Below are 66,213 nucleotides of genomic sequence, written 5' to 3' on the forward strand. Positions count from 1 at the left end.
GGTCTTATACTGGAGGCAGAAAGGACAGCATAGCATGTGTATCCAGAAGGAGATGGAAGATAGAGGAGCAAGAACAGACCAACAACCAGGAATGAACAGCCACCTAAATGACCTAAGAAATAACCAAGGGCCATATTCAGAAAAGTGTTCATGGGCAGGTCAAAGAAATGAGACAGAGATCTGAAGCAGAACTGTATTTGGCTGAGACTTCTATCATGGTAAAAGAAGTGATGGCATTTAGATTCTTTCCAGATTGGTCATTACTGTTAGTTAGAACTCAAGCCATGACTCTGCAAACACTAACACCAGATCTGTATGGAATCAAATCACTTTACCATAGAAACCTGATCCATATCAGCCATGGAGGTAAACTGCACTTGCGTTGAATTATACAGACCAATGATAACCTTTATGATGGTCTTCTACTGCGACATGAAGACAGACACATCTTAACTAGCAAATGCACTTTATGCATGATGGTTTGCAGCTGGAACACACTTTTCTGATTAGGAATTCAAAATCCTAATTTACTACATCATCAAATCATCATCCCAAAGGGAAGGTGTTGTGTTACATACCCTCACAACTCCACTACACATTTCCTTTCCTTTAAGACATTTCAGGCTTCCTACCCTCTCACTGTAATAACAATTTCTTTGAAAAAAATATATTTTTATAGTTTGCTGAATTCTATGTGTCCATTTCTTGAATTCACTTCTAATTTTTGAAAATTCAAAAGAAACAGAATTAATATCCACATGTTTTCAATTATCTCCAAAACACTGCCAAAGTATCACTTTCTACTACTATGCGATAAAATTGCATTAAACTGCAAGAGGTGACTTCATGCATCACTTGTATTATCTGTGCAAAACCACAGAATAGTGACTTTGAAAGTAAAAGTAAGTTACTGAAAAATAAGGAATAGTAGAGAAGGGTTATGATTGGATTATGAATCAGCCAGTGCTTTTAAACAAATCTATTTAGACTTATTAGTCTGAATGGGATCTAGTGCTTTGGGGTAGGATAGAAGCATGCAGCTGAACTGGAATCAGGCAATGATATAATACTCAGTATCTGTGGAAAAAAAGATGATGCTCAACATCGACTGGAGTAGGAGGAAAAACAGGGTGGTAGAAAAGATACAGACTAGAACAGGCGCCTATAGACTGAACTGGAAGTTACATAAGTGTTCTTAGTTTGTCATTTCATATCTTGTGAATTCTTAGTTTTGTTCTGCTGACATCTTTATGTAGTTCTGTGTGGGGATGTCAGCTGTGAAACAGTGGTCTACACCGATTAGAGTGGAATTGGCAGTAAAGATCTCTGATTTATATTCCCAGCCTTGCCACTGATGGTACCATTCACCATGAAAGTCACTTTACTTCTCTGTTCTTCAGCTTCCCCTTTTACAAAACATGAATATTGTTATTTGCTTACTTCACAGAAAGTCTTAGCGATTCCATTAAATACTTAACTGAAAAATAATATACATGAACCTTCCTTAAGGAAAAGGAAAAAAAAAACCCTGCAGTTAGCACAGTTCCTGACAAAAGGAATCAAATAAGAAAACAATTTGTAAAGTGGTCGTTTTTAAGAACTTTACTAAACTGTAAAGGCCATCACCTGTGACAGCATGCTAGAATAGAGTTTGTATGGAAGTACAACCCTACAGATAATCACAGTTGAACACTGAATAGGCAGCCACCATAGAAATTAGGTTTATGCTGAATCATTCACTGTGAAAACACTGTGCTTTTTTTCAGTTTTATGCACATCATGTCAAAGCGTGATGAGATTCTACCAGTTCCTATCCATGGATACAGATTTCTCATAAACAGAACAAACTCCCAGGTTAAATACACATATTTTAAGTCAGAGGTTGGCAGAGTTTTACATTAGCCTGAAGATGAACCTACTGTGTAGGGTCTTACTCTCTCTTCTCACAAAAGATTTACTGTACTTTTTCCTAATGAGATCAATTGAGCCTGGATTCCAGTGTCATTCAGTATGGGCTATTATTTTCCACCTGGGTTTTCCATTAAAGTATGGATGCTTCCTCACTTTGCTTTACATTGACATTTTAATTTTGAAGAGAGAAGTAGCATAAAAGAATATACAAAATTCAACTACTGAGGTACTCCAACATCTTGTTTGGATTAAGATTGGTTTGGTAGTACGTACTTGGATTCAACTTGGATGGTGTATTTCTGGCATTTGAAGAAAGAGAAAAAAACAACTAAACTAGAAGGATTTATAAACTCTCAGATAAAATTATATATTATTCATTTGAAGGCATCTCTTTACAGCTCAGAAGCTGTCCTTCACTGTGACAGATTGAAAAACTGCAGTACAATTTGTCTTTTCAAGCTGTCCCTGAAAGAAGATTCTGGGGGAAGTTTTTCAAGTGCAGAAACATGTGCTGTCTGCTTAGATTTTAGTTTATATCCAAGCTACTGAACTGAGAACATTTTATATCCTGTCAATTTTAACTTTTGTTTTGTTTTAATGTTTGTTTTAATGTTCTACTTTTATAATTGTCACTTGTGAGAGTTTGTTAGAATAAAGATTGGGGTTCCTGGGGTTTGTAAATATGTGAGGTTCTTCACATATGTAAATATTCTTCACAAAGAACTTTGCTTTCATCAACATTTGAAAACAGAGGACCTGCAAACTCTCTGGTACTGCTAGACAGCTTTGTAAACTGAGGCTTTGTCTGGTCTCTCATGTGGAAAGCAGAATCAGTTCTTTATTCCAGAGAAGTGAATTCTGCCCACTACTCACTATCAAGGCACATTTTCTCATTCTTTTAGTACATGTTCCTTCATTCCCTTGACCATATACTTATTTGTTTGCCAAAATACTGAACAGAACCAAAGCTAGTTGGATTTCAAGTCAATTTTTTTCTGAAAACAATGGCAGGTAATGAGAGAAGTCAACATGTTTTGGAGTAATAGAAACATTCTGTGTCTATGTTATACAATTCTTTAGTTCGGGCTTTTCATTATGAAATGTTTTAGAAGTCCCTTTAAAATAAAACTAAAAATTAGAACAAAGATGAAATAACAACTTGATTTTAGAAAAAAGCAAAACATTTCTATGGTGGGTCAAGCTGATGGCTCATCTGAGATTTACTCATCTGCTTTGGGAGGCAGTTTTCTTGGAAAGAAGTGATTTCTGTGCTAGTTGCTAAAAAGTTCAGGCACCAATATATCATGTTGTAAGGTTTTAATTTTTGACAGCCAGTCCACTGCTCCAGTAATGCTGAAGTTCTCTTCTCATGGCCACATATAAGTTGCTTATCATTGTTGCTGGAATAAGATTGCAGCTCCACCAGTCAGCCAGAACCCAAGTTGTTACTGGTCTTATCGCAGAATGGTAGAAGTAGCAGTCAGCTTTATCTGGATAATAAGTCTGTATATGGAGAACCTTGGAGACAACCTTGTCACACAACTTGTGTTCTTTCCTGATAGTTGCTATATCTGCTTGTGTGTGCTTTAACTTTCATTTTCTTTAGGGAACAAACACTGGGATACTTTCTTTGCCCACACAAGTTTCAGTAATACTTTAGGCCTAAGCATTTTACTTCTGGGGTTTTGCCTGCCTTCTCTACACTGTATGGCACTGTCTGCTTTCTCAGATAGAGACTGCCTATTCTGTGTTCCAGTTCCTTGCCCTTAAATTTTGAATTTGTTCTGCACTAATGGCTATTAATGTTTTGATCCTTTTCACTCTACAGTCTCATTCTGCCTCAGATCACAGTTCCCAGCGGACACTATCAATTCCAGCATTTCAGGAGTTATTCCTAGTATAAGTGTCAATCATTTTATGGCCTTGTTTCTCAGTGGGAAAGTATAGAAAGAATAAAAGAAAAATGGAAAAAAAGAAAAGAAGAAGAAAAAAAATTAAGAAAAATAGAAAAAATATATAGCAAAACGAAGAAGAAATAAAGAAAAACAAAAAAGGCAAAAGGAAAAAATAAGAAAGAAAAAATAAATACCTTGCCCCTCAATTTTATCTTCAGTTTTTCATCATTGTTTTCATTGTCAGGTCAGTTTATAGCAAGATTTAATTTTTCTTTCTGATACACTGCAGGTTCTTTCTGGTCTGGATATGCAGGTGACCAGGTGGCCTGTCTGTAGGTGTTGCATTTTTGTCTTGTTAATTAAATTTCTTGCCATGTTGTAGGTGTCATGAATCTTGTTAATGACATCAGATTTCATCTAGGGAGTGCTGAATAGTAACAGCTCAAGCTTTACAAACAAATTGCTCTTTATCTATTAGAGAAATCCTAGAACTGTGATAAATGACCGAGTTGTGCATATAGATTTGTGCTGTCTTCATCTACACTCTCTTCTCTAGCAACTTGTATTTCACATCCAATTTATTACGTGCATGAAAGACTCCTTATAGCATATGAATTGGAAAAGATTCAAACGCTGCAGCTTTTCAGCCTTTATTGCTGCTTAACTTAAGCTTATCTTCATGGCTAGAACTAACACCATTATTAGTTTGTGTTCTTGCAGGTACAATTCAACAGTCAGCAATAATGTACAAACAGGCATTCTTACAAGGTTGCCTGGGTCTAAAAAGAACTAACGAAGGCTTCATTAATCAGCATGCCACACTATATAACTGCAACTTCACTATGAACTAAAATGTTGCACTCTCAGGAGCACAGATTTTTCTCTTTTAGCATTATCCTTAATTACTCCCAGGAACCGTGCTGGCAGCACTATACTCTGAAGTCCTATGGTCAAGTCCTTGGAGGCATCCCTTATCTGTACAAATGTGTTTGCACAAACCTCCACTCTTCTTGTGTACTTTTTCTGAAAGTCCTGTTGCATATTTGTACTCTATTATTCATTGCACTGAGAAAAGAGTGAATAATATTGACCATTCAATAACTGAAATACTCTGATAAGAGGCTAACTGAATGTAAAAGAGTTTTCTATTTATTTCAAAGAAAGATATTGATAGACTTCTCTTTTTAAATAAGCCATCAGAAACACAGTGTCACCATCCACATTTTTCATAAGTAAATACAGTTGCCTCTGATAAGGAGCTCTCATGAACTAGCTGTTTTTTAAGTTCCTCTTGTGATTGCTCATTTAGGTAGAAAAAAGCCAAATCCCTAAGCTCAGGTAAAAGCACTTGAGGAAAGGTGCACATGGTTATGAGATAAGACCTATCCCCCACTATGCACATGAGTAGTCAAGGAACTAGAAGCAAGTGAAAGGTAATATTAACAGAGATAACCAGTTGGCAAGTACAAGGGAATTATTTCCCTTCACTGGAAAGGGGATTATTTTGTTAGTAGCTGGGATTCACTACAGAAAACAAGTCTGCAAAATTATTTATCTTTATCATATCTTGGATGATTATTTACAGTTTGCCTAGAATGAGCTTCCTATCAGACATTTTGAAAGTCAATTTACCTGAAACAGATAGCACTGATGAAGTAAAGGCACAGTTAGTTCTCTGTTAACTTTGGGGTTCAGTGTTAACAGTCCTTCCTTGAACTGAAGGAAGGCAGTTCTGAGCTCACAAAGGCAGAAGCTAGTGATGCCATACAGTGAGTTTAGGTAGGACCACATGTCTAGTTAAATAGTAGTTGGAAGTATTCAGAGGGTGTGGATCCTTCTGTTCCACATCAAAGGATGTGGAACATTATTTTCATTATATATATTGGATATACTTCCATTAAAAGCAGGAGTAGGCTCTTTACAATAGAACTGCTTCCTACAGAGCTGGCTTTTTATAGATGGATACATACATGTTTCTTAAAACAGTGTGGGCAAACCTTTATTTACAGCATATTAAGAAGCAGTAGAACATTCATTCTGGCACCAGCTCAAATTTCTCTTTATATTGAGCTTCCTCCTATATCAATGGTTTGCCTTCACGCCTGAAAATGTTCTTTATCTTCATCTGTGTGCATATATAGTCCACCGGGTAAAAAAAATTTGTCATTAGCTTTAAGTTTTCTTCAGGCTTTCTGCTTTCTCAGACAGTTTTGAAGCTATTTCTATAGACAAAGATCTATTTTCCTTCACTTTCTATACAGTTGTTCTGACAAAGATATCATACCAACACAAAATTTCCCCCACTGTTCTAGGCTTTGACTTAGCCTGTAACTCCAAGGTCTTAACATATGTGAAAGGTCATTTCCTTGCATAAAATCTTGGAAATAAAAACTGGTGTGCTTATTAGCACTACATGACTTTGGCAAAGTGTAACTAAGCTTGACATGAGAATTATCTAATGGAATTCTATAGCCTGCATTCTGCAGGTTAATCCTATTTATTTCTTCTTTTCCTAATTTAGATAGACAAATTCTTTTCCCAGGACCAGAAATAACACTTTGGAAAGCATCTACTTCTATAGGTTTCTTTATATTAATCAAAACATGCCACCATAACCTGTTTTCAGCATAGGTGACATAGGAGTCCTCTTTTTAATTGTAGATGGGAGGTTTTCCTCCAGTGGGTTTTGAGCTTTCTGGTTTGCTTTTTTCCACTGTTGATGCAAACTAACCACTTGCATACAGGTGCTGGAAAGAGGTTTCAGAGAAGCCACACTGGTGATAGTACATAGAAAAAATTAATCTCAGTAATGGTTGATGAAGCTTTGTCAACAAAGGCTGATCAAAGTACTCAAACTAAATCATCCTCTATCCAGATATTACAGAATTCATTAACTCCTTCACAGACTATGGGATGGAAAAATTAGAACAGATTTCTAGAACAACAGAATAGCAAAGCCACAAATCAAAAGCATGTCAAAGGCACTTTGATTAACTGAACTAGATGTATGTATCATGCCAATTGATCTCTCTTCTTCTTCTTGCCAGGTATTGTTTCTTGTCTCTCCAAATAAACTGACCATATTCAGCAGTGACCTTAAAATTACCATTAGGGAGCTATGACTCAGAATCTCATCATTCGATGTTTATGAGATCACAGCTTTCTTTGAATCTCTTCATTTTGAGGAGATGCTGCTGTCACCTTCTGTTATCCTAAAACTTGCAGGACTAAATAAGTTTTAGATGACAAATCTGATTTTTGACTGTGTTCTTAGAAGACATTCTTCAGCCATGATAGCCAATGACTTTGAGATAACACACTTCGAGTTCTGTTGGCAATTTAAGGTTGTTATCTGGGATGAACATATTTAACTTTTTTCTTTTTAATTAACTACCTAATGTGCTTGTAAAAACACCCTGAAACACTAAAATTGAAAGGATATATTACATTCCAGCTCCTAAAAACTGAAGTGCAAGCTATCAGTCCAGTCTGGTAATATTAGCTATCTGATCTTTAACACTAGGACTTACAAAGTAGTGAGTTCTGATGTATTATTTACATTTTCTGAATTTACATATAATATGTTGCAATTGTTCCATAGTAAATTCCTGCTTTTTGGATATGACCATTACTGAACCAGCTTCTATACCACTCTGGATAATTCTGTTGAAATCAATAGAGATACTCAGGCAGAGAACAGCCACAAGAAAATATCAGATACTAAACTTCAAGTATTTAATGTAAAGTGGTCAAAGTATGAAACAAGAAAAAGTCAAAAGAAATTAAAGAGCTCAACTCTGAGTTGCAAGAAAAGTGGACTTTTAATATATGTATGGGAAAACTATTGAAAATTCTATTTTAATTAACAGATACAGAATGAAATCTGCAAGCAAATAGACCATATCATGATGTATAATTACTGAGAATTTCACATCTTTCCAAATCAATGGTGTCAACAGACTGCTAAAGAAAAAGAAAAAAGCCACCTTTTGATAAAAGTGGGATTTTTGACTTTGTCTAACCGTAATGTGTGAGAGTTTACTGTATAATTTTCTTCACGAATTAACATTTGTGTTATGTAAATTTGGTAAAGGAGTTGAAAGCTAAAATCTCAGACGAAGTTTGCATCCAATTACAGTATTGCAAAATAATTCTAATGTTTTAGCACTATATATTTCTATGCCAGAGAAAATCTGACTCAGAAGACCATTATCTGACTTAAACTACCTTTTCCTGACCACCAATTTTAAGCTATCTACACAGACGAAAGATCTCCACCACTGACGGGTATGCTGTAGTCATACTACATTATTCATGAGTAGTTTTTCTCTAGGAATAGAATACTTCCATGCTGGCCTGTTGAATCCCAGAGCAAAAGGAAGCTCTTCCGCTTACGAATCATAATTTGTCTTCAGACAAAAAATTGCTTGCTAGAAAGAAGAATTAACTATATGAAAACATCAACAGTGCAAAATCTGTGCTAATGAGGACTACACTATTTAAAGCACACAGTGATATGTAAAAAGGTGTTCAACCCAAATAGATGCCAAAATAAACAGAAATAGGCAAGAAACCCCTATAATTGTATTAAAGTGAAAAAGTTAGCTACATCAAAATTTCCTATATTAAGTATAACTCCATTAGAAATCATCATGGAGCTGTTCTGTGTTTTCAGCACAGCATCTATCCTTCTATTCAAGCTTGGTATCTATCTTTACTTCTATTCATAACAAACAGTGAATTACTTACTATACAACTGTTCAATATTTCTTAGAGATGAAATTCAGTGAGCCCACATCTTTTCAGCAAAACACAGGAACCATTCTGCTTAGAAGAGTTTCCAATCGAAACTCATACTTATTGCACAGGTTATGTTATTCTTATTACTATTACATATTATTATATATATAAGAATTGCTGATTATATAGAGTATATGGTCTAGCACCCTTTTAAATTAACTTTATTTGAAGGATAGCTGCACCTTTAAATTTTAACTACTTAAACTTTATAAAGACCAGATCAAGTATAGGCAACAGTGATGAATAAAATTGTGTAAATTATAATTCTGGGGGGATGGTGAAACTAAAAAATTATAAAAAGCAGCCAGTAGAATGCTTGCATTTCTCAGAAAAAAGCAGGGGAAGAGGGAAGTAGTTTGTGGTTAAACAAAAATGCTGTTTCAAACACAAAAAAAGCATTTTTCATTAGGTTAATTAACCTTATGAATGGAGGTCAACTTATGTATAAAACATGAAAGCACTGAGCTTTCAGTTTAAGGTTTCTCCTAAATCCATTGTTTTTCATATGTACAAAAATTTGCACAATAGTGGGGAAAACAGAATAATACCTTTTTTTTTTTTTTCCCCTGAAATATGCAGAATGGATCAAAATAGGCAATTGCATGTGTACCTCATAAGTCCATGAGCAAATTATAAAATTGCATAAAAATCCGTAAATATCCAGTCACTTGTCCTGTATACTTGGCAGGTGTAAAAATAGTCATTACTGAAAGGACTGAGTGCTGGTTTACTTTAATCATTAATAAAAGTTAGATACTTAGCACTCCATGCTAAATATGTTAGGTTTGCAAAGCATGACAGAAGAGCTAAGTCCTACAAAACACTAAATTAGAAGAATTACTGGGATTTTACTCTGCATAGAGACAACTGAGCCAGGTCCTGTCATGAAAATCAAGAGAATTTGGAGAATATTGATGTTGAAAAGTACTTTTGAATAGTATAATTAAGGATTTTGTTTATCAGCTGGGAAGCAGGAAGTGATTTCCAAAGGCAAAACCACAGAATCTCAAAAACAAAAAGGGTAATGAAGTTCAATTTGTTTTCCTTACATTTTGAACTGAGGTATGCCTTAGCAACTTGAACTTCATTCAGCGAGGAATCTACTGATTCTTCTGTGAATCTATTTGTATTCTCTCTGAGCCAACTGAATCATGTTCAGATGCTGGTTTTATTTGAATTTGTAAGTGATGATGTTTGGGGCCCACGTAATATTCAGAACTCATGCTTGTTCTTCCCTTTATGAAAGTGACTTCTAAAAGCATTTTTGCAGTTACTTGGTATTGAAATGAGGAAAAGTGTATGCATTTGGCTTTATTATCAAATTTATGAGTACAAGCCACAAACCAAAATTTGCTATTTATTATTGCATTCTGGCGCAAAAAGAAGTTTCCAGACTCTCTCTAACAAAAAAATCTGTAGAAGGGTATGTGACTTCGTGTTTGATTGCTTTTTGAAGAGTAGAAGGTAGTAGAGGAAGAAAGGTTTGGCATTACACTTGAAAATACGGTTTGATTTTTATTGTTCTGTGGGAAATGAGAGGAATGTTGATTTGCAAAGAACTTAAACGAGGCTTTCTCGTGCTTTAGCAAGATCCAAAAAGAATCTATTAAATTTACCCCCAAAAGAATCACCTTTCCCACTTATAAAAATTTTACCATATCCAGGAATGTGTTTAGCTTCCAAGTTATGGTCTGAGAAACTGTATTTCTAAATAGATCTGAATAAAGCCCAATGGCTGTTTAAGTTCTTGTTTTTAATTGTATACACAGCCAGCAGTACTGATTCCTCTATTTAGACTGCCTATCAGTTTTCATTATGAAAAAAAGTCTCACTGTATACGTGTGTCAGGGGGAAAGGGTTCTTTAATTTGAAAGAACTGTAAACATGTCATGATTGCATCAGGGAACATGAACTTGGAAGCCATAGTAGCTGTCAGTTATGTGTCTTATCGAGCATATATATATAATATATTAAAAGATATTTAAATATAAATATATATAAAACATATAAAAACATATCTCAAATAATATCACTGGTTTGCTACCTTATTTGTGATCTTCAGTGACACTGCAATGGCAGTGGAGTAGAAAGAACCTGGGGCACACGGCACAGGCACACAGTCATAGTTGTGGAGTTCTAGCAAATATGAATTCAACAACTTGAAAGCGCATGAAGGAAAAATAAGGAAAAAAAGGAAGATTTGTAGGGGTGGATGACAGAAAGGAATCTGGAAATATTTTTGGACAAGAAAATGGTGCTAATGTGTTAAAGAACACTGAGGAGGAACTAAACAAAGATCGTAAGCAATTTGCAGCCTGCCATTCTGCAAAAAAAATAATGCCATATAATGCTGCAACCAATCTCCAGTGAGTTTTCTGCCACTATGCATTAAAGAAATATTCATAGGAAGACATGATGCCTGCTTTGAAGCTATTACTATCTATTTTAAAACATAACAGTAAATACAGCAAACACAAAAAGAGAAACTGAGGGAAAGGAATATGACAATAGAAAGCAAATTCTATTCTATTAGTTTAAAATGCTATTAATATATGTGTCCCTTGAACTAAAAAGTCTTCAAAAGCTAAAATTGTGTGGGAAATGTTTGCTGCCTTGTGAAAGTTTCTCATGAAAATGTTTTAAGTATTTATTTTGAATGAAAGAAGAAAGAGAAGCTCACACAGAACAGCTGCTGAGCTAAGGCAAAGATTGGAAGTCCCAAGTTCAAGTCTCTGCTAAAATTTTATGCAAAGTATAAAAACAGAAGAACAGGAAAGATTCTAATTGTGTATCAGCCAGTAGCTCAGTGGTTAAGGTTTTATCTGTGATGTGAAAGTTGGGAGATCGAGACCTGAATCTGACTCACCCAACACTGGCAGGCTCTTTGCTATGGCCACTGGAACACTGCTTACTCATACATCACCCTCCTCCCTCAGAAGAAATTGCATCTTTGTTAAAACCTTTCTGCCAAAACTAGAATATATTTTACAGTGAAGGGTGCTGGTTTCAAAACATGGACCTTTTCAAGTGAATATACATTCTGTTGAAACATTATTGAACAAATTCAGAGTCATAGCACTAACTTGTAAGAAATTAGTTGTTTGTTGCAGTTTAGCAGGTTTTATTATTTTCCTATTCAGGAAGAAAATCTAGAAGGAAAATATAAAAAGAAGTTAAGATTGAAAAATCAATCTAAATTGGGTAATGCCTTAACACTCTAGAATTTTAAATTCCTCAAAGAAAGTCAAATTCCAAAGCCACTATATTATGAAAAGACTAAATACTTCCCTGCTGAAATTTTATATTCTTTTAAAACTCTCCATAAAATTGTGATTTTTATCAGCTAGATCATGGTTTGCATTTATTTAATGCAAAATCACCCATACATCTTGGCAATACATTTGCAATGCTGTCTACTTGCTCTTTTAAAAGTAAATAGGGTAGAATAAAATAAGATATTACGGATTTATCATGATTCCTCCAGAAAGTGCTCTCGTTTAGACAACAGACAGGAAAGGAAAACAGAAAGCATGTGACACTAGCACAGTCTTGGGAGGTTTACCATTGATTTTGCTAGCACAAGTAAATAAAAATAATTAACTTGATTAAAAAAATAGATGAGATTAATATTCTTGTCTTGAGTTTCTTTCAAAAAGTTATTTTAATGATATAAATGTTTGTGAACATTGGATATAAGAAGGAAATTCTTTCCTGTTAGGGTGGTGAGGCACTGGAATAGGTTGCCCAGGGAGGTTGTGAATGCTCCATCCCTGGCAGTGTTCAAGACCAGGTTGGACGAGGCCTTGGGTGATATGATTTAGCGTAAGGTGTCCCTGCCAATGGCAGGGGGGGTTGGAACTAGATAATCTTAAGGTCCTTTCCAACCCTAACAATTCTATGATTCTAAAACATTGCAGCCATGTGCTTACACACATATGCATGTGTGTATAATGCTTTCTTTCACCAAAAAGATCTCAATGAGGTTTATAAGGAATCTGTAATTAGGATATATAATTTCACCATTGAAATGTGGCTACCTATTGGGCAGAAAATGACTTCCACTTGTAACTTTATCCTGAAAATCATTTAAACGCATGTTTATATATGCAACTACTTTCCCTAAATCTGTGGGACTGCTCATATACCAAATACTTAAAAGAAGTCTATTTTACATGCTCTGAGGGTTAACACCATCATACATAGCAACTGAATTCAGGCAGTTCACCTTATATCACAAAACAAGGGTGAGGAAACCTGGTCAATAACCCAGAATAAATTCTCTCTTTCAAACAGAAGCACAGCAAATCTGGTATCTAATACACAGCAGACAGAAATTGCATTTCAAAAAGTTTATCTAAGGTAAAATTCCCAACAGCCTGAAACTTGATCATGCTGATAGGACAAAGATTGTGTTGCTTACCTAGACTAGAGCACTTAAAATCTCCAAATACTAATCCTTTTATAACTGTATGTTAACATAGTTCCTTATTCTTTCTAGCAGCACATGTAAGAAAAATTATTCTATAAAGAAACCCAGAAGAATTATGGAAAGTCAGCCCTTGAGAAGATATCCAGATTGACATAGCAGCCTTCCAGTATCTGAAGCAGGCCTATAGGGATGCTGGGGATGGACTCTTCATTAGGGACTGTAGTGACAGGACAAGGGGTAACGGGTTAAAACTTAAACAGGGGAAGTTTAGATTGGATTTAAGGAGGAAATTCTTTCCTGTTAGGGTGGTGAGGCACTGGAATGGGTTGCCCAGGGAAGTTGTGAATGCTCCATCCCTGGCAGTGTTCAAGGCCAGGTTGGACAGACCCTTGGGTGGCATGGTTTAGTGTGAGATTAGCATGGTTTAGTGTGAGGTGTCCCTGCCCATGGCAGGGGGGGTTGGAACTACATGATCTTAAGGTCCTTTCCAACCCTAACTATTCTATGATTATATGACTGTAGCCAAGGGATATCATCAGTTGGACTGGATGATCACTGAGGTTCTTTCCAACTGAAATATTTATTCTACCCTATTCTCTTTTATTCTGTTCTAAATATGAGGGTTTCCCAATGCAGGATGGCACCACCACAGTACAGTGCAAACATTGCTCTGTCCCAGTGGAATCTGGGAGGAAAGAATTTCTACAACAGTGTTTTTTCTTCTTTTATCTTTAATCTCTTTTTAGACAATAAAGTAACATAGCACTTTCTCCCTAAAAACTCTGAAAAGTATAAATACTCCCAAGTTTCTGCCAGAAAGTACTGTATATTATAAGAGCATATTCTTGTGCAACCTCCTATCTAGTCTGAGAAAATACAGTCTAGAGCTTTCACTCTGAACCCAGGAAAGTTTGATCCTCCTCTGGTGTCTGACAAATCTTTGTTCTGTAGGTGTGCTTAATCTTTTCACCTTATCTTGTTTTTCTCTAATACTTTCTGTCCTGCCTAATTAGATTACAGACTTTGTGTTTGTCTCGTATGTTTCGTAAAATGCCTGGCATAAAGGGCCACTTACCTCAGTTGACACACCAAATGCTGCCATAATACAATTAATACCAATGCATCCTGATGTGACAATATATAATCCTAATGTGACACAAGAGGCTGTACTATACAGTGCACTTTAATTTAGCACTGAGGTGAGAAACAAGCTCAGGGTCTGAAAATGAGCACCCAAGGGGAGATAGCAGGAAATAGGACTGAGTAGTGGATGAAAAGTACAGGAAAATAAACTTCTGTTAAAACTGACTGGAAACTCCAGATCTGGAAAGTGGTAGCTGCTTTGCTTGGCAACCATCTACATACCCTTCTGTGGCATTTGCCCACACACACAAGAATAATATATATATATGAGAGTGAGCAAACGAACTTTTCAGCCCAAGGGATGCATGAGCTGTAATCTCACCTTCTGTCTGCTGACAAATATGCTTGTGTTTTTCACAGTTCCTGTTAATGATCCATCTTTGCAGACTTTTTCTAGAGGGGGATTTAAGGGACATGGCGGTTAGTTACCATATACGAAGGTTCACTTGGCTCACTGCATTTCTGGTGTGGTAAATTGCTCTAAATCATAAGATTCCCATTACAGACTCTTCAGTTACAACTAGGAGTACATCCCTGATTTCCAGTAGCAGAGACTGAATTCTATCTCATAAAAGAGTGGATATTCTTCACATTTGCAACAGTTGTCTCCAAGCACCGAACTATTCAGCTTACAATACCAAGAATCCTGTTAGTCTGTGCTCTACATGTGTCTCATACAACCAACAAAGATATACTGTGATTTCTTCCAAGTAAAGGGCCATACAAAAGGTAACAGCCTGGTCCCGCCCCGAGTATCCTGTTCAGCTGTAGGAAGTAAGCCCTGGTTGTGTCTGTAATGATATTTCCTACAAGAACTGGCTTAAAAAAAGACTCCAAACAAAAAAATGCTGAGCCACTTGAAAATACAGCTCCGTGTTGGGCAGGTTCCTGAAATAGTTCTCACTGAACTAGTAATATCAAAAGCAGTATGGCCCTGTCAGTGCATTTTTCCTTTGCAGGATGAATTATCCAGGGCTCTGTGCCTCACTAATGCAGCTGTATTGATTTTGAGACCTTGGTAGCTTGGGTATCTTTACGCAGCACAATGCTGTGTATATGTATTCTTAGCGCTCATTCCCAAGGGATGCAATTAGGGTGTCACTGAGTCTTAATTGTCTTTATAGATGGTATTTTCCCTAGCGCCCTGGCCATTAGAAAAACAAAACATACTGCTTATTTCCAACGCTCCACAAAGAAGTCTGCAGTACTGTATATGGAACTTACAATTATAACATCATTTATTTTCAGAAGCAACTAGGAAGATACGTCAATGATTTAGGGAAATTCATCCCACCTGGGCTGAAAGAAACAGATCTGACCGACAGCTCTCGAAACTGGTGGGTAGTGAACACATGTAGGAAGAACACAAGCGCCCCAGTCAGGGAGCTGTAGAGTGAAGGGCTCGAAGCCCACGCCTATGCCAGCAAGGAGCGCAAAGCAGATCTGTGCACCAGGTAAGATGCTGAGAACTCAACATCGGCACTGTAAGCGGGGGCGCAGTTACAGTGTTGGTTCTCGTCAGGTCCTGATACTTGGTAGAAGGATGGCCCTCACGAATGGCACTTTCAGGTCAACTTCAACTGAAACGGACAAATAAGAAAGACGTCCTCAGAAGCCCCATCTCCGCCCCGCAGCGTGAGTCAGCTGGTCAGTGGGGGTGATCCCCGGGCACTCGCTCCAGGACAGCCACCGAAAGCTCACACTACAAACCCCTTAGCTACCCCACCCCCAGCGCCACCCTTCCTCACCCGGAGCCCGGACACCACACGCCCTCCCCATCTCGGTACCCAAACAGCAACAAAGGCGCCGGAGAGCACCTCAACTATAACCTCAACAACCGCACCCCCATCAGCCACCCGCCAGCCCCCCCCACCCTCCCTCCTCGGGCGCCGCGAGGGAGAGGGCGGGACCGCGCGGAAAGTCCCGGATGGAAGCGGCACGGCGTGCGGCAGCGTGACCCCTCCCTGCCCGGAAGTGCGGCGGCGGCGGTAGCAGGAGGAGCGGTGGCGGCAGCGGGGCCGTACAGGAGCCGCGAGGTACCGAGCGAGGGGGAGGGGCGGCAGCGGGTCTTGTCGCGGGCAGCGATGCGGCTCCGCCACCGCCCGGCCTCGCCGCATCCGCGTCCCGCAGGGCACCGGTGACAGTCACACCTTTCCCCCCGTCCCGGCAGTATGAGACCCGCCGCGCCTCCCAGCCAGCGCCGCGCTCCGGTACGTACCAGCCCGGGCCGAGGGGGTGGGGAGAAACGGGAGGGGAGCACTGCTGGGTGGCGGGGCGCGTGTGGGGGCAGGCCTTTGTTGAGCTCTCCCTTGTCCATCGCCGTGCCGGCGGGGCGGGCCCGGGTCTCCCTGCCCGGGGCAGCGACCTTACAGGGCCCTTCCCGTGACGGGGACCAGGGGTATTCCTGAGGGGCTGGGGGTACCGCTCCCGCTCCCCCTCAGCGCCTCGCCTTCGCGGTGGCGAAGCCGCCTCGGCCCGGGCCGCACGGACGGAGGAGGCTGGGGACTGGTGTTGCTTCCACGTATGTAATCCATACCTTGGGCAGGACGCGCTTCATAATGGGCTGTTGCAGGCCCTGGCATGAGTGCTTTCGGCAGCACGGTGCAGGAGGCCGTCATGCGAAACTGGCTGTTAACATCTTATTTTCTGCTTATGCTCTTGGTGTTATCCTAAGCTGCAGTTTGTGGTGGGAAAGTTCACATCCGGGGGGAAACATAAAATAGGGGGTTTGGCTCCCTTCTTCGGGCCGCGGCAAACTTTTGGGAACGCTGTAGCAGCAAGTGAATAATGTTTTAAGAGCTCGTGTTTGATTCATCTGTGCTGTCTGCACCATTTTATGCGTGGTTAGGAAACGGCATTGACTAATAGTGGTTTTCACCTGATGATGTCATCTACCCAAATTCACAGCAGTATGGTGAAATTTGCATCATAAGGCTTTTTGAGAGCACAAGTAGTTGATAAGGAGCATAGAGAATGGAAAAAGGCATAACAAAGAAACAACGTGATCTTTTGATGAGTTCACGATCGTTTTTTAATTGCAGTATACTAAAATCAGCTAATTTTAAAATGTAGCTTTGCTTTGTGAAGGTATTCTTAGCTTGTTTTGTAAAATGGTGTTGAGAGTTATAAAAATAGTGTTTGAACAAAAAGGATTGTTTCTAACCTCCTGCCGGGGAGAACAATCTGTGAGAGTCAAGCTGGGTCATTCCTTATTCTTATCAGTTCTGCAGAATGCATTATTTTGATAGATTTCCCATATGGTTAGAGGAATTTGTACCACAGTGGTGCTGAAGCTGAGCCATTTGTATGATGGCCAAGGCATTTGTTTAACTGCTAAAAAGAAAGAAAAAAGAAAAAAAGGTTTTGTTCCCTTTTTCAGGGTTGTGGGGCTTTTTTGTTGGTGGTTTTCTTTTATTTTTTTTTCAGTTTTTTTTTAAGCATAAACTTTATTATTTATGGAAGTAAAAAGCCCATTTTAGAGAGACGCTTAGCAGTCACTGTCACTTCTGAAAGTGTTTTACCTGGCTTCCTTATCTGGGCCTTCTGGGATGTGTGACTAGCACAAACATAAATTTGTGAGGGATTTCCAGTGTGTGTCTACTGCACAGTATTTCTCCCCACTCTGTAAGTGGATGCTTGCTCAGGAAAGGGAAAATAATTTCTAAACAATACGCCTTTTATGTTTAAAGCTGCAAACATGGCAGACTTTGGTACATCACCAGAAACTACTTTTAACTCTCTTCAGGAAACCTGAGATTTTAAATATCCAGAAATATCCTTGGTGTTATATTGCCTTGAAACAGCTTTCTGCCAAACTTTTAACTTCAGTGCTTTACAGTCTGCTCTTAAACTGTCAGCAAAAATAAAGCATTACATTCTGAACTTGCATAGGTGTTGTAAGCTACTTGTTGCTATTAAAAACTTCAATACGCCATAGACAAATATAAAATAAATTTGAAAACACATAATTTTTTTCTTGGCCTGTTCACCAGTTTTAGTTGTCAGTACATACAGTTTACTGTTTTTGGATTTTCAGTTGAAATAACATATTAGAAAACTTCCTTCCCCCCTCCCCTTTTTTTTTTCTCTATGCTATTTTTATCTGCTAATTTTGGGGCCTTTAAAAGTACCAAACACAAATATACAGGAAAGATAAGGAAACCAGTTGATATGAACAGTAGAAGTTAAAATGGAAAATAAATAGCTGAGGACAGCAATAGGTAGTGTAGTTACAACTTGCATGTGGATCTCATTGACTTACCTTTTTATTTACCTTTCCTTGTTTTTTTTTTTTTTTGTCTGCATTTGTTGTTTTCACACTCTTTCATAGAGTCTTTTCACAATTCTACCTATGTTCTCTTTATATCTTATGCTCTTGTAGAAATGATTGTAAATAGAAATATTGAATGTCACCTGCTTCTGGGGTATGCTCAGAAGTAGGCTTCTGTGTGTGTTTGTCATGATATAATGAAACCAGGATACTCTTGCCAAAACTACACTAACCCAGTTTGGTTGGTTAGTTTGGTTTTTTAATTGTTTTTCTTTCTGTTGAGAGCAAGTGGATATTTGTGGTATTTTCTCTCACAGTTTTTGTGGCAGGCTCACAGACTCCTTGTAGGTATTTCTGTCTCTTTGTAAAAAGAAGTCTACAACATGCTGCCCTTTCTGCTTCCTGTGTATTTAGCAAAACATGGTTAAGAGTAAGGACATGTCAATGAGATTATTACACCCATAAAAAGCAGTAACCTAATCTTGTAATGATAAAATAATGTGGTCTTCAAAATACTGCACCCTGGATTGGACCATGAAGATGTTGAAAAGTGTCAGCGGTGCTCCCTTCACACCTTATTTAGGCCTTCCTTCACTGTGAATGTCAGAGCACTTTGTTGACAGTTAGCTCTTCCTTAACCATCTCTGTTGTATTGACTGTCACACGGCCAACTGTTGTTTTACTGATGTTATATTAACTTATGTGAATTGCATAGCTTCAGAAGTCTACTAGTATCGTGAAGCTGAAGGGGCCCTCTCCTAACTGCAGAGGTCACTGGACTGAGGAGGAAGAGCATTTTGTTAGCCGCATGGGCTCTGTGTTTTGTTGTATATGTCCTAAACCTTGCATTTTTAGGATAAAATGGAAGGACTTTGCCTCAGTGGTTGTCTAGTAGCTGCACCATCATGCCAGAGATTTGCCTTCCAAGAGACTTTCATACCTTAGCTCATGATTCCTTTTCCTCTCTGTAAAATGCGTGCATATTCACAAGAGGCTTCTTCCTTGCTTTGATTTCTTGAGAAACTTTCCAGTTTGTCCTTATGACACCTTTTTTTTTCAATTACTTCTTGTTCCACCCAAATCAAAAGGGCTCCCACTGGTACTGTCCCTTCAAATGGACAGTAGGAAGTCTCTCCTTCAGTTTGTGCTTTGTTACTTACAAGAGGTTGTTGCAACTGTGTGAGGGGTGGAGGTACTTACATAGTGCAATGCAGACGCCATAGTTGTTACCGAGAGAAGATGGTCAGCCTAGTTCAGTGGCTTTCTTAAAGCAGTGTGTATACTATGTTATAGAGTGTGTGTTGTTTTGTGTGTTTGAAATGTTTTAGCTATTCAACTTTGGTGGGGCTAAACTTTAGCAGAAGTTCAGTGTTGGAGTTGAGATTAAACAAGAAAAACTCTCAAGTCTCCTGGTTCCAGTTTACCTGAGTTTAATAGCTTCCTGATGTGGGTGTGTTAACCTGGTTTAAAATGATTCTGTATCAGCTGTAAAGGGTTGTGTTTTTTTGGTGGTGGTTTTTTTTTTTTTTTGTGTTTTGGTTTTTTTTTTGTTCTTTACAGGGAATTGCTTTGCAAGCAGGCATGTTAGCTGTCAATGTTGTTTGCATATAGCATTTAGGAAATGTAGTGGAAAGTGAGATATTCTTGCAGCTGAGTCAGAAACTTGTTGGCATGGAATAATCTAGAGACCTCTCATGTACAAATTCCTGGAATTAGATTACTTATCCTTGATGCTGCCTTGTATCTCCCATATGACATTTATCATTTGATTTTTTTGTGAAAAGTATCACACTTGCCACTTTTCATTGGTTACTTGTCTTTTTCTTTCTGTGGAAATCATCCAAAATAGGTGACATAAAACAAATGTAATATGTTATTTCAGGCATTTGACAGTTTTTTTCATGAAAAAAAGCTGCTTTCTTTCCCATGCTGATTATTCAAGGATTAAAGATGGACTAAATGATTTCAAAGTGGACTTTTTCTTTTTTTTTTTTTTATGTAGTGTGGAATGCTAGGTAAAAGGAGAAAAGGGTTAGTGTTCTCACCTCTATAAAAGAGGCTGCTGCAGGTACTTGTAACCATTTTATTTTTATTTTTTTTTAGTATTAGAAGTGTCTAAGTGTGCTCTCCCTTGATTTCATTGCTGAATATATGGAATGAAGCTGGTGAATTTGGGAGCATTTTTAAGATGGTAATTTGCTGCTTGTGTGTCTGTGAGGGTTTTGGTGGTGTGGTGTTCTTTTTTTTGTTTTTGAGACTTTCTTTTTTTTAAGTTCAGATCTCAGCTCAGTTGATATGCATTATTTGAAGCTGTAGTTTGATTGTACTCTTGCTGTAGGATTGTTTTAGAATAGACAGCTGTTGAGCCTTTAATTAGTGGTACTTTGTCAATCGAGTAGTGAACAGTCTGTCAGTTCTGCCTGCCTTCATCTATGTGACATTTGCTCTTTGCACTATATTGTGACTTGACTTCTTAAGCAGTTCAAGGGTGAATTATCATTTGATGTGCAATTTAACTGGCTGCTTTATAGAAAGAAGAAGTAATTGAGTGCCAGGGAGAAGCTCTTGGCGTAGGCAGTGTTGCTGCTTATGGAATAAATGTCTCCAGCAGTTGGGAAACTTCCAAAGTTCATGGGGTGGGAGCCTCTTATTGTTATACCTGCCTCTGTTGTGCAGTGGAGATCACTGGGTGAAACTTGGGAGGCAATGTTAATGTTTATCCCCTCCCAAGAGCTCACTTACCAGTTGGTCAAGTCACTTGCAAAAACAATTCATAAGTAAGGTTATGGATGCAGAAGAAAGGAATCGGGGGCAGTGATGACTTGCACTTGATTTGTTTCAAATGACTTGTTTACTTGTGTATTAAATGCTTTGAAAATTAATTAGGCTTGTGTGTCTTTAGAAGGGTTTGGGGTTAGTTGCATCAGTTGTTGCTTCCTGAAAAACTGAAATTGCGTGTAGGTGCCGAACTCATTCTGGCCTGAGGAATAGCTGGTATAACTTTCTCCTCTGGTGTCATACTTTCTAGTTCTCTGTTCCCTGCTGATGACTTCTTTGGAAAACTACTTGTCCAAAAAGTTTTTATTTTCCTGGCTTTCTTTATTCATATTCAGTTTCTAATTGATGGGTCTGTTTTCTCCATCAGCATGGCCTGTAGCCTGTGAAGGACAACCGTTTTCAATATACAGGGATTAAGTGGAAAAAAACCCACTGGTTTAAGTAGAAAAAAAATCTAAATATAAGTAATTTGTTGCTTTGATTGCTTAATGTATGAATCTAATGATCCAGATTAGCTAGCTAATAATTTCTTAATGCTCTTTAGAAGATGCACTTGTTTACTGTAGGAGGCATCTAACACAATGGGGCTCTGAATTACTCCATCTGTAGACATTACCTCAGCAACAAAACAGCACTCTTTGATGGCATTTTTCCATAAATTTTAAAACATATGGAAACTTGTTAACAGTTTAATTTCAGAGTCGCTTGTTTGTAATCAAAAATCTTGAAGATAAAATCAGAACTGTTTTGTAATGAATTTAGATAACAAGTGCTTAATATAGTTTGCTTCAGCTTCTGGGAGCAATATACAACGAAAATATTAAGCTTTAACTCCTTTCTATAGGCAGCATATGCACCAGTGGTCACACTGATATTTACTTGTGAAATCGATTAACTGTTCTTGTAACAGAGGACAGAATACAGTCATGTCAACTAATGTGTTTGTGGTGTGCGTGAAATTAATTGCAGCAGTTTGCATACATACCTATTTTAAATGTGGTTTTTAATGCATTTGGAAAGTTCTGCTTTGTATGAACTCGTTTAAAGATGTGAGTCATACTACTACAGTTCTGGAAATGTTAAACGAGAAATCAAATTGTTTAAAATCCCTTGCTGCTTTGGGTAATTGTAGGTTAATATAATACGTTGCTGTATTGAGTGTTGAAGTTGGTGTGATCTTACTTGTAGGTCTGGTACTGCATTTGGTGTGTGGTAGTTTCAGAGGAATAGAATGTATAAAATCCAGCTTCAATGTTTTTTTGATCTCTGCAGAATATATCAAGGTACATTTTGTTTGTTACTTCTGTGCATATAGCAAACAAACTTTTAAAATTTAAAATTGCAGCTGAAGAATATTTGTGTTGCAATGGGTGATTTATAAGAAACTGAAACTTACACTGAAGAAGTTTGCATAAAGACATTTTTTGCAAGATTTACAAAATAAACCAGGCAGGTGGTTGATCTGAGGGGAAAACAAATAAATGAAGTAAATACATCTGGAAGGGTTGAATTAATACTATTACATCCTGTGAGAGGCTTCTGATTAGGGGAGTTCCTGTGTTGCTTATCAGTGATGTTTTCCTGAAGTATGGCTGTTCCCTTAAAAAAATTTAAAAAGGGGGGGAGGGGGTTTGAGGGGATTGGGAGGGGGTTAGGAGTGGGAGGAAATCATAATACAAGTAGAAGTGGAAGAAAACCTTGCGTAGGCAGTAGCCTGCTTAAAATTTGTATGTGGTAAGCTTTGTACCCATAGTTAGTTGCTATGATTAGTTGTATTGATAAGATTATCAAGCAAAATTAACGTTTATTCTGTGATCAGTAGTTTGGAATATTGAATATTGTTTCACAGACCAGGCATCATTTTTTAATAATTTAAATACCAGTTTTATTTGGAAATGTGCCACCTCCTCCAGCAGTTGTGTGACTCTGCTCACTGAGTGGTGGTGAGGAAAAAATACATGGCAGTAGAACCATCTAATGTTATTCTGGGTAACTAATAAATTATAGTGTCTAAGCTTTCACAGAGGTTTCCAGAGTCACTTGTGAAGATGGGCTCATCGCTTGGTGTTAGCTGACTTTTTGATTTCCTGATATTAAGTTGCATTTTTAACTTGTTTTTTTTTTTTTTTTGTGAAAGCAGTATTCTGTGGCTGAACTGGATCATCAGGATGATTCACAGTGCGGTTGTGTCTCCTGAAGCGAGGCAAGAAACGGCAGACTTGCATCTGCTTTAGGTCTGCCTTATTTGACAGCACTGAAGACGAAACAATATTATTTGCTTGCCATAGCAAGTGGAGGACTTTGCAAGCCCAACTGTGCTAGGGTATCAATAAAGAGAGGAGGAATGTTAGGTTATTTGAGCATAGATGTCAGTGGGTGATGGCCTCGGTGGTCTGCAGCCCGTGCAGCACAATTTTTGGGAATAGCTTCTGGTAATAAGATGGCTACGTGCAGTAGTAGTTCACAGTGTGGTGGTTTGTGGAGTATGTTGCCAGCAAGAGCTTCTCAAAGGCAGCTGAAGCAGGTTATGAGAAGAGATTTTGGTGTGATAGAATTTACCACCTTTTTATCAACCCTGTTGGTTTTGTCAAGCTAAAATCTGCTTAACTCTTCCCAGACTAGCCAGGCCACTCTGACAGCCCTGTGCCATCCCGTTTGCCTTACTGTTGTTTTTAAACTTAATTAAACATTACCTGCAGAGGGACAAACTGATGGCACAATGAGACTGTGCTGGGAGGTGAGGGGAATGTGGGCAAACAGCCTGTTTGACAAGGTGCGAGTTAAGATTTTACACGTTCATGCTTTGGTAACTAGGGCTTTTTTGCAAGACAGCATTTTTCCTATTCCTTTGAGTTTTAATCCTCGGAGAGTTTGCACAAGCTTTGTTAGGTGAGTAGGTGATGTGTGTTATCCTTTTCAAGAAAGATCTGTAGGGGGGAGCCCGATACAGAGTAACCTGCACCATCCCCTGTTCCCTTTCCCTCTCATCCTGTGTTGCAGTCCAGGGTTGCAAATAGAGCAGTGAGTTCTGCCACCTCAGCGAATGTAGAAGCAGTGGGGTTTGCTGTTGCGAAGCAAGAAGTGGTTATTGCTGAGTAGTCTTGTGAAGCATTACATGTTTCTGTGAAAGTTGAAAGCTACTGAAATCTTTTAATACTCAAACTAATTTCAAAGAAGTAACATTTGCGTGAAAGAAATGTAAATACTGCTTTTGGTCTTGGGACTTACTCTTTCTAATCTATAAAAGTTTACAGCTCCTGAGTTTGATCAATTGGTCTTTCTTAAGAGTTTTGAATTGCTTTTGTTGTGGAAAACGGTATTTTAAACAGATTGTTTTGGAATTGTTTTTAAATCCAAAACAAAACAATCTCAGTGGTTTTGAAACAATAGGAGAAATTGTGTGTCTTTAAACTTCAGAAACCAGCCTCTATTGGACTGAAGTTGGGAGCTGGATTCAGTGATTCTTTATGGGTCCCTTCCAGATGGAGGTATTCTATGAACTTTTAGGATTTTCTTTTTTTACCTTTCTGGGTGTGAACTTGTTTTGCTGCAGGCTGAGACTGCAAGTCAAGTTTTGATCGCCTTGATGGCTTTTGTCAGGTTCTCCTATAGCTATGCTTTCAGAGATTCCTAGTTAATATTCACTAAAGCAAGGGAGTGTGCAGCTGTACCTCTTGACCTACCTGTCTTTCCTAGGGTGTTGTCTGATCAGCTGGTGAGGATGAAATTTAATACCCAGTCCACTGAAATGAGTTCAGTTTCAAGACTGTTTTGGGTGAACTAGCATTGAATGCAGTTTAGTCCTCTGGAAGAATTGAGTTTTGGGGTTTGGAGCTTATGTGTAGGTTTCTGTTTTTTTTTTTTTGTTTTGTTTTGGTTTTTTTTTCTCAGTTTTCCAGCTCATAAGTATCAGTTGTTTTTTTTTTGCGCAGTCTAATACACTTTGTGACTGGCCTGGTACAAGGCATAAGATGATGAGCTGTATGAACTGTACCTCTCACAAACTCACCACAAAGGTGCAGCCCTGTGCGCAAATGTGTCCACTGTTTGCCATGATAGGTAACACTGCAAGAAATGAATTATCAAAAGCCCTCCTGGTAACATTTGTGAGCTTTTGGCTGCTGAAAGCAGTTTTACCATTTCAGTGTGGACTTTGCAAGTGATCACCATCTGCAGAGGTTAATGAGGAGAGTATTAAGCTGCTGTTGCACTTTACAACTTCTCTGCAGCAAATGAAAGCATCTGTCTCCAGAGAGTGTAGTCCATTGCTTTTCACAAATCTTAGGAATTTAAAAAGAAAGGAAAACCAAGACAAACCACCCCAAACTAACTGAATCTGCTGGAGAAAGATAGTTTTTGTTACAATTTGAAGTCAGCTTTCCATTGGTTTTTACAGATACTTGTTTCATGTGCAAAATTGAAAGCCAAGATTAGCATTTTCAGTTTGGTGAATTCTGAATTGTGTGTAACTGAAGTATTTAGGGGGAAAAAAAAGTCTTCACTAAATATACTTTAACATGCCAATGATTTCTTTGAGTAAGAGTAATAGAGTAAAACGAAGGACGGGAAAAGATCACTTTGGCTGTATACCAGGAAAAGCCCCAAACATCAGTAGGTTATTTGAACAGAATAGTTTTCCAAGTGGAGCTGTGGTAGAAGTATCCATCTTTTTGGGTCCCATAAAACTAGACTGGTCAATGAAATTGAAATATGCTGTAAGAAATAGTACTGCATTTCTTCAGGGAAATGCATAGATGACTCCCATAGGGGATGGTCTAGGCTATCTAATAAGGGGCGCAGTGGGTTTCCTATAGTACAGAACAATAACACAAGGCTAATGCTCTGGGGTATTATTAATAAGCTTGGCAGATGTAAACTAGACAGTTACAGTTCAGTCTCTGCTGGGCACTATGTTTTATCTCAGCTGAGGTAAAACTCAACTATATTTTTCAATGGGTTGGGATAAGGAATAAAATTCAGAGCAAAGCCTGAAAAATGCATGTACTCAGCTTGGCAGTTTTTACAACTAGGTATGATCATGCTAATTTTGAACTGCTGACTTCAGTGTTATTAGTTATAGCTACACCACCGTACTCCTGAAAAGTTGGACATTTCACATGTGCTGGGTTTTGCCTGGCTCTTCTTTGCTGGGGCTCTTCTGCTGGAACCCCTTTGTGGATGTGCTTTTAAATTCTTGAGTCTTAGTTGCAGCTATTTTAAGATGTCTCTGACCCCAGCTGCCTGCTCTATCTCTGCTGGAGCTTACTGTCCCTGGAGTAGGGGTGACGGGGATGAATATGTAGTTCCTCAACTGTCACAGTCCCATCCAGGGTTAGTGTTATTTCTCACTGGAGAGCTGTGGAGAGGGTTATGAATTGGCTGGTGATGTGGTTGCTGAAGTGTTTGTGTGTTTCTCCTGGCAGGGCAATAGCTTCCAGCAGCGCTGCGGGCCTGGCAAGGGTGAGATCTTCAGTGTGAAGCACACAGGAGAGCCAGAGCTTATGATTTAAGCCCCCAAACCTGATTTAGGTTGGTACAAACTTGGTTGCTATTGTGTGGTTCAAGAGCAAACTTAGATAAGCGTTTTTTAATACTATGTCCTAAAAAAAAAGTCCTCAAATTCTTCCTTTTAACTGTTAATAGATCTCTCACTTCTTCAGTTAGGGTTTTCCTGTGTATAACCCAACTGCTGTTCCCTTCTGCTTGCCCTAAAAAGGAGACAGTTCATATGTTAGAAGTACTACAAATACGGAATGTAGTATATCCTTAACCTGTATGTTTTCTAATTTAGGGGGTGGATATATATAACTGCAATTGTGTAAGTGTTAGTAATGCAGTTAAATGTTGCAGTGATAAGGATTAAATTAAGTAAATACTGAACACTGTATTTAAATTGTGTAAGTATATTTTGAGTATGTTTCCAGAGAAGCAAATGATGATACTGAAAAATTGTCAGCAGGGTTGGAACTAAATGATCCATAAGGTCCCTTCCAGCCCAAACCATTCTATGGTTATATGAAATTAGAAAACTGCCTAAACTTAATAGACCTTTCAAATGTTTGTCGTTTTTGTTGTGTATCATATAGCAGAAAATTTAGTTTAATCATTAGCTATAGGAAATATGCAGCAACTCTTTCAAAAAGATCAATTGTGAAGACATGCAAATCATGTTAATTAACAAACAGTCCTATCTTTTACAAAGTTTAGATTTTTTTGCGTACTTACTAGTAGACATCTTACAAATTTTTGTAAGTATAATCAGCTTACTACACAAAATCTTAAACAGGGAGGAAAACAAAAATCACTTTGATTGGATATTCTAAGTCTCTGAAATTTGGTGAGAAAGTGAATCTTTCTCCTGTGGATTTGATCAGCATTCAGGCCCCAAGAGTTTCATGCCACTGGATAGGCATGACCCAGGTGATGAGTGGCTGTTACACAAATCTTTCCATGGCCAAGGAGAAAGGGACATGGCTTTCTTGGGTCTTAAACAGTTTGGCCTTCATAAGTTGGTGCTACCTAGAACTGTTTGAGTCAGCTGGAACGTTGCTTCGGTTAGAGGTGCAAAAGTAACTTTGTGTTGGGCCTTATAATGTCTTTCACTTTATATTTAACTATTTTGATATGGTTTGTTCTCCGTCTTTAGCTTCATAAATGTATACTCTCTCACCCAAGAAGTGATAAAATTCAGTATTTTTCCCAATTGTTTGACTCTGTAATTTAAAAACCAAAACTGATTCCTTGAGTAACAAGTAACGATAGGTAGTACTATATATGATACTTACCATTCAAATGGAATATGTAATACATACGTGAGGTTTCTTGGTATGGTAATTTTTTAGGCTTTCCTTATAGATGACTAAATGATATTAATACCACTCACTCTTAGACAGCAATTTACTCTTAGTTTTTGCATTAGCTGTTAAATGCTTGGTGTGGTTTGCTGGATAGAGATATTTGATGTTTCAGTCACAACAAGCTCCACAGCCTCTTTCTTTGTGGAGACTGCTGTCATGGTTTGGAACTGAACAATGACATTAATATTAAATGTTGCTTTGTTGCCCAGTTTCTGGACAGGACATGAGAAGAAGTCTGCACTGTGCCAGACTCACTCATGTGAGTGTATCCCTTCCTGGAGGGAGGGATGTCAAAGAAAAGAGGGTCAGCAGGAGCTGATCATCAAGTTCATAATGTGCTTTCCTTCTCACTCTTGAGGGAGCAGGACAGGGTCACTGGCTTGCTTGGTGAACTGATGTGTGGGTTAGGTTCTGGCAGGCTGGATTTGACTTTTGGGGTGTGTTGGATACCCTGCAGAAGACTGTTTAGCTGTTCCTGCCAGTAATTTGCTGACTGTAACACCTTATTGAAATACAAAGATAAGTTATTCCTATGGTCAGTGGTTAACATGTGCACCTGGTTGTGTGCACTTGCTACACTTTCATTATTCTGAAAGAACTGTTAGGATATAGTTACCCTGAGCTTCTGCTTTCAGATGTGGGGGCTGGCAAAAGATCATGTTAACACTTCAGACAAATATTCAAATAGGTTTATGAAGTGTTTTGTAGGTTTATTTTGGGGGATTAGGAAACTCCTCTTTGTGTTCATATGCATGTGGTACTTTCTTAATGAGCTAGTAATTTTTTCAGTGAAGGTGTTGAGATGATTCCAACACAAGATGTAACAACCTGGGAATGTGTTCTTGTCTAGCTCTAAGAGGTTGAAACTATTTAGAATAACATGGACAAGTACTCAATTTTTGGGAAAGGAAGCAAGGTAATGTTTTCTGGAATTCATGTTCTGTGGATGTATGAAGTAGCTTTGAATCTTAAGATCTCTTAAAAGTTATGAAAATGGAGAGCTGATGCAGCTTTTGATGAAATTTAGTGTAAATGCTTTATGGAGGGTAGCCCATGCTTTCTTTATGCTTCATGTGCAGGTAATTAATGATAATCAACTTACGTGGCTTGAAGCTTAACACAAGTATTTTTTTTGACTAGGAGAGTACTTTAGTTGATTCCTGAATAAAATGTGCTTTGAGAAATCCCTTCTTTTGTCATCTGTGTGCCTTCAAACCCACCACTGCTCTGCAAGTGGTACCCAGCTCTGTGAAGATCCTAATTTAACTGGGACCAGTCTACTTGGCAGAGTGATTAGCAGGTAAAACCAATACCTTCCTAAAGAGACCAGTACAGGTGATAAGCCCATCATGTTTGGATTAGAAATTACAAAGAAGCTCTTCCTTGTGAGGGTGCTGAGGCACTTGCACAGGTTGTCCAGAGAAGCTGTGGCTGCACCATCTGTGGAAGTCTTCAAAGACAGGTTGGATGAGGCTTTGGGTAAGGTGGTCTAGTGGAAAGTGTTTCGTTGTTTGGGGTTGGGGTTTTTTGAAGTTAGACAATGAAAGTAGCATCTCAGTGAGTAAAATCATCACTGACTGCTGCACTGCATTCAATATGGGTATATAATTTCATTGATAAACCAACCAAACAACAAAGGTACTTGACATCCTTTAAAAATACATCTCTTTCCCTTTGAAAACCAGAAACTTCTTTTACCCTTATCCATTAAAACTTGTTTTACTGTTCCCAGTGCATGTTTATTCTGGTCAAACATATCTGCCTGGCAAAATGGCCACACTGGTTTGTTAAGCCAAGTCCAGACAAGTATGGCCTGAAAACTCTTGGAGGCATTACCTGATAATGTCCTGTCACCTCTGGTGCTTTGTTCATTATAGCCTGCAGAGAAATAAGTGCAGGTTCTAGCATGAGTTGCTTTGTCCTGCAGATAACAGGTCTGTCTTTCTGCACTTCATTCATTTAATTCTGCCCAGTCATTCTCAGACTGGTTTTGTGAACTTCAGCTTCATCTTGTTCCCAACCATTTGATCTAATAGGCTGTGATGAGGGCTTGGTACTTGAAAAACCTTTTTGTCAGAGCTGAGGGCAGTGGCTAATCAATGATTCATAAACATTTTCTTCAAAGTGGTATTTAGACATCTCCCCAAGCAGAGTACAGTATGTAGAACAAAGGGGTAAATGTGTAAGTACATTTTTTTTTTCCTCACCTTCAGTCTGCCCTTGTGAGGTCCACTTTGCCCTGGTAGCCATCACGGGCCACATGAAGTGGGTAAGGCTCTTGGCCTTCAAGGCCTGCTTGGTCTGAGTGGCAGTCTGGGGTCTGAAAAAAATCCTTCCTTCCCCAAACACCTCTACACTTCAGAATAGCACCTTTGAAGATTGTGTTCTCTTTCACCCTGTAGTTTTGGTAAATATCCCTACATCCCCACCCAAATGCTGATTAATAGGTTAAGCGAGGGGCAGATGAGCAGTACTGCTAAACTGTTTCCCTGCTGTTCCTGGCAGTCTTTTGGTATGTCTTGACAGAGAGCCTCTGATGCTCTGTGTATTTGTTCTCCATTGTTCAGTTTTGCTGTTAGTTGGTTTCTTACTACTTTTTTTTTTAATTGCACATCCAGGCATATTAAAAAGTATAAAAGACAGCTCTTCAACACAGGCTCACAGTATATGAAGTATTTAAAGTTATTGTTTTCTTACAGTTTTCTGAATCTAAAAATTTGATTGACTTGGTAAATCCATGCCAAAAAAAGTGATGTCTAAATCTGTTCCTCAAAGTCTTATCATGAGCTCATGAAAATCAGTTTTCTAGTTCTAATGCTGTAAATGGAAACTTAACAAAATTCTGAAGCTATTCAGAAGGATCTGTAAAGGGTACTTACATAAAATCATGCTGTCAGAACCTGAAATAAAAAAAAAAAAGCCATGCAGCAGGTGGAAGCAGCCTGTGAAGTACAGATGCCCTGGGTAGAGCAGGTACAGAGACAGGGTGGCAGATACCTGAAAATAATTGAGAATACCCACCCTTGCTTAGAGTTAAATTATCAGCGAATCGGGCAATTTAGCTGTGTGATAGGAGGGGGCAGGTAAGCACTGGTACCTGGCATAAGGTGACTGGATGCTCTCTAAAGAGCTTGCTATACAGCAGGTTTTTCAGTCTTTTTCAATTTGGATACCCTTTCAGAGCAAACTAGGCTCAGATCTGCTGCTTGATCATGGTTACTGGGAGCTGAGCAATCTAATGGACTGAAAGAATTGAGGAGCAGATTAGAGATGAGGGAGTCCTGTGCATCTCATGCAAATGACAGGATAAGGAGCAGGGGTATATTTCTTCTTGGTTTTAGCATTGGAGAATTGAAGAAGAGCAAAACAGGTTCAGTAAAGCTGAGGTGAGCTGTTGTAATTCTTTCAGGATGTGGTTTTATCTAAAATCCATCATGTATTTGGGTAGCAGCTTCAGTTGTTACCATTGAATAGGATCTGCTTCCAGAAATAATGGTAACATAAGTACGAATATTTGCTTTATGAAAGAGGGATGTTCACATGTATGTTTCCCAGGAATTTTACTCTGCATGGTTTTGTACAGACAGTCAAAACAAGTTGTAAACCTGCAAACAAAATCTCTGTAAACACAGTTTCCACAATACACGCAATTCTTGCTTAAAAAAAAAAAAATACAGGGCAAGCAAGTTCCATTACCTTAAATTTAGGGTGGCTGTTTGTTTCTAGTTTTCATCTATGGAAAGTACTTTTAAGTACTGAAGATTGCCATAAATAAAATCAAGTTTTACTTACAAAAAGATAACTTATAAGAGCTGAATTGTATTTATGATTACACTTCAGTGTCTCTGATCCATGTCTTGCAGAAGACCTATTCACTAATTTTTATTTAATTTTTTTTATATATCTAGTCATAGTAGGTCTGTTAGTAGAGATCCAGTATGGGATCTGATTATATAGCATCTGCTTCCTCATAAACTGAGAATCAATTTTGTTTTCAAGGTTTCATACATTTCAGAGTGATTCCCATGCCAGCAGGATTTAGTGAGGAATGGCTAATTCTTATCAAAAGTAAGTGAGAAGCAGCCCTAGAAAGGTAAGAGGGAAGACATCTACCGAGGTTCATAGTGATTTGCAGAGAATTCTTTCCCTATAGGAATAATAAATTTGTTCACATTGTGACTGAATGACGTGGTCTTGTAGTATCTTCTTACAAAGGCTTGCATAAACCCTTGTTTCTAAGTTGCCTGTCCCTAAAAAAAGAGTTCCAATATGGTTAGTGATGTGCAATCGCATCTTTTGAGTAAGACAACTACTGCTGTTCTGTCACAAGTACAAAAGACCTCTATGCAGAAACACTCAAATGTTGCAGGAAGATTGTAGTTTTCTGATGGTGCTTCAGCGATAGCAGGATATGTTTAAAGAAACTTTCTGTACTAAGAGAAAATATTTGGTGGCAGACAATTGTCACTTTCATCTGGTTTGATCAGGGTTAATTTCTTTTTTGCAACTTAATGGAGCTGCTTAAGTGAGAAGCTGTGCTTCTGGCAGAAACCTGTCTAAAGTTGACAGCAAACCCTACTCTAAAGGAGAGTCAGCCCAGTAACCCAGAGCCTACCCTCTTGAAAAGCCCGCCTTCATTCATTACTTATATACCAAGACTAGCACAAGTAGGCTGCTAACTTGGTGTCTGTGGCTAGATGTAATGAATCTGGGCATGTGACTCAGTTTCTGATGGGCAGAAAAAAATTGTAGTGCTCTGTTAGGTGATAATCCATAACAATACGGCTTTATTTGCTATTAGAAAGTTCTTCGGGTTTGGCAAGTTGTCTTAAGCTGGTTTTCAGTTTTGTGTTCCGATAAGGAACAAACACATGATTATGGTGCTTATAGTTCTGCAGTTGAATCTGTTGGTGTTAAACATACAAGGCAGTCATGAAAGATCTATGAAGAAAATACTTTAAATGCAAGTTTAATTTCTTTCCTTCCCTCGAGAAATCCCAGGATTGTTTGAACCTGGTAGCTAGGTGTGATTCCAGCACTGAATTATGCTTGTGTGGGCAACTAATACATTGGTAGTAATAACTGAGTGCTCACAAGGCCCTAGTTACTCTCCAAATCAAAGGAGAAGATCCTGAAGAAAGTTGTAACACAACTGGTGTGATCAAGGTGGTAATTTGCAAAGGTGACGTTGAAGTAAGGTTGTTAGTGGTATTGTATGATGCGCAAGTGCTTGCTTTTATGAAGTATTTCAATGAAGATTCAGCCTGTGGATTTTGAGTACAAGTGGTCATTAATGTCAGACATCTAGCTCATCTAAATAGCAAAGCCATTGTCCTCTTTCAGTTGCATCATTTAGTAAACATAGTAATATGGATATCAATGGATATTTCTTTCCACACTTATAAAGGGTGAACAAAATGTATTAAATTATTTTTTTTAGGAGAATTACTGAAGTCTGGATTGCTATCTTGATACTATAAACCTGCAATAAGTGGCAATGTCAAGGGTTCCCACCCCACCTCCTCCTGGGGAGATGTCCAGTGGACCTGTGGCTGAAAGCTGGTGCTACACACAGGTAATCTACATAAATTCCAGCGCCTTTATTTTCTAGTCATAATTATAACTAAAAATAAAAAATAAAATTACTGAGCCATGTTGACAATCTAACTAGCTGGTGCAAGTTAAATTTTATTGACAGTCTCTACATCTCTGCATCTTTTATTCAGGTTAAAGTAGTAAAATTTTCCTACATGTGGACCATTAATAACTTCAGTTTTTGCCGAGAAGAAATGGGTGAAGTGTTAAAGAGTTCTACCTTTTCATCAGGGCCAAATGACAAAATGAAGTGGTAAGGTCTTTATTCTAGCAACTTCTTTGTGGGTTTTGTTTGGGGTTTTTTATTTGTTTTTGGTTTTCCCACTCACAAAAGTTGCAAAATTCAATTGCAAATAAATATTAAACCTCATATTTCTTGAAGTTTTACTGTAGGTACAGATTGGTTCTAATTTCAAAGTTTCAACAGTCATAAGGGAAACATTCATTTTTGTAGTATGTATCATTGTATTTTGTAGAAGTATTTCTGAATTTATTCTGGATACTATTGAGAAATGTACCATTTCTGTGTTCCTTTCAGGTGCCTGAGAGTAAATCCAAAGGGATTAGATGATGAAAGCAAAGACTACCTGTCATTATATCTGCTTTTAGTCAGTTGTCCTAAAAGTGAAGTCAGAGCAAAATTCAAATTTTCCCTGTTGAATGCTAAAAGAGAAGAAACAAAAGCAATGGGTAAGGGAATCTTAATGTATTACGTGTGGATTTGTAAAAGCATTCCCAAAAAAATCAGCCTTGTAAGTTTTTCAGTTGAGAACAGAATTTAGTATTGAGGTAAACTTTAAAATACATTTTTAATATACTTTTAGAAACTTAATTAAAAATCTTGTTCATGTTTCACACTTTCCTGATTGCTGAGCTATGTTAATTCTATCCTGAGCAGTATAAATTACTGTCGTCACTCCAAATTCTTGTCACTTTGCTCTTCTAGCAGATTATTCTTGCTTCCTATTATTAGGGGTGTATTTGCTTGTTTCTAGCTGCAGTGGAAGTGTTTGATTTCCATAGTTAATTGGGATAAACATGCATGGTTGGTGTTTGGGGTTTTTTTAGACACTCCTTTACAGTGTTTTGGTCTAGTTCATCTCATTTACACTCTAACTTTAGAAACATGAGCCATATTTATCTGAGGAATTAGGAAGGAAACTTTGAAATAAACAGTGATTTAATTGCTGCTTTAATATGAAAAATATGGCTCTTAGTTTTAAAGTTACAAGCTTAACCTGCATTGGAAACACTTTTTGGAAAAGCTGGAATTCTCATGAAAATGTGTACTTTAATGCTGGTCTGCACTGAGCTTATGCTGTTGCTAGTTCTATATATGAAGAATCTGTCTACCTTTCTTCCTTCTACTCCAGGACTTGAGATCTTGCAGGGTCTGTTCTGTTGCAAGTTCTGAATTTCTTGGAAAAATCTGTAGCTCTCTAGTACTCATACCCAAAGTTCATGCTGCTTTCTCCTTATGTAACTAGGCACGCTTGTAATCTTGAAAATAAATCCACAAAACTGAGTTCAAATCTAAAACTTAAATGGTTGGACTTCTTGGAAGGAAAGGAAATACATACATTCACTCTATTTATCCTCTTCCACTGATATAGTCGGTTGCTTCAATCTCTTCAGGCCTCCTGGTTCTGTTACATGAACAAAGCTCGTAGTTTTTGGCTTGAGACAGAATTGTAGAATCATAGAATAGTTAGGGTTGGAAAGGACCTTAAGATCAGCAAGTTCCAACCCCCTTGCCATGGGCAGGGACACCACGTACTAAACCATGTCACCCAAGGCTCTGTCCAGCCTGGCCTTGAACACCACCAGGGATGGATCATTCACAGCTTCCCTGAGCAACTCATTCCAGTGCCTCACCACCCTCACAGTAAAGAACTTCTTCCTTACATATAACCTAAACTTCCCCTGTTTAGGTTTGAACCCATTACCCCTTGTCCTGTCACTACAGTCCCTATTGAAGAGTCCCTCCCCAGCATCCTTATAGGCCTCCTTCAGATACTGAAAGGCTGCTGTGAGGTCTCCATGCAGCCTTCTCCAGGCTGAACAGCCCCAACTTTCTCAGCCTGTCTTCACAGGGGAGGTGCTTCAGTCCCCTGATCATCCTCATGGCTCTCCTCTGGACTTGTTCCAACAGCTCCATGTCCTTTTTATGTTGAGGGCACCGGAACTGCACACAGTACTCCAAGTAAGGTCTCACGAGAGCAGAGTAGAGGAGCAGGATCGCCTCCTTCGACCTGCTGGTCACACTTCTTTTGATGCAGCCCAGGGTACGGTTGGCTTTCTGGGCTGTGAGCGCACACTGAATCTGGCTCATGTTCAATTTGTCATCAACCAACACCCCGAAGTCTTCTCCACAGGGCTACTCTGAATCTCTTCTCTGCCCAACCTGTAGCTGTGCCTGGGATTGCTCTGACCCAGGTGTAGAGCCTTGCACTTGGCTTGTTCAAGTGCGATAAGGTTGGCATCGGCCCACCTTACAAGTGTGTCAGGGTCCCTCTGGATGGCATTCCTTCCTTCCAGCGTATCAACCAAACCACACAGGTGTCATTGGCAAACCTGCACTCAATCCCGCTTTCCATGTCACTGACAAAGTCCGGTAGTGGACTGATGTATGTAGTTAAATAAAACTGCAATGTGAACATCAAAAAATATTTCAAAATAATCAGAGAATCACAGAATTATTGAGGTTGCAAGGGACCTCTGGGTGTTGCCTTGTCTAATCCCCTTGCCAAAAGCAGGATCAACCAGAGCAGTTTGCTTGGAATCTCATGCTTTGAATATCTCCCAAGGATGGATACTCTGCAACTTACCTGGGCAACCTTTCTAGAGTTTAATTAGATACTGCTGGTCCTTTTTTGCTTTAGGGGTTCACTGATGACTCGTTCATTTGTTGCCCACCAGCACCTAATCACCAGTCGCCTGTTTCTTCCTGCTGAGTAGGTCTGCAAGCAGACACTGAGCACATTGTTTGCACTGGCATCCCCTCTAATCCCGTAAGTTCTCTGCTGGTTCATCATCTGCAGGGCAGAGCTCCATGCATTCCTATAGGTCTCATGTAAAGGGTAGCCTAGCCTTCCCAAGGAGACTGAACCTGTCCACTGCAGCCCTATGGTCCCATGAGCTATCCTACTGTGTCTGTGTGGGGGCAAGATGATAGCTGTGCAACCGAACACAGACTTCTAATTTCTCCTATTTCTTCCTCATCCTGTGTACATGAGTTTGTGAGCACTTCAGAGAGGTGCTTCAGAAGTGTTACTTTAAATGCTAAAAATCACAAGGTGCTAAACCCCCAAAATCCTAGTGTTTTCAGTTTCTGCAGTAGTAGCTGTCCTGTGTTTGGCACTACAGGAATTGGAAACATATTTTTATTTTGGGACATTACCAACAGAAGTCTTATTTCTTGGACTTTCCAGCCATTTGCCATTTGCTTCTGTTCTGTACTTTTATTTATACAGTATCGTGATGCCCGACTTCAGATGTCCTTTGTAAATTCATAATTCACGTGCAGACTGCTTCCAGATGATGAAGCTGTGTATAAAATCATAGAATCGTAGAATAGTTAGGATTGGAAAGGACCTTAAGAGCATCTAGTTCCAACCCCCCTGCCATGGGCAGGGATACCTCACACTAAACCATGCCACCCAAGGCCTCGTCCAACCTGGTCTTGAACACTGCCAGGGATGGAGCATTCACAACCTCCCTTGGCAACCTATTCCAGTGCCTCAGCACCCTAACAGGAGAGAATTTCCTCCTTATATCCAGTCTAAACTTCCCCTGTTTAAATTTTACCCGTTACATGTGAGGTCTCCATGCAGCCTTCTCCAGGCTGAACAGCCCCAACTTTCTCAGCCTGTCTTCATAGGGGAGGTGCTCCAGTCCCCTGATCATCCTCATGGCTCTCCTCTGGACTTGTTCCAACAGTTCCATGTCCTTTTTATGTTGAGGAAACCAGAACTGCACACAGTACTTCATGTGAGGTCTCATGAGAGCAGAGTAAAGGGGCAGGATCACCTCCTTTGATCTGCTGGTCACGCTCCTTTTGATGCAAAAGGAGCATAACATAATACATAACAAAGTAACATTTGGGCTTTATTAGGAGGAAAAGAACCACATTTATGCTTTTATGTTGCTTTATTTTTGTGGGTTTTGTGTACTTAAATTGCTACTGGTCACAATTTCAGAGGGTTTATCACTGGTTGTTGCTGATAACAGTAAAAACTGTTTTCAGAATAAAGAATTGGGCTGAATCCAGAGGAAAACAATTTTAACCTCTTCATTTTTTTTCTGGTTTTATGTTTTCATTCTGTTCTGAGGTTTGTTGTGGATTTTTGGCAAGTTGATAAAAATGTGAAAATGCTGATCCAGATGACAGAAAACCTAAATGGTATTTTTTAAAATGATAATTTTTCTTTGGCATACAAAGTTAAATGTAACAGTATTTGACATTTGTTCTGTTGCCCTCAAAGCCCACACTGCACTTGGTAAGTGTATTTTCCTCTGCTTCTGTTTTCTGCAGTGTAAGGATGTGTGCTGGAGACACCTCCTGTATTGTCAGTTCCTGAGTGGTTCTTCATTGTATTAAAAAAACAGAATCAAAACCTGTACAATATATTCTGCTTGGTCTAATTCTAGTGGAAAAACTGTTAGGAATGTCATTTTTCCAGCTATTGGCAGTGAGGACAACGTATTAGACATATGTTTCCTAGCATGTGTGGTGTGTTAAATGGTCAAGTCTATTTCAGTGATGCTACCAAGCTGAATAGTGAAGTCTGACTTTCCTGATATCTTTATTTTAGATGTTGTAGAACGAATTATATTTTAACAGATTCTGTAATGGAAAATACATTGCTTTTATAACAAACTTCTGACTTCTAAATTCTTCTCTAAAAGGCTAAAGTATCTATCCATACAGCTTTGTGTGGAATTGTATGGAAATATGATGACATGTTTCTTGTCCAGCTTTTTGGAATGAAAAAAAAATCTATCTTGGAGAACTCTTTTTGGGATTCTTTCCCCTTCCCCTCGGACTCCACGTTATTTCAGAAGTAGTCTTGCTCTCTTCATTTTGAACAGTCTTTCTAAATCTGATTCAGAATGTGGTTTATTCTACAGATATTCTCAAAGGTATTCCCAGATAACCTCTTTCCCATGAATGCTCCATCCCTGGCAGTGTTCAAGACCAAGTTGGACGAGGCCTTGGGTGATACGATTTAGCATAATGTGTCCCTGCCCACGGCAGGGGGGTTGGAACTAGATGATCTTAAGGTCCTTTCCAACCCTAATTATTCTATGATTCTATGTTTTAGTTCCACATAGAAGTATATAATGCTCTTCCCTGTGGAACAAGTGAACACCTTATAGTGAACCTGCCATGTAAAATAACTAATCTTTCAGAATTACATGTATTTGCACTGATATGACTTTGGGAACCCTTTTGTGGGCTATGAACACTAGAACTGGGAAAAAAAGGGTTGTATGGTCACAGGAAATCCAATGGATTAAAAAAAAAAAAATAATTATCCTAACTATGGCTAGAAGGTAAATATAAATAATACCTTTTTATGACCAAAAAAAAAAGTTTGTTACTTGAAAGCTTTTATTTCTGTTTTGCCTTTTTTAGTGCTGTTACCGTATTTCAAAATAATTTCAGCCTGTGAAACATGATTTTCCATTCCAGGAGGAAGTCAAAACAGATTGTTGTGACAACTGCAGAAGTGCTGTCAGAATGTACTTGTGGTGACAAATTCATTGTAATGGTACTTCCCAGTGAACAATTTCTGTTTTGACACATTGGCATTCTTAAACATTAACTGAAAAACTCCTTTTTTGCTGGATGGCGCCTAAGATAGCGTCTAAGGGGGTGATCCGGCTTGAATTGCAAATTTTGCTCTATTAAATTCTATCAGGTGTTTCATAAAATAATGCAATTACAACATTATATTTTTAAGAGTTGTGGGTTTTCTCAGTGTGACATATGATCCAAACATGCTAAATGGTTTTATTTTTTGATTAATGCTTGGCTTTAATATAGCATTTAGGTGTTGTTATTTGCTAATATTTTTATTTAAGTTGCTTTATTTGTACATTGACTGTATTTTATCAGAAAGCCAAAGAGCATATCGATTTGTGCAAGGCAAGGACTGGGGTTTTAAGAAATTTATCCGAAGAGACTTTTTACTGGATGAAGCCAATGGTCTTCTACCAGATGACAAGCTTACATTATTTTGTGAGGTGGGTATAGGTTTATAAGTGGTAAACTTTTAAGTAAAATGTTTTCTGCTTTAATAAAGGTTAACATTGATTTAAGCAGTGATATCTTAACGTTTTCTTCTGTAAACTATAATATGGTAAAATACACATTTACTTGTTTTGTCTGCATTGCATTTGTTGGGGTTTTTTCTACATGTATACTGAAGTTTAGAATAGGTCTGAATTGATCACTTGTAAACTATTGGACTTCACCATGAATCTCCTAGGATTATTTTAGGATTACTTCTGTAAAAGGAGGCTTACACATGCTCTCTGTAGAAGTACTCTTTTACTGAGGTCACTTTTATTTAAAGATGTTGTATTTGGAATTACAGGATTGGTTTTGACTGGATAAGCAAAAAGAATGTCTGCATTTTGGTTTGCATTATAAAAACCCCGATTGTCAGAATCTATATTTCTGTAATATCATAATTGATGATTTTAACCAATGATCAGGTATTTCCAGTAAATGAAATACTTTTTTTTTTAAATAATGATTTTATATTTTGCTTTCTGAACAAATGCAAGAATCCTGTAGAAGGACTGCTTAATGTTGAGAATTAATATTGAGAGCTGTGGTGTATATTTAACTTCATGGTGCATCAGGGGTCACTTCTATATCAGTTATATTGTAACCTAAATTGTCATTAAAATTCAGTAAAATGCTTACTCAATGTTAAAAATGGGAACTAGAGAAAGTATAAGTACAGTGTAAAATACTCATTGGCTGGTTATCTCTGCTACCATAAAGTGATTAGTGACTTAGGAGGATGATAGATGTTCTAACTACTAATAAGTTTGCTTTGATTTGTGTATTTGCAGGAAATATGTAAAATTGTCTTGGCAAGATTACAATTTAATTATATGTCATTATGCTGTGTAGGAAGAATAATTGAAATGTGCCCCCTGAGACTAGATATTGCAAATATAGTGCATCTTATTTTCACTTAGACAAGTTAAATGAGCAGCATGATAAATTTGTTATGAATACAATTATTTGGGTGATAAAAGCTGATGTAACAAGTGTCTTATGGTTCTGTGAAGATACTTTTGGGTATTTTCTCATTTTAAGTTTTCCTTGTAATGAATACTTTGTAAATGAATATTTTTTTGGTTTTGTAAATAGGTCACTATTTAATGTTAAAGTTTTTTGCTTTGTTTTTTAAAATCGAACAAATACTGAATTTTCCAGAAGGAAACATTGCTCTGTAAATCTTGATGCTAATCTTTAAATATAGCTGTGTTTCGCTACAAAACTTCTTGATGTCTTAATGCGAATGGCTTTTTTTTAAGTGTTTGACCTACCCTGATTACAAATGCTGGAAGAAAGTACATTTAGTCGTGCACAGTGAGCATGTTAAATAACTTCTGGCTTATTTTAGGCTAAAGGAAAAAACAACCTCAGTAATCCAAATAATTTTGAAATTAGTTTAATCTGGTGTGTTCTGTCATTTCTAATGACACCTGAAGAACTAGGTGTTGTTTGAAGGACTTGTTTCTATAGACAAGTTTGAAGTTTTTGTCCTTTAAAAGTGAACTGTAAGTTGTAATTTCTGTGTTTGCCTTCCTATTTGTATCCTAATTGGAGGACTGACCACTTCTTAAAACTATATTGCTAAAATTTACCAGTCATAGCAGGTATTTAGTAAAGATCAGTGGGTACCTGCTGTATTGGTTGGCTCTTTTCTCCCTTTTGAATTGCAGGATTTTTTTTGGTCTTGTTTGGCAGCAAAGATATTCCTTCTGTGTTGAGTGTTCTTGGCTATGTCCTTGGACTGGAAACTGAAGGGTTGTTAAGTGAAATACTTTGCAAAGTCTGGTGTTGCCACTGACAAGTGAGCTCCTGATTAAATACAACTTCATAATTTTAATTTTTTTTTAAGCAAACTGATGTGTTTCGCTCAGTTTGTATATTCCATATAACCTGCAGTTACTGAAGTCTTGCAGGCACTTTTACAAATAGAATAGTAAATTCTCTGCAGGGGTGTTTTTCCTAGTGAGTGCTTTCACAGATCTCTTACCTAGCTTATGTCAAGAAAGTAGTCTGGAGTATCACTTAAATTATCTTTACTATTAGTTTACCATGGGTTCAAAACCAAGAAAATAATAGACATTATCCTCATTAACTGTCTTCACACACAAAACTTGAAGTCCTAGTTTATGCATTTTTTTCTGTACCCTTACATGTGAGAGAATGCAATGCAAATAGGACCTGTATCCCTAAAGTATGTAGGCTGCACAAAAGCTGCATGTTGGATAGCTTCCTAAGCAGTAAAATACATCAGACCTTTTTGGATGGAGTACCTGGAAATCCTGGCTGGATTGCTGCTGCTCTTTGAAATACATTGTTTGCTCTTCTGACATCTTCTCATCATCCCTCAGTTCAGTAAAGAAATACCTTTGATCTTGTGAGTGGTTTTTATAAACACAAGTAAGGATTGTATCAGGTGTTACTCAGCCTGAGATGAGGTTTCAATAGTTATGTGGGATTAACTTCATTGGATTTCAGCTTGATTTAAACAAATTAAAAAAAAACAAACACAAAAAAAAAACAGAAAAGAACCATCTGGACAAGTGAGATATGAAATATCAGACTCCTGTGTCTGTATTTAGAATTTTTAAAACTTGTTACTATCTATAGACAATACATGCCAGGCCTCTCAGAGGTAGGAGATGTGAATTAAAATTTTGCTTGGGTTATATCTTTAAAGGATGGATCATAGCAAATTGTTGTGTTGCACAACTACTAATGTGTATTAAAAACCAACAGAAGTTTGGAAGATCATAGGTCAATTTAATTACACATAAAGACTATGTAGGTGACCTTCCTAGGCACTTGTCTGTAGCCAGCAGGAGGATGCTGTGCAGGCAACTTGGCTCAGGAACTTTTGAGTCAAGTCTCTGAAGAAGCAGAACTCTCCTTTGACAACAGAAGACTAACTTTGCTAAGCTGAAACTTTGTGTGTATGTATATCTGTTGAAATCACTCTGTGTGTATGAAAACTGTGAAATCAAGTACACAATAGCTCTGTAGATTTTTAGTGTTATAAATTTATAGTCTTAATGTCAAACTGAAATTTCACAGTGTCTGGGGTATTTTTTATTTTTTTTTTTTTCCTTTAGAAGGTGGAAGAATATAAAGGAATTTCTACTAATCACAAGGAGGTATGGGATGAAACAGGGAATTAGGCAGTGATTCAAATTCCCAAGCTGCTGTCCTAATTTGATCATCTTCCTCTTCTGATCTGGAGTTTCGTTTGCTGTGCTTCAACTTTCTGTGAAGCTTAGCTGTGCTGTTTTGTTTTATGCCATATTTATTCCAGATGCTGTGCCTCTAGAAATCAAACTGAGCACTGATCTTAACAGTATCAGCATTTTCTCTTAATATATAACCCTACTGTATTTGGGAGATCTTGTGATCAAGATCTTGTAGTATGTCTCTTATTTACAAAAGTGTTTTGTTTTTTTTTTTTCCTCAGGCGTGTGATCTCAGGGAACAGAAGTAAAACCTGCTGAGCATTTCTGTTTTCCCAACATACATTAAAACAATATGTAACGATATCTGAAAAAAAGCATGTAAGAATGCTGCTGTCCTGTTCTCATGTGACAGATTTAAACATGGGGAATAATGGCAATATATTCACTTCAAATGCACATATTTCACAGTTTTCTTAATTAGTTCTGTACCAAAATGGCATCCTGTGAGCATGCATTTCACTATTGAAGTTACCTACTCCATCTTCATTGACTTACATTGCTGAAATAATGGCTTTTAATCTTGTTTGGAAAACAATGACTGGTGATTCCAGCCTCAGCTATACACAGTAAAATGAAATAATGGAGGACCTATGTTACTTGTACTTAGTTTTCATTATCACATTGCAGGTGAAGTATGGACTTACTGTAGTTAAAAGTTATAATTATTCAAAATTTCTATGGATTATTCCCTTAAAAACTTTGCTGTGACCTTGTGATCCTGATGATCTGTTTACAATTTTATATTGTAGGTATTTTGCTTAAATGTGTAAAGAGTGAACTGTTATCTCTTACAGATAGTTAACTTTTTTTTTTATCCCACTGATATCCCAAGAGCCATATTGATTCTGGTGGCATGTGGTATTCTGCTCTTTTTGTTTGTTTGTTTGTTTTGGTTGGATAAATACAAAATACTAGTCTCTAAGTAAAGCCCTGTTTGTTTTATATTGCTTAAAAGTAAACTGTAAAGCATTGGCTTATGGTTCTGGCCTAATGCCAAAAACATCACTTTTTTTTTTGCTTTGCTTTGAAATTGCTGAAATTCTAGCAGTAGGTGCTGTAATATAATTATTACTGTGATTCAGTTATGAAGGAGTTGTCTTGCTGTGATTTTCTGTTAGGTAAGCGTGGTCCAAGACTCAGTAAATATATCAGGACAGTCTAATACAAACACTTTGAAGGTACCTGAATGTCGACTAGCAGAAGATTTAGGGAATCTCTGGGAAACAACAAGATTTACAGATTGCAGTTTTTATGTAGGAGGACAAGAATTCAAAGCTCATAAATCTGTCCTTGCAGGTACTTTCTACTTTGTATTGCTATTACTTTGTAATTTAAATTGCTGAAAATTTTAAATTTGGCTATATTCAGTATTTACCTTTCTTGATACAGCACGATCTCCAGTTTTTAATGCAATGTTTGAACATGAAATGGAGGAAAGTAAAAAGGTAAGCATTACTGAAAACTTCACATGTAAATATTTGTATCTTGTGAAAAAGGGAAAAGTTGTAGAAAACTCAGGTATTACAAATTGAGGAAGACGAGTACTGTATGATGGTGCATGAGTGGAGGAGGGTACTACTGATTGCCCTCCTGGTGAGTTCTGCGGGAATTTCCTTGTGTAGAACAGTTAGGGTTGAATGTGGAAGGGTTCTGGAGGATTTGTTCTTGCAAGTACTTGTACCTACCCTAGATCAGTCAGGGTTTTCTAATAGTAGCTACTTATGTAATTGACTTGCCCCTTTTTTTGCTTCAGTTTATGCCTTCACATAAGCTGATTGACTTTACTAAGGTTTTGTGATAGTGTATTAAAACATTTTATATGGTAGCTAGGAGACATAGAAACAACAGGTGAATTATGACTAAAATTAAGCCCTGAGGCAGTGAAGCTCTCCTTTTCATTCAGTTTCTGCAGGTACTTGACCTGTGTAAGTGTTTTGGATGGATAGTTACTTAATCAGCACAGAGAGCTACTGCTGCTTTTATGCACTTGATCTCTCCCACAGTAAGGAGTTGTGTCTTTCCTGAAGAAAAATATCTAAAATGGTTGGTTGTAGGCAGAATCCATAAAAAAAAGCAAGGACCTGATCAGCTCACTAAAGAGTTGTAATAGATGACCATCACTTAGTCTTGGAGGCTGCAAGATTGCCACTGGTGTGAACAAATACATTGGATGAATATCGGGTGGAAGTACAGTTGGGTTTCACAAGCATGGCATTTTTCTTCCCTGCACTTACGCAATCTGGAAACTTTCACAGGTAGATTTGGAATACTGGAAGCATTTTATAGAGATTTCTGAAATGAGAGAAATCCAGATATGTCACAGCTTCAGTAATGCACCATTGCTGGGGGCCTCCACCTTCATGTTAACAGTGAATCACTAGTGCAGCCTTACTCGTAAATACTGTTTGTGGTTCAGTGGATAGGAAACCAGAACATGTGCATCTCATGTACTATTGTGTACTCCATTCAGGAGTCTGGTGCTTGCTTCTGCATCTTTGAAATAATTTCCTACTTTGTCAGTTGCTTATAGGGAATACTATTTGAGGGTGGGGTCAAGCATGTAGTACCGCAATTTTATTAGGATGGGCTTCAGCACATATAATGTCAATTATATCAGCTTTTGTGTTTGCTTTTTGGATTCCGAGAACCAAATGTAGGCTGTGTTGACTCAGTCAAAGTCGAGCCAAAATGTCTGACTTTGTTCTGCCTGGTGCTCTGACTTGTGGTATTCCAAGCACATCATGGTTGGCTTGGAAGCTCAGCAGCACTTTTAAGTATTCCTGAAACTGTGCCTTGATTTTTTCTTTTTATGTACAACCTATGCAATAGTCCAGACTTCGACATTTCTAGAAAAAAGTTGCAGTTATTCCTGAAGCGTTCCTAACTGATTTCTATGGGATTTTAAGAGCTGTTAATTTTATTTACTTTCTGCTTAATATTGTTGAATGCTAACTTAAGTTTGTAAGGATTTTGCATAATGGCTGGCAAATGAAAACTCGTAGTGTTCATCAAATGATATTTGATATGTTAAAGTTGTAGCTAAATTTTAGAGGCATTTATTGTTGTTTTTTTTTTTACCAGAATCGTGTAGAGATAAATGATGTAGATCCTGAAGTTTTTAAAGAAATGATGAGGTTCATTTACACGGGAAAAGCACCAAACCTTGAAAAAATGGCTGACAATTTGTTAGCAGCTGCAGACAAAGTAAGTTATTGACTTTTAAATTCTCAAACCTCATGTTTGCTTGTGGAATTTTCTTCTAAAAAAAAAAACCCCAAACCTACCACTCTTTCAGATTGTGTATTTTTATTTTTTTTTAATTATGAGAAACAGATTTCATCAGAAATAGAGAAAGAAGGGAAAGGATAGCCTTTTAGCAATCGAAGGCTGATAAATCTTTCTTGACCAGAAGTATTTCAGATTAATTATATTTGCTACCCAATTTTTAATTTTTTTTTTTTTGAGACGAGATTGGAGACCATTAATATGCTTGGAAAATTGGTCTTGAATAAAATGTATCCTAGATCTTTGTGCTCTTGAAGAGGCTATATGCAAGTGTTTGAATTAACTGTGCTTCCTAAAGTACTGCTACTTCAGAACTTTCATCTTTTTGTTTTCCCTACAAACATAATAGTTTTAGCTTTTCATCTCTTCTGTATTGGAACTTTGTCTACTTTAAATTGTCACTCTGTGAAATACTTTTTCTACAATTATATTTGAGATAAAGGGGCTTTTAGTAGCACAGCAGTTAAGGTGAGATTATTCCCTATCATAATTTACAGTTTTCTAACTTTTGATCTCAATAACTGATTTTTTTTTTCTTCACTGCTTTACAGCTTGAGTTAAAGTTTTACTTAGCTATCCTCAGAGGACACACAGTTGTCTTTCCCTGAGGAGGCAGAAGTAGTTTAGAATCCAGAAAATACTTCATTGTGTGTAATTGAAGTTTTCATTCTCAGCTGCAATGGCAATTTCTTAAACTACCTTTGCAGTTTTGGTATTGGTTGAGCAATCATATCTTTAAGATATTAGTGGTGAAAATTACCTATTCTCATAATCAGTCCTGATATAAAGCATTTAACATAAGTCACACCAGTAGTTAATTTCAATAAAAAAATAGATGTATTTTTTTTTCTGGCAGTTTAATGGATTCTTAAGTTTTCAAGATCCTTTGACCTGGCCTTGGTAACTTGCCACTCTTGCTCTTTTCACTTCTCATTGCCAGCATCTTATCTTCCAAAACTGATGGTGTTTTACCAGGTTTCAGTATACCCAAATAGAAAGGTGAAGTGATGATATTTTATGAATGCTGGCCTTTATTTAGCGCATAATTGATAAATATAGATAATAAGTTGCAGTGGTGGGATTTTCTGCAATATCTGGGAATCAAAATGGAAACTTTATTCCTTTTGAATGTGAAATAATAATCTAAAAAAAAATTGTGTTTTACATTTTACAGAAGGCATTATTCCTACCAGGTAATACCCTTATTTAGAGTAAATAAATATCAGTTAGAACAAATCTACACTGCTGTATCTTGTGGAGCACTATAGAAATAAAATGGAAGTAAAAATGCATAGGTCTAGAAACATAGAAGTTAGCCCAATAATTTGACTTGAGTGGCATTTCTTCATTGTATTCAACAGTTGCTAATACAAATGTATAAGTGGCAACTTGAATATATGCTACTTGTGTCTAAAATTCTTTTCAGACTTGAAAGCTCTTATCTGGAGGATGCTGAACTAAATGGGATGGGTAAGCTCTCAGTAGTAATGTATACAGCTGAATGAAACCTGTTCGGACTATGACATCCTTCAGAAAAGCATAGTTTATTAATGCAGAATATAATGTGGGAATGCAATTCTTTTACATCAGCTTTCTGGTAGGCTGTGTCAAAGGTATGGAAGAAATAAAGAAATTCAGAGGTAGGGGTAGGACTGAACTTGGAATAAGCTAGTTTAATGTATTTTCCCGTGGACATTTTCATGAATGTTACCACTGTATAATTTCTTGCCCCTCACTTTGAGATGTATACATGTCTAATATAATTATAGAGCCTGTGTCTGTTTCTTGCTCTTCCTCCCCTACCAAACTGAAGGAAAATGAAAACTTCTGAATGAGTTATTTTTGTTCTAAAGTTCTCCTAGTAAAGCATTTGATCAGTTTGTGTCAAACCTAATACATGTCTTACCATTTGAGGACTCTTCAGTACAGCATACTGAATTAGAATTATCTGTTTGGAAGTGGTTTGACGTTAAGCTTGAGAGGCACCAAGGACTTTCATGACTGGAACTGTTGTAAAAACTGTAGAGGTACTGGTAGAAAAAATGAGTTTGAAGAATGATTAGTGTAGTTTTTTCTTTTATCAGTATGCACTGGAACGGCTGAAGGTCATGTGTGAGGAAGCACTCTGTAGTAACCTCTCGGTAGAAAATGTTGCTGACATTCTTATCCTCGCAGATTTGCACAGCGCTGAACAGTTAAAAGCACAAGCAATAGACTTCATTAACAGGCAAGTAGTATTTTTGAGACTGTACATATATTTGTATTTATGCTTTGTGTACCTTTTCATCATGAGCATGGCTCTTTCTTACAGGTGCAGTGTTCTTAGACAACTTGGGTGTAAAGATGGGAAAAACTGGAATAGCAAGTAAGTTTTCCTGCCTCATGATGTTCTGTACAAACACTGCTAAATAGACTGCAGATCTTAAGAACTGTTGCTTCATGTCCACACTACTGAGGCCAGTCACTGACTGTAAGTAAAGTAGGATTCAGCAGATGCTACCCCAGTTATGATTGCAACCTCCCCTTTAACTGATAGGTAGAGTTAATTGCCTTCTAACATGAGGTCCCTAACAATAGCTAGTTTTCCTTCCTCTCCCCCACTTGTATCAGTGCTGTGAGATGGTGGCAGCAACCTTTATAAATGGAACTTTTCTCTTGACTAACCAGGTTTATGCCTGGAGGAGTGACAACTCCAGTGTGGTTTCATGACTTGCTTAGGTCAATATGAGCCTGCAGTATTTCCAAAGAAAGGAGGGCAGTTGCTCTTTTTGCCTTTGGCAGTGTTTGTGCACCTTCCCACATGCCAGCACTAGTACTCTTGAGGCCACACAACTAGTCAGGTCCCTCTGCTCTGGCTGGCTCTCTAAGTGCTTCTGCCTACACTGGGAATAGGTCAAAAATATGTGGCTTAGACTGTAAGACCGATTGCGGCATGTGTTTGGAACAGCTCAAGTGAATCTCAGAATAGAAGACAGCCAGCAGTAGGCTGAAACAGTGAAATGAAGCAGAGCCCTTATCTTACTGTCAGAATCTCCAGAGAAGTTAAAATGTGTGTTGTACCAGTTGCTTTACAATTAGTGCTTCTCCTTTAACAACAACAACAACAAAAAATCTTCACAGGCCTAATGATTGAGCATGCTGTGGAAAAGGGAGTGGTAGAAGGTAAATAGTGAAATACCAGTAGAAAACTTAATAAAGATAAGTCGGCATACGTAACAATGTAAACTAGCAGATGTATTCCTTTTGAAGTGATTTGGAATTTACTGAGTTGACTTGTGTCTTGGCACATTGCTATTTAAGATGCTGGTCATCTTTGCTTCAGCTAAAGCATCTGCAATAAATCAGGGAAATAACGTGAGAAGGCCTGGCTTAATTTACTAACACTTGGCACCAGGGAGTCTGAACTTTGATATTGTTTCTCAAGGCACTTACCTTTACTGACTTGCAGCAGAAGATTAAAGGCTTGCATTAGGAATGTGCAAAGGTTATTTAGAGATCATATGGTACAGATGTTGTCTGTTAACTTTATGCTTGACAGTATTCCTGAAGCAGTATGAGGGTGATTATGAAAGGCGCTTGAAAATGCAGGGTAGCAGAAACCTGGGCCTGATGCATAAATTGTTGGTTCAAAATTACGAATTTATCCTGTGTCAATGCGGCATGCATACCGACCAGTGTAATGTTCTTCACATGCGGAAGAATCTATATTCACAAAAAAGTAAACATACACATTGAGAAAATACATAGCTTTTAATTTCCTGGATACTTGCTGAAATTTGTTGTTGCTTCTATGTTAGTTAAGAATCCATAGTGGCCATTGAAAGCCGTTCTGAGTGTAGTCTGTGATTTTGTACTGAAGGAGTGAATATTCTCATATATACTTGACTGGTAGTGAAACTGTGAGCTTGCAGTGAAGGGCTCTGTAGTCAGGCAGCTAATCTGTCTTCATTGCTTTTTCTAACATATGAACTGCATCATTTTTGCTGCTGTTTTGGCTGATTCATCTTGTCATCCTTCTCTCTCTAAACTGAGCATGCCCTTCTATGTAATGAAATTACTTTGTCTTCCCTAGCTTTTTGTGTCTACACTAGACCTCACTTTCTTCTAGATTTCCTCTTTTATTGTGTTTTTTCTGAGCGATTTCAAGGTGGTTATCTTAACACAGTGCCCAGTATTGGATGCAGGCCTCTAGCTAATGTGTTGCCAGTACTAAGTAAAGCAGAATAAGTAAGTACCTTATGTCCTACATGTGATGGTATTAGTATACCCAAATTGCAAGTTGCTGTTTCTTTCCTATGGCATCCTTACCAGCATTTATAAACTGGTGTCTCATAACGTTCAGCTGCTTTTCTGTGATAGTTGTCTTGCCTGCTCTTCTCAACTGTGTTTTTTTGCATTTGGTTTGTAAAGTTGTGTGACTATTATTAATACTTCTGTTTTCAGCCAAGCAACAGACATAATGGAAACAGCAGGCTGGAAGTCCATGATCCACTCCCACCCTCACTTAGTAGCAGAGGCCTTTCGCGCACTAGCATCTGCACAGTGTCCACAGTTTGGCATTCCACGCAAACGGCTAAAACAGTCATGAAATCTTCCATGAACTTTAGAGAAACTGAATTGACTCTACTCCATGTCCAGAGGTGTTTTCACAAACCATAAAAATTTTTTGTTATCCTTGTCCACAGAACAGAAGCTGAAAAAGCCTATTGTTTGCTTTTCAGATGGATAATTTATGGTTTAATCCTCAGCTTTAAATTAGACTGATTAATTCACTGAAAGGCCTTAAATTATCTTCAATGACTCTAGTCCATATAGTCTAATGTATCTTGATTTTTTTATTATTATTATTATTTTTTAATGTGCCTTGTCTTTTTGACTAGGCTCTGCAGGATTGCACTAGCGCCATAATGCAGTAAAGTTGATAACTGAAGATTAATTTTTGAAAGGGATCTTCCATTATTTTCAGAAGAAAAAAAAAAAGATTATAGTTTGGTCCTGTGCTAAACTGGAAGGTTTTAACTAGCCTCTCATTAAAAGCACTTGAATCAGAGGCACATAATGTACCCTAGGCAAGTGTTGAATATGGGGAGAGCCTGTTTACCTTCAGCAAATGCTTACAGGCTATTTATGGCAATATACTGCTTTGAACATAATTTATTTTTCATTGTGGGGGCAAATATGCAACGGTTTGGCCCAAAAATGTATTTTCATTACAGTTTGTAATGCTTACTGTGTGTGTGTCAAAGCTGTCCAAATGGTAAAAAGAAACACAGAATAAACCTCTTGCTTGTGTTTCTTTATGGTCCATCATTAGTTTACATTTAATGCAGAACAGAACAGAGGTAAAGATTGTTCAATGTGAAAACAGAATAGTATTGTATAAGGAAAAAAAATATATCCCATGTGTATGGTTACATAGGAAAGTAAAGGATGCATAGAATGACCAAATGTAAATTGAAGAAATGGGCCAAATGGATTCTGAATATGCACTTTTAATGTGTAACTTTTGTATGTTGTGTGGTACATATATATTTTGCTTTTGATGAATTAATGAGGTACAGGTAACTGTGGCTTAACTTTTTAGATACATTTTAAGATGCCCACAGCCACATGGGATTTAGTTTTGTTAGAAAAGAAAGGCATGTCTTTTAAGACTCAATTGAAGGTGGCTATTGCAAGCTTTCGTATTTAAGTAACAGAATATTTTTGCTTATTTGAAAAAGGCATGTGAATGGCAAAGTTTTGAAGGGTTTTTTCCCATCTTGACCTATGTGCATAGCTTTCATTAACACCTAAGAAGGTTATGTACACATCAAGAGGAATATTTCCCTGAAATGTCAGATGGAGTTTGCAAGCAAAGACTTGCTCAGTCTTGCATTTCGGTTATTGTGCTAGCATTGTGGATGGTATTGAAATTCTGCATAATGTGAAAAGGATGAAACATTTATAAACTGCTTGTCATGGGCCAGTTCTTTATGATGCGAACCTTAGCTTTAATATCAACATCCTCAGTGTTTGATAGCATTGTTTACAATTGGGAGGAAAAGTCTGCAGTAGTGCACACTCTAAATGTTTCCTGAGTTACTGCATTGAGTTTACTGTAATAGTGATAGTATGCTATACCTTTTGGGGAAGACAGTGGGGAATGGGAGAGATCTCACCTAATTTATGAACATATTTGCATAAGGGGGTTAGGTTGCCTATTAAAAAAAAGTCACGCAGGGAGGAGAGAGGAAGAATTTCAGATTGTTTACTATCTTAAAATCTATCTCCATCCTCATTTCATTAGGATTCATCTAATTGCTCTGAAGGAAATTTTTAGAGGAAAGAGTATATAGTTTTATACTTTGGCACCTAGGATATCACTAGCAAAGGTAAATTGGAAAAAATGCTCAGTTCCATTTTGAACAATAAAATAACCTCTAAAGATGCATTTTCTTCTTACCTTCTAACTAAATCTTTATGATGGATAAACTGTAAAATCAGAAACTTTAATAGAACGTAAGGCATCAAATTATATATTTGCAGAGATTTATCCTTTTATGAATTTTAAAGTATTTATCTAAAATAAGATCTCATAAACATTCTTCACAGTAAGACAAAACTAATTGTTCTCTCCAAAATAGTGATGTTTTTGCTGCACTGTGTAATGCGTTAGGACTATATATCCTCATACTCATCACTGGTAAAACTTGCAGCTCTAACATACGAAGTGACTTGAATATTTAATGCTGTAATGATTGTCCAGTTCAGCTTACTCAAAAATATCAGCGTACAGTAATCAAATGGAAAGCTTAAGGACTTTTATGAATTTTTTTTTAATAGAAAGTTAACAGCACACTTTGTACCAAAAAATGTCAGACACTATGCTGTAATATTACCTACATTGTAGAGTGTCCACTTTTCAAGTCAGACAATGTGTATCATACATTACACTAACAGGAAAAAAAAACAAACAACCCACATGGTGATTGATCTGTTTAGATATTTTCTTATGTATGTTTTGAAGTTTCGTCAGCTCTTGCGAAAAAAGTGAAACAGTTGCTGTATTATTAAGTGAGTGCACTAATTATTCACCTCTTATTCTTTAATTAACTACATGCAGTGTTCTCACTGGAACAGGGCTGGCTGGTAATTACAACCTTCTCCTTTGGAGTCAGTAGCTTGTTTTTATTCCCCACATCTCAAGAGCTTGCCCTTCAAAACCTCAGTTGTCAGTTCTAAGTGCAGCAGGTATGAAAATATCTAGATACAAATGGACAGTTTTTTTCAGGCTGAAATGTTAAGGGTTTTTCTTAGTTTTATATATGTATTAGGAATATAATGTATGAAGGTGCCATGTTTTGGCTTGCCAACACTACTCCCTCAGATAGATGTGAACCATTGCTTCCATACTTTTCTGGGGAGAACCCTGCATGTGTCCTGTGTGTGCGTGCGTGTGTGTGTATGACTGTGCGGTGTTTTTTGTCAAGAATGACTTTCTAAAAATAAGGACTCAATTTGCTGTTAAAATGCTATGATTTTTTTTTTTTATTTGAACCTCTCCTAAGGAGACGCTTTGGGTGGGAGATGCTTCAATAAATGATCCTTATTTCAGAGTCCATTTACTGCATGCAGAAGTATGAACACATTGTGCCTTTTTAGGAAACCGTTGTAATGAAGGGAATATTTAACAGGACACAAGATCTTTTTTAAAAGGTAATCTTAAAGGTGGAGTATGCTATTTGATATACAATTGAGATGGAAAAGTTAAAAATTGCCCGTTTAGGCTCTGTTGCATGTTGATTCTTTCTACCTAAATTCAGTTTCACTGAGGTGGAAACTACACAAAAAAGTGGAATAAGTATTATAGATACAAGTTGAGTAATGGTATATTTTTGTGAAAATGTGAAAATATTTGCTGTTACAAGATAAGCGTATGTCAAAATGTGATAATCATGGACACAAAGTTAGTTTCACAATTTAGTCTGTTTTTCTAAACATTGGGTATAAAATCCACCTTTGCACAGACGGTCAGTAGAAGACGTACATGGAGATTATGTTCCTTTTAAATCCTTATAGTAAGTTTTCTCCCTTGGGAGAATAAAACGATGTGCTGTATTTGAAACTGTGTTTCATGAAAGACAGTGAATTGCAAATATGAGATATTGCTACCTGAAATACTGTTCAATTTCATTGGATTTTACAGTTGGTTAAAATTTCTGAGTTTAAGGGATTTACTTTTTGTAATTGACAAATGGAATGTTAACTGTCTGCTGTCTGGTGTTGATAGTGCATTTAGTGCAGAGCTTAGCTCCTTAGCTAGCAAGACACTGACTTAGTCTCATAACTTGGCTTCTGCTTACAGTAAATGGACTACATTTGTAAAGGGAATTCACTATTTCAAGTGTTTTGCAAGGAACTTCACTGTATTTGTAACCTGGTTTTTGAAGGTGTAAGATCAATGAGTCTTATTTTAGAAATTAAACCAGTGAAATGACTTAGACCTGTTTTGCGGTGGAAATGATTAAAAGCATTCAGATATGTAAACAGTTGTATCAAACCATCCAGCCTTTTTTTATCAGCTGATGTTAATGGTGAAATACTTTTTGTACCTTGTTGCTGAAAATATTTTTGCATTTCAGCACATCAAGTTACAATAAAGTTGTTACTTATACAGAATGTGTCTGTGTGGCTTGTATTTGGTTTATTTCCTGTATATGTTCACAGTCGCTACTTTTGCTTCTCTCCTTTTGAAAAAGGAATTTTTCCAGCATTGTCAGTCTGTCTGGCATGAAATACACTGCTGTCCTTTGAAAACCAGTTTTTGGGGAAGATCATAGTGAAGATCAGAGCAAGACTGCAATAACTTAATTATTTTTTCATTTTGACACCTTCAAATAACTTCAAGGTCTGAACAGCTTATAACTTGCCTACCTGAGAAATGACTGCCTTTACACAGACTCTGTCAGAACTGATACTGGGTGGGAAGAAGAGTTGATCTTATGGTCATGAAGGTGGACTTCGTAGTTTTGAAGAGATTTGGTTTCTTTTTCCACCTGCTATCAAAACCTGGTTGGTTTTTTTTTTGTCAAGGAGTATAGGCTCATATGACTACATACAACAGGAATGTTGCTTGCATTTGTTATAGGAGAAGTGGTATGCAGGAGTAATCCCTATGGGTAGTTCATGGGATTTAATATGTTTATAGATATTTTTGCAAAGATAGGACTGTTGATATGCTGCTCCACGTGTTTGACTTTGGACGTGCTGAACTCATGAAAACAGTAATGTCAAGGTAAGTCACTTTATAAGAAATGTCACAGGCTGTTTGAACAAACATAATTACTTGGTTTGTGTTATCTAGGCTACGTCGAAAACACAGCACAGTTGACCATTGCAGTTCTTCCCAAGATGACTTGGGTAACAAATAAGGATACAGAACTGTCATCACAAGGCTCCTGTGGGTATCTTAGCATAGCACATTGCTGTTTTATGTGTAGGTACACGCAAAGTTCTCCACGTTTGCTTAAAACATAAATCCCTTAAATTACTTTCCAATGATTGAGCTTGATGTTACTCATGGGGCTAACAGCAACAGTAGTGTAACTTGCACCTTCACAGGCAGTTTCAGTAACTTCCAAGGAAAACATGACTAGTTACCCCTATGAATGGCAATCAGTTATTTGTGCAAGTCCAAATTTTTGAACTGAGCTTCAACTTCTAGGTAGAGAATATTAAACTTCATTATTTCTTTTATTTTAGAAAGCTATATTTTTATCCATGGTCTTTCTGAAGTAATTTTTCTTGATGTATAGCTTCTCATTCAAAAGTTTTCTTCATTATTCATCAGAATGGATTCAGTTGGCATTGATGAAAAAAGCACCTATTTTCCTTCTAAAATTCTGATGGCCTTTTGGGTGTAAATAAAGCTTTTCCTCCTTTTAGTTGAATGCTTCTGTTTTAAAGTATTTTATGGTGTCAGTTTATCTGAATCTTGGTTTAACTAAAATACTACTAGTAACTCTGGCAGGTTTCTGGGAATTCTCATTGTAAGTCCAGTGTATGCCCTTTTCTTTCTTTAAAAGGGGAAAGCTCAAATAATGAATCTTGATTGGTAGGATATGCTATTAGAACAAAAAGCAGCTCTTGTATACCAAAGTGCCAGCCCCGCCATATGCTGTAGGCAGTTTGATGTGCTATGAGTAGTGCCAGCTTAAGCAGTCCCCATTACAGCTACTAGAAGAAAAGTTTCTCAGTCACAGCCGAGAAGTACTGATTAAAACGTCTTTGTGCCGCTTTGCCAGACTTAGTAGTTACTGACTAATCACAACAACTTGCATCTTAACTTTATCAGCAATTCTGATATACTCTAGAATCTTATCTACCTTAATATTCAATGTGGTTTTTGCTTTGTTTAGCAAAGGATTCATTAATTTTAGCTATGATCTGTATGAAAGAATATAACCTTTTAATGTCTTTGTATGTTTCAGATGACTTCTGTTACAATTAGTATTTGTTAAAGTGTTACCCATTCCACTACAAATTTTACTTGCCATATTTATTAAGTAAATTATAATCAAACTACTTCCATTATCCACAAGTAACTTTGCACTTAACGTTGTGATGGTATGGTAATGGAGGAAATGCTGTTAATTGCTGTTAGAGTAGGTTTGAACAGCTTATCTTTCCGCAAACTTCTTGGTAATTTTCCACTAGAGGAATATTTTTTTATTGTTGATTTTGAAGATTCCTTCTTTGTTATCTCGGAGAAATCTGGAAGAAATGTAAGTGCAGAAGCTGGAGCATTGCAAATGCGTGATGTTGAAGGACTTGTATTTTCCACTACAAGCACTGCATCTAGGAAAAGAATACCCACCAAAACCCAGACTTAACTGTGACAATCCACCGGTGCTTTGGAATAGAGGTGTCATGCCAGTGGTTGTCTAATAAGTTATATTTTAAACAGTATGTGAAGTTGATGCTTTAATTATAAAATTGAGTTTCTCATACATTAAATATAAATAACAGAAATGAGCTTGTGATTCGATGCTCAGGAGGGAAAAGTAATTTTGCAGAGTTGCCTGGCCTTGGCTTATAGAGAAACCACCAAGAATAGTTTGAGTTCTCAGTTAAAGTATTTTGAAGGACACTTAGAGCTGTAGCAATCATGATGATCATCCTGTAAAGCAGTGTGGATTTGGCTTCCTTTGAAAACACTACCTGACACTAACATTTTTGTCTTGTGTTCTTAGTACAGTTTGGAGCATAACTATTTCATGCAGGTGTTGGTTTTCAATCAACAGTATATATGATGAGTGAAAAATCTGTGCTCTGCCAAACTCATGCATGTTTCATGCGTTGGCAGTGATAGTCATGTAGGAAATAAACTTCACTATGTCAAATTTTGTGCTGCTGATCAAAGCAGAGGCGATTTGTGATGCATTTTAAGCAGCTATGGGTTTTGACTTCCTGCATTTCTCACTGAATAGTTGACTGAGCCATTTCAGTTAATAAAGGTAAATTTTGAAGCATATGCAAAAAAAAACTTTCTAATAGGGTGACTTCTGAAAGCATAGAAGCTCTAAGTGCAGGGTAGCCTATTTTAACCTCAATTGCCAAGTAAACTTTAAAATTTCTATTTTTAAATTGGTAACTTTCTATGAGCTTTAAAATCTCGTGTATCGCATACACAATTTTCTAACTCAGCTGTGTCAAGGTTATCAAGTCTTGACATTTTAAATCAGACTATCTACATGTTACTGAAGAATGAAACTAAAATATTTACCTGCTGTGGCCAGCAAAGAGTAAATCTTGCTAGGATTGTTCTGCATCCGTAGATTAAGAGCCGTGATGTTCTCCATAAACCCACACCATATGTTTTAAAAGGAGGAAAAAAAACCACACACAAACACACACACAAAAAAAAACACAACACAACACCCAAACTATTAAATTTTGCATCTTGTCCCTGTCAGATCTTGCAGATGGCTGTTCCTTTTGGACACATGCATGTGGGAGTTTTTTCCACTGGCAAGGCTCAGTTTCTCCCTTACAGCAGGACTTTGTGTTGTTACGCTGGCTCACAAAAGCCTATGCCGTTTTACCTGGGGAGGATTATCCCAGGGGAACAGAAGGACTAAAATTTATTTACCTCTTTTCCTGCTGCTGTGTTAAGGACTGGTATGCAGGGAAGCATGCCAAGGGTGTGCTCACTAAGGCTAGCTGCCAAGTTGGTTGCTGAAAGTGCATCTGAAGTTAACCAAAGGTGTTTGATATAGGTTGCTGGGGCATCTAAGTTATGGACAAGCTTCTAAGCTCCCTCTTTGCTGTTATTTCATAGGTATTTATATGGTCTTCGCTGTAACCATGGGACAAATAATGCCTGCTCCTTGTTGCGTACTTACTGGCTTTTCTGGTCAATGTGAATTTGAGGTGTAGGTATGGAGCAGTGTGGATATCTTTTTGAATGGAACTTTTTCTTCAAATGCCTTCTTGTTTTCTGTTTTATTTTTCAGAATGTGTGCTTGCACTTTGTAAATAATTTAAATGCAGAATAACTAGTGAACCTGCAAAAGCTCTGTAACGAAATTTCAGCAAGTTCCGTTTCCCTGATTGAGAGAAATGGACATGGAAATTTCTTTGTAACTGTGCCTGCTAACAAAAAATGTATCATATCAGGTGTAGTAAATCTCTAAACAAAGAGGGGGGGGTTAAACTGTATACTAGATTACTGGTAAAACACTTTGCATTTTCTTAATGCTAGAATAGCAGGCATCTACTCTTGACAAGCTGACAGACCAGAGAATTGAAACTTAATGAATCTTAATGCTTTCTATCATGTACTTCAATTTTCTCAAATTAGTTCTCCAGTTAGTTTAGTCTTTGTGAAGGATGATTAATGATAATTAATGCATTCTTATAATTTGCATATTCAAGCTCCAGTGTTTCTAAAAAAAAATGCAATTTGTATACATGGGCAAACCAGGTTTATCTGTTGCTTCTTTGGGGTGTTCGGAATTTCAGTTTTCAGGGAGAGTCTGGTAGATGCGTTAGGTAGTTCAATGTATTTTTTTCCTTAAGAAATGTTTTGGGCACAAACGCAGATCCTGGCTCTTTTCTATAAAAGCAGTTTCTTCCCAGCTACTTTTTAGTAGGTCAGCAGGAATGTAGGGATGCAAAGCTGCCATCAGGAGCCTTAACTCATCCTGGAGTTAAGGGTGAGTTAAGGGTGAGTTAAGGGTGAGTTAAGGGTGAGTTAAGGGTGAGTTAAGGGTGAGTTAAGGGTGAGTTAAGGGTGAGCTTTGGAATACATTTAGATCTGCAAGATGTCAGAACAGGTGAATCCTGTAGGCATTTACTCTTCAGAGGGTTTGGTTTTCTTTTAGAGTTTCTATATGCCTCCTTTATGTTGTCCTTTCTTTGGTTTTGTCTTACTCCTAATACACACCCATGGGGGGATTTATCCAGATACGTCATCATACTAATTTTGTGCTTAAGATCAGCAGCATGAGGTTGTGAAAGCCATTGGGTTTTTTTGTCTGCATAGGAGCTTAAGCTTTCCATGCTGCTTTGCAGGTATACAACATTTGGGTCTCAAAAAAAAAAACCCAAATAAATAAAATTTTGGTTTCTGCTTAATTAGTCCTGCATCTTCTGGTAGAAATGCTTGTCCAGAGGAAAGAACTGAGATCAAACAAAGTATTTTCTCAGTAGCTGAGGGAAAAAAAGGACAGTAGGACAAAACTTCATAATAGATTGACAGGAAATAAAGATTCAGCTTGGATAAATAGAATATATTTGGCAGAATAATCAGCTGAAACAGATTTTGTGCAAAGGAGATGCTTTAAAGCTACTAGTGCAGAAAAATACCTTGAGGCTATAATGAGCACTGTGCAAGATGGAACCTTGCAAACATATTAAATCGGCATGACTGATTTATAAACAGGTATCATGCTAGGAAGGTCAGGTGAAATGATACGTTTGTATTCAGCTTTCGATCTTGCCCAAACTACCACTTAGTTCTAGATCATTTTGGCATTCTTCTGCATCTGGGAGAACATTGGGCCAGGCAACATAAATATTCAGGGAGTAAAAATGATTATGTATATAACATTAGTTGTTGAGGATACTCCATGTGGTATAAACCCAAGAGCATTTCTAAGCTGGGCTAATTTTGTGTAATAATAATTATCTCTGCACTCTTGGTCATAGCCATTCTATGAGCAATCATATTTACTCTAGTTCATTGTATTTACTTTAAGTCAGTACTATCAGCAAGTCCATAATCTTCCCTTATTGCTTGTTTGCAGAGAGCAGACCAAACATTTGTTCCTAATTCCTCCAGATAAAAATGTGTAAAGGAAGGTGCTGTTGCACTGAGACTGTGCTTTACTATAATCCTTGTTTGTGTTTTCACATGAATTACAAAATTGTAAGGAAGTTTTTATGGGCATGAATGTGCCTCTTGCTTCATTCGTTAAAAGCAACCACAAAACCTGGGGCTGGCCCAGCTGTGTTCAGTGCTACTGAGACCATATCACTAATAAAAATAAGCAGCTTATTTAGCTGTATGTAGAGATTCCTATCACAGAACCATCAATAGTGCTGGCATAGTTCTGTAATCTTTACTTGCTTCCTGTAAAGCTAAACTTTGTCAGAACTAGCTTCTATTCCTGCAGAAAAACAGGGTTTAAACATCTATAAGGGAAGTGTCAGTTCCCCAGAGGAACTGTGCTGCCTAAGGGCATGGCTGGCTGGGTAAAGTTAACTGTTAATATACTTGTACATGGCTGTCAAAGCTATTTATTCAGCAATTTTAGCTTAAATAATGAGGATGAAATGAAGGAGAGCATTTGTGTTGTCCATACCAATGCTCCAGCAGGGCAGTAGGAACTAGCACTGAGCAGTAAAAACTGTATCGGTGTCTGGGTCACTCTGGTTATTTTCACAGCAAGTATACACCTTGTATCTGTCTAGTCTTCAGCTTCAGCTGTGGTATCAGTTCTTTTTCCACCAAGCTTGGTACTTGCCAAGCTGGCTGAGCACTTTCAATGTTAGTGATTACTTGGTCTTTAAATATGTTGCTATATTAGCTTGCTAGGCATGAATATTGTTGTCTTACTAGCTGTCAAAGGTAACAAAGCGATAGAATATATTCATTAGATTTGCCTTAATTTGAAAATCATTAAGAATGAACCATTTTTTCCTTAAAATTTGCAAGGAGTACATGTTTAAAAATGTAGAAGTGAGGACAATTCTGAAACTTGATTTTCTTTTTTCCATGACAAAAGTGAGTATGTGCAAAATGAAGGGAAGTGGCTCTTAAAGCAGGTCTTACAACTTCCCACTTGCAACTCTTAGTACTGGCTCGTAATTTGTAGCACTCATTAAAGCTTTGTTAAATATTTCATTCAAATATCTGAAGTGGAGTGAAATAATGATGTAGCGATAGTGATGTGAGCAGTCTCAAATTTTGGAAGTGTGGCAGACTTTTCAGATGCCTTAAACTAATCAAACTTCCAGTTAGTGACAAATCTGAACATGTTGCAGTAGTTCTGAAATCCTACCATAGAGTTTTACAAACTGTAGTCCCTGTGTTTGGAAATGCTAGATTAGGTGTTAACTAAGCATGCATATGGTTGCTTTCCATTTCTTGGAGCAGGTTCACCCTTGAATCAAGGTAGTTCAGAAAATTCCTGCAAGAACTTCATTTAACATCTGGGAACATAAGCAGTGCATTCTCAACGTTCTTCAGGCAGTACTGTTAGCCTATGTACTTCCTTGCATCTCTTCCTTCATGGTGGTGATAACCCGTTTACCAACTGTGTGAAGGATCCTCTGAGTCAGTAGCACTGCTCCAAAGATGTAGAAAGAAAACTGCAGTTTGCATCATGTTTCCTACTAAGATCTCGGTCTGACAGAATGTCTGTGAAGCATCTTTTGTCCTTTGTCAGTACGCTCTTGTAAAGTATATCCCAGTCATCAGGAGTCATCTCACATTCTGCGATCATCTGAAGATCCATACTTTTGCATGGGTTTCCACACACTTGTGTGGAATCATCTTGAAACTTCTGTAACAATTTTAAATTGGTAACATAAGGCAATGCTGTTTTGGTTAACTGAATTATCACTGGGTACATAAGCCAGGGGATTTGGGAAGGAAAAGATAGGTGTGATGATGGTACAATCTGTTTTCTGCAAACGTTAGTTTAGTAGAATATTGGCCTTATTACAAAACTGCATGAGCCAAATGGGCATATTTTGAGCTTCAATATTAATCTTTTGTATTCTGCAATAGATTAAAACATCAGTCATATTCTCCATATTTCATAGTCCTCTCTCTAGAAGCCTGAGGGAAGGTACACGTGTCTGGTGTTACTTATGTCCCACCAATAAAAGAACCTCTAGAAGGAAGTCTGTGTAGGCCATACAGCAAGATGTCAAATTAATTGTACAGCAATAATGAGTTAGCACTAAATGCTAATTAAATATGATGAAAGTCATACTTTCAATTATCTTCATTATGGAGCAATGTTTTGTCTAGACATGAAATGCTGGGAATGTGGGCATATATTGTCATTAGTCTTGTCATATCAAAATATTAGTTATTTCTTTAAAATTCGTTTTAAATGCAGTGGAGGTCCATGTATAGTATCATTGTGACATAGTAGATTTTTATAATATTTCTCTGTGCTGCCCCTTCCATTAAAAACCCTGCAAAGCAATCATCTTTAATGGGGATGCTTTGTAAGTACAGATTCTGCCACAGCTAGCCTATAGCTAGCTGTTGTCTACCCTATGGTTTTTCTAGTCAGCATGCTAAAACATGATGACTCTGAGATAAAGTCACTATGATTTTTAATGAGGTTTTGAACTTACTTACTAGCTGAAGTCCTTTCTCTTTTTTGTTCCCAAGGAAGTAAGGGATTGATTTAATCTTACTGATTGAAGGTTTCTGAGCATTTATTCTAATGTATACCCTCCCTGTCTGTCATCTTCACAAGGTTTTTGTTGCTTGGCTGAAGTGGAGACCAGTATCTCCATGCTGTTAGGCTACAGGAGCTGAGCTGGAAGGACAACCTCAAGCTCAAAGAGGACAGCAGCTGTAGGGCAGCACAGCAGAGAGAGGGAGGAATCCAGAAGTGTGAGCTTTACATCAAGATATTGAGCTGAAGTAGAGAGAGGAACCAGTGGGTAAGACATGATCCAGGATTCTGTGCTTTCAGGAGAATGGGAGCCAGTCCTCATCTCCTTACCACTGCCGAGAAGGCTTTTAAACATAAGCTTCTGTGGATGGACTTTGTTACTCAAAAACAAAAGCCTGGGACTATGAAAGCCCAATCCCCAAGAATGTGAATGCTCTTTGTAACTTCTAAGGCTCTTTATCACTTCAAAGAGCACTAAAAGTTTAAGAGTGGAGGCAGGTGGGCGATATATAATTAGAAAGGAGGTTGCAGAGCTTTTTATTGTAGAGCATTCAGCCTTAGTGCCGTTGTCTAAGTTGTTCCTAAAAGATAACTGGTATTATTCACTGTGGAATATATGTGAATCCAGTGAGGGGCATTTTAAAATTACCAGTGGTGAAGCATGGTAGAGCAAAAGGAGCACTTGAGCTGAAGAATAGATAACACCCAGTGGAGCAGAACTGCGGTACCAGCTGCTGAGAGGGTAATTCAGTGCTCATAATGATTTTCAGCTTCACTCTAAAACTATCACTTTGGAAGTATCCCTCATCTAAAGTACAAAGTTTTCCCAGACCATCGGAATAGAATCTCTCCACATCCTGAGCATGTGAAATTAATGACTGAATATTATGCTGAAAGCCATTTAATTAAAAACACTTTCATTAATAATGCATTTGGAGAGCGTGTGTGTGTTATGTAATTAAAGATAGTACATCAGTAAATGATACTATGCAAAGCCAATTCAAAAAATTCAAATGAGTCAGTGAAACATAAGGACCTTAATTCAAGTGGGAATAAAAGTCAACGTGAAATAATCTTAGAGTTTTTCCTGGAAGCTGCAATTAATCTGCTTCTGGCGACACAATTCAGTACTCATTTTTTAAGTAAGGGGCTGTGCTTCTTTTAAAGATAACTGGTATGGTGAATCAAAATACACATTTCCCTCTCCGCTCCTTTTACCAAGTAACATAAGTATCCTTTGATGTCTTGATATACCCATGAGCTTGGCTGACCCAGTGGGTGTGGACTGCTTTGCCCTCCACACTGTTCATCTGTGCTTGTTTTCACTTTGAGCAGTCAGGTTGTGTTTGGCTGTGGCAAAGCACTGTGGGTCTAGTATTTATGGTATATTTACTTTAAAACCAGGAGAATGAAGCAGAAGAGGGAGAGTGTTCCCTCAGGACAGAGCAATAGCCCTGTATGGTATCACCTGCAGGAGGCTTGGGTGAGCAGGCATCCTGTTTTCCCCCGAGTACTTCAGCTAATCCAAATCTTCAGTTATTGAAGCTAGAAATGTTACGGTTAAATACATCTGACATGAGAAGTGAATTGGAATTAAGTAGTCTGAAGTACTATATAATAAATAAGCATACTTATCTTCAATATGGTAACTTACTATATTTTTAATCCTTTGGTTTACCTGATCAGAAATCTGTGCTGAGATCCCAGATTAATGGTGCAAGATTGCTAAGCATCACCTGCCGCTGCTGTGTGTGCTTCAGGGACTCGTTCAAAGAAAAGGTGGTGAAAGAGTGTAAGTTCTATTGGCTTTTCATCAGGATTTCTTGGAATGGGGACAGAAGGGCAGGTTGACTGCTACCCACCATGTAAAAACCTCATACCTGGGGTGTTTATTGAGACTCTGCTCTCCTGGCTGCTGAGGTGTTCATCGCTTTAATTGCAGGGATGAAAGCAAGGTTCACAGCAATGCAAGAAAACTACCATGATGTCCCCAAGCCCCAGCTGGAAGGAAGGGAGTTGTTTGCTTTGAGCTTGCCTGTCTGAACTGGTGACTCTGAAAAACTGTTGATGTGTATCAGGAACACCTATAGAGTCTGGGCACCTGGAATGTGTCTGTGTCAGGCTTCTGCACTCTTCACTCTCTCCCCTGATGTGGCTTGGTGCTAGTGAGCACAGCGCATCTATTTCATCACCTGTGTTTGGAAGCTGCAGCATCACTGGTACCTAGGATCTCTAGAGCAAAAGATCCCAAGTCTTGTTTCCTGGGAAGTAACACTAGCTTTAACAGAGGATATAAACCTGACCAATGCTAGGAGAGCTAAGCAAACACCCTGATAACTCTAAGTGGATTTTTGGGCCATTTTAAACTTCAGGGCTAGTTCAAGTAACCTCCAAGTCTCATATTTCGCTATTCTTTTTCTTGCCAATTTGGAACCAATTATAATGTATCACCTTTCAGGAAGATCACCAGCTTATTTGGAGCTGTTAAGATAAAGTAGCCAAAGCTTAATTGACTACATAATAATGAAGGAGCCACATACTGTCTGGAAATGAGGCAAGAGAACAGAGAAATGGGGTTTGCATCCAAAGGGCTAAAACATAGAGCTGCCAGGGCAGATGTGCAGGATAATGATGGAAGTGTGAGATGCCAGTCTGGGCTCAAGTTGGTAATAAAACTGTCTCGTTTCCCAACAAGAGTTAAAGTTGGAGGGGCAAGGTGAGTGGTGGGATGTCTAAGAACATGTTTCAGATGCAACTTTTGCACAATTGCCTCTCTGTTGTGGCCATGCTCAGCTGCAGCTGTGTCCCCTGCTCTGAG

The 66,213-nt window shown here is 37.8% G+C and overlaps 1 protein-coding gene and 1 long non-coding RNA gene across 5 annotated transcripts; one reads left to right on the plus strand and one right to left on the minus strand.

The window, feature by feature from the left end:
• Positions 1 to 11,297: 11,297 nt before the first annotated feature.
• On the minus strand, positions 11,298 to 15,859 carry LOC133264852 (uncharacterized). Its single transcript, XR_009741785.1, has 4 exons — positions 15,403 to 15,859; positions 14,501 to 14,571; positions 13,027 to 13,127; positions 11,298 to 11,755 (listed from the first exon to the last, which is right to left on the minus strand). It is a non-coding gene; the product is annotated as an uncharacterized LOC133264852 (long non-coding RNA).
• A 246-nt stretch (positions 15,860 to 16,105) lies between these two features.
• SPOPL (speckle type BTB/POZ protein like) lies at positions 16,106 to 55,149 on the plus strand. 4 transcript variants are annotated; one of them, XR_009741784.1, is made up of 11 exons: positions 16,107 to 16,388; positions 33,524 to 33,658; positions 33,810 to 33,931; positions 34,217 to 34,368; positions 39,800 to 39,927; positions 44,322 to 44,499; positions 44,593 to 44,648; positions 46,285 to 46,407; positions 48,573 to 48,715; positions 48,800 to 48,958; positions 50,932 to 51,065. XR_009741784.1 is itself a non-coding variant. In XM_061444875.1 (11 exons), exons 2-11 carry the CDS (start codon positions 33,581 to 33,583, stop codon positions 51,074 to 51,076), a joined length of 1,179 nt encoding a protein of 392 aa, XP_061300859.1. In that variant the 5' UTR covers positions 16,108 to 16,388; positions 33,524 to 33,580; the 3' UTR covers positions 51,077 to 55,149. The 4 variants fall into 4 exon arrangements, 3 of the variants coding, with proteins under 3 accessions (XP_061300875.1, XP_061300859.1, XP_061300867.1); XM_061444875.1 differs by having other exon boundaries at positions 16,108 to 16,388; positions 48,800 to 48,853; positions 50,932 to 55,149; XM_061444883.1 differs by lacking the exon at positions 16,107 to 16,388 and adding an exon at positions 16,437 to 16,699 and having other exon boundaries at positions 48,800 to 48,853; positions 50,932 to 55,149.
• Positions 55,150 to 66,213: the final 11,064 nt, after the last annotated feature.

The sequence above is a fragment of the Pezoporus flaviventris genome, unplaced genomic scaffold (assembly GCF_033815535.1).
Source record: "Pezoporus flaviventris isolate CSIRO_AGI_PZ_B2104156 unplaced genomic scaffold, CSIRO_AGI_Pfla_v1 ptg000001l, whole genome shotgun sequence".
In the NCBI taxonomy this organism is placed as follows: Eukaryota; Metazoa; Chordata; class Aves; order Psittaciformes; family Psittacidae; genus Pezoporus; species Pezoporus flaviventris.

What these genes read in the sequence shown, in the direction of transcription:
- SPOPL (XM_061444875.1), top strand. Translation starts at nt 33,581, where the DNA reads ATGTCAAGGGTTCCCACCCCACCTCCTCCTGGGGAGATGTCCAGTGGA. An exon ending in AAAGCTGGTGCTACACACAG is followed by an intron (nt 33,659 to 33,809) that starts GTAATCTACATA and finishes TCTTTTATTCAG; the next exon opens with GTTAAAGTAGTAAAATTTTC. An exon ending in AGAAGAAACAAAAGCAATGG is followed by an intron (nt 34,369 to 39,799) that starts GTAAGGGAATCT and finishes GTATTTTATCAG; the next exon opens with AAAGCCAAAGAGCATATCGA.